This window comes from Coptis chinensis, chromosome 8 (assembly GCF_015680905.1).
Source record: "Coptis chinensis isolate HL-2020 chromosome 8, ASM1568090v1, whole genome shotgun sequence".
In the NCBI taxonomy this organism is placed as follows: Eukaryota; Viridiplantae; Streptophyta; class Magnoliopsida; order Ranunculales; family Ranunculaceae; genus Coptis; species Coptis chinensis.
In genome coordinates, this window is record NC_141463.1 from 32,389,932 (window position 1) to 32,450,879 (window position 60,948).

Sequence of the window (60,948 nt, forward strand, 5' to 3'; positions counted from 1 at the left end):
GGGCATAACAAATTGGTATTAGAGTCAAAGGTTCTACCTTGGCATAGTTGGTGGTGGAAGTTTGGGAAATCAAACTTTTTTTGTTTCATTGGTTGTTTCTGCATTAGTAGTGTTTGAAGAAATTCCCAAGAGAGTGTTTCTTTGGTTGTTGGTGTTTTGGGTGTTATGAAAATTGAGAATATGACAAGTATGTCAAATTCTACGGTTGTGACTCCTATTGCGGTGGTTGATATCGAAAGTTTTGATGGTAATATCAACTTCGATATGTGGAAAAATACAATTGTTGATTTGTTGATCGTAAATGGTTTGGATGATGCTCTTGACAATAAGCCAGGAGATATGAAAGTAGACGTTTGGGAGATGATGAACACAAAAGCTTGTGATGTTGTTTGGTATTATCTCTCAAATGATTGGAAGTACTTTGTCTCTTTGGAAACCTCTACGAAGGATATGTTCAAGACATTGGAATACAAGTACATGGGAAGGAATGTAGAAGACCGCCTCTATTTGAACACTGGTAGTTTGGTTGGTTCTCGTCGTAAGTCGAGAAGTGGAAGAGCTCTTGCGAAGAATGAATGTGCCTATTATCATTGTTAGGGACATTGGAAAAATAGGTGCCCCAAGTTGAAGAAAAAGTTGAATCGTGCACGTTGTTGTAAATATGAGATTGTGGTTGAAAATTTGTCGTTGTCGGTTACATCTTCTATTGGTTGCTCTACGTCAGAGTGGATTTTGGATTTGGGTTACTCCTACCATATGTGTCCCAATAAGGATTGGTTTGTTAACTTTCAGGAGTTAGATGGTGATGTTTTGTTAGGCAATGGCCATGTCTGCAAAATTGGTGAAGTTGAAACAATTCGATTGAAGTTAGAAGGTGGAACAATTAGAAATTTAGTTGATGTCAGGCATGTTCCTGATTTGAAAAAGGATCTCATCTCATTGGGTGTTTTAGAGTCTAGTGGTTTGAAAATTGTTTTGTTTGACGAAACTCTAAAGGACATATTATGACGCATGTTTTTCATCTATTTTGACGGTTTTATTAAAAACCGTCAAGATAGATATTTTAGTAAAAATTTTATGACGGTTGTTGCAACATTATGTCATGTATAACATAAGCATCAAGAAAATATGATGGCTTTATGATGGCTACTGCAGCTTTATGTCATGTATGACACATGGGTCGAGAAAATATGATGCTTTTAAATAGTCAAGTTAGCAATATAAGAAACCGTCAACACATTTATGTAACTTTTGCGGTTTGTACGCCACTTTTAATGAACCATCAACTTGGGCAATGTAGCCATGGTCAAGCTAAAAGCGTCAAGAGTCAAGTCAGGCCACCGTCTTTCATATGTTCAATTGAACCGTCAACTAGTAACTTTAGTAAAATGGAAAATCTTGAAAACTCTTATATCACAAAAAAAAAAAAAAAAAAAGGAAAAACTTGACATCTCCAGTACGCTTCCATTATCTCCTACAAAACTTATAGTTTTGTCAACTCTTCCAGCGCTAAAATGTCTTGGTGGTTGATTTCCATTATCTCATTTGTTCATCGTCTTTATCATAATAACAAGAAGCCATTCTTAACATCAAGAAATACCGCTAGGATTTAGAAGATAATTAAGTTTTTTATTGTCTTCTTCGTCCTCTCCAAATGGAACACAAGGAATAGGCACTTGTGCTCCATTTTCTTCCCTGAAATCTAGGACATCTAGTTGAATCTTTTCTTGCCTCTCTTCTGGCCATGGGGAAAAAGGCGCCTCTTTTTCTCTCAAAATATAGGTTTAATTGGTTTCAATATTGAGTTTTTGTTTGGGTTTATGGAAGCCGTGGAAGTCTTTGGATCGGTCAAGGTATGCATCCACGTCTTAATTTCCCAGACCCTATTTTCTTTTCATTTCGTTTTTTACTAATTGGATTGAATTTTTTGTGTTTTGGATCTGATTTTCTCTATTTCGTGCATTGTACTATCACTGAGAAATTGTCGATACTCATCTGTGTATAGTTTGATAAGTGGTGGCATTTCTATTCATGTGAAGTTCAAAATGATCTTCTGCACAACTGAGGAATGATGGACAGCTTAATAGCAACCCCTTTAAAGTGAATTCATTCTTGTCCTTCTTCCATTTGGATTTTATGATCAAGAAGTTGCTTTAGTTCTTCCGCTGAGTCAATGCTACTATCATACTGGATGTTTTCTATTGATTCTTCACATAGAGAACTCAGGTTTTCCCCACCATGATCTACATACAAAATATGAACAAACAATAAAACCTCATTATTCAGATTAGTAAACTAGTGTTGATACTAGTACGTACTTTATCTACACTGATAAGCAGACTATTCTACCATTCATAATTTTCTTGTAGATAGCTATGTATCTTCCTGTTCAATCAAGTCCCTTCTTTATATGGTATGTCATATATATTATTCTGAATGCTTCAGATTATGTTATATCAGCTTAATCATTCAATCAAAAACTTTGAGCTTCTCTTAAGATAACAGCTCAATCTTCAGACTTGTGTAGTTCGTTCTACTTGAATGAGTGGTGAACAAGCTAAAGAGGTATTTGAAGGAAAACAGTTAGCTACATGAACTTTGAAAATGTATACCTATGATGCTTATACACGTGCATTTTGATGTTTCGGATTGTAAGAAGAGAATGCCATCATCAACAGGACGGGTTTACCTTCAATGAGAATTATGGAGAGCTCTGTATCTTCCCTAGCAGGTATGTAGTTGCTCCTCAATACCAGCATTAGTAGTCATGTTGGAAACAACTTCTATTGTGTTTGTTTGGTTGATTTCCCTATCGTCATGTTCTAGTAATTTATTCGGCTGCACATAAAATTTTTATCTAACTTTAGAACAAAAAGGTTAATTATTCCCAAAGTGCTTTGAAATAGTCTCCTAGTGAATTGTAGAACAATGTTTGAGGATCAAGGAATACTCACAATTGATTTACCGTTTCTTGTCACATTGTTATTTGCCTGATCAATGGAAGCTTGTGATGATTGAATTAATGGAGCTGGGCCAGAATTCTAAGTTGTACATTGTCGTTCTTTCTTAACTTTGTAGAGGTTGCATACTCTCAATGACCTTTTTAAGTGTTTTCTTATTGGGATCTTCTTTTGGTCTCAAAAAGTAGGCATGTTTGTGTATTTCACGAGATAGAGTTGATCGGAGAAATAAACGTCTTGTTACTGACTCCAACATTTAAGTCAAGGCATGATCAAGATGATTTTATAATTTTTCAGTATAAATTTAAATGTTGGCAGTAACAGTGGTGTTTTCTTACAGCCATTGCAACTCATTTGAAGACTTCCATATTACTAGAGGAACTACGATTATTTAATAATCAGGTGTATGCATGGTGTTGCTTATAGACTTCTAATGGGGAGTAGGGAAAATGTATGGATTCAAGTTCAAACTTTTTCTTTGATGAACGAAGCAAAACGCATGGATGCTTCAATAGCATTTGGCATTTTACAATGCGCTAATTGACGTGCTATGGTATTTTGGTCAGGTAAGCTACCTCTATTCCATGTTCAAGCGATTGACTTAAAATTGCACAGAATACCATATGACTTGGTCTCCAACTCATTACAAAGTGTCCGACATAAAGGTCCTTGTCTTATGACCAGTAGCTAGGTTTATACATTTGAGTGGATTTATTAGTTAGTTGCCTACTTGCTGCACCATAAGATGATCCAGGTAGTTGGAAAATACTCTTTAGCACCATAGTCTTGTTGTTGTAATTGTTTAGCAATTCCATTGAGTTAGTGTAATAACTTTCGTCTTGTTAGAAGTAACATTTTTTTTTTCCTTTCGTCGTTTTCTCCGAATGATAGACCCTTCTTATTTTCTTTTTGGACTTCGATTTTTTGCAGGTTAAAGTTTGGACAAAGTTCGATAAAAGAAACTCAAACCATGCAAACCGTTCTTTTTGAGACATTTTGTGGATATTTTTGGTTAAATGTATGTAATTTTTTGAAATGGTGGAATATAATGGATTCTGTTTTGTGAATAGATCACGAACTGGCTAGTTCGTTACATTCGTGATCATGTTAAGTTGTTTGTGGTGGAGTTTGATTGTATACGTGCTATATGATTTATCCAATTTCATGGGTATAAAATAATTTTTAGTAAATATATTTTTTTTTCCAGAAAATGTATATTTTATGACGGCTTTGCCAAAACCATCACAAATGGAACAGATTTCTTGACGGTTTTTGCTGAAAATTATGACAATTGTACTAAAATTAATGACGGTTACTATGTAACACTCAATATTTCATTGCATATTATTACGGTTTTAGTCATATTTTTTGACATAAAATCTTTGAAGTACATAACAGTTTTTGTAAAACCGTCATAAATTTAATGATGGTTTTGGTAAATTTTTATGACAGGCTCTATAATGACGGCTGTTTTTTTTAAAGAAAACACGTCATTAAACCTGTTTCATGACGGCTTTTAGCCGTCATTATAAGTCATTTTTTTAGTAGTGACAAAACGCGAGAGATTGTACTTCCTAAATGTAAGTGTGGTTGGGGCAGGTGGAGATTATTCTCCTTGTTGTTCGGTTGTTGGAAATGCTACTAGGAGAAAAAGTTGTGGTTTTGGTAAGAAACAGAAGATTGTTTCATTTGGGCATTTTGATTCAGATATGGAAAAGATATTGAAAGAGGTGGAGACTGATACTGCTCCTTGTTATGAGAAATTGGATGGGTACGCAGCTAGTGAAAGAAATGAAGCCACAGTTGGAGTTGTAGATGCTCTAGCCCATGAGCATAGTGAAGTTGTGAAGCCATTTGTTGTTGGAAGCCATATGAGATTTCAGGGTGTTGGAACATCTCCTACTCTAGGAGATGGTATTGGAACATCTTCCGTATACTCAGTGGATATGATATTTGGTACTTTTGACCCCTTTGTGTTGAAGTTTGTTGGTGATCCCTTGAGGGACTCACGCCTTTTCGGGCATTGATATGGGCATGGTTGTTGATTGACCCCTTTTTTGGGGGTACGGAAGAACTACAAAGGCTTGATCCCTTGATTGGGTACGTAGGCAACCACTTTGTGGTGCAGCCTTTGTTGGGTCCTTAGGGACATTGATGGTTGGATTAGTTGGTTCTCTCTTTGATGTTGGTTGGGTGTAGCGCTTTGGTCGTTTGGTTTGGTGTAGTGGATTGGTCGGCTCGAATTTGAGAAATTCTCGCCGAGGTGGAGAATTGTTGGGATGGGCCGAATGTGCCTTGATATTTTGGCAACCATTTGCCAAAATGAACCCACCAAAATTTGAGCTACATTTTAAAACAGAGTTAGGGTTTAAAAGAGAGTATGTGAGACAAAATTGGTTGCTAGGGTTTGGGATTTGGTGCCTCTCTTGAGAGAGCTATGGAAGAAGAAAGACTTGAGTCTTCTCTTCATTTGTTGGATATGCCCAAACTCTTTGGTAGTTGTCTACACTATTGAAAGTTATAGAGTTGAGAGAACATTGTTGTGAGGAGAGAAAAAGAGAGATTTGTGAGTTTTTTCTTGGAAAACTTTGGGGATGCTTTAGAATCAATGTGAGAGCTTATTATACTATTTTGAATATACTTTCTATTGAAAATTTCTCTAATTGGTTGTGGATTAGGCGCAAGTCAAACCACGTAAATCTTCGTCTCTCTTATTTGGTTGATTGGTTTGCTAATTTGGTGAGTAGTTTACATTGTTTACTACTTATTTAGGAGTTATTTAGTTGATTTAATACATTGTAGTTGTAGGTTGTTGCTTCTCCCACATTTGATATTGGTTGTTCGCTTCTGTTGCATTGGATTGAAAGATAAACCTCCAGAGAAGATGAACTTCTTCTCCATGTCATTTTGGATTCAAATTTTCAAAATTCCTCTTGAACGATTCACAGCTGATACTGGAAAGTAACTAGGGCCATCACTAGGAGATGTTAAAGAAGTAGACAGTAAAAGGCATTTTGACAATGATGGTCATTATATGCGTGTACGAACTATACTCTAGGCCAATTGACCTCTACCAATGTATGCAGAGGCACAAGATGAGGAGTTCTATCTCCTCTCATTTCTGATCAAAATTGAACGCTTGGAGGCATTCTGTTATGAATGTGGACAGCTTGGTCATGAAAAGAATGCATGTAGTGCCAAAGAATCAATCAGTTGGGCAAAAAATTTGACAAGCAAAAGATATTACACTAGCTGGTTGAAAGGAAGTTTAGACAAAGAATTCATACACGTCAAACCAGTGCCAAAACCTAGGACTCAAGCTACTAACGTATAGCGTGTAGTACAACAACACCATTCTGAAGCACCATGGACAAGTGGCACACCTTCCGTACTGCGCAAGGACTCAATTGAAAAAGTAAAATCACTCTTGCAAGTAATTCCCGCAAGTGGGATTTCAACTTTACTGACTTCTCAGACTCCAGATGCACACTTGGCAAAGAATATTTCCCATGCTTCACAAGCTCAGGACAACACATCATTTAATGGTGTTGCACATCCTGTGTCACTGCCAAGTGGTAGTTCTAAGATTGTTCAACATCTTGAGGTGAATCAGGAGCAAGAACAAGTGGAGGATATGCAAGTTGAAGAAGCAAGCCAGACCATAATCATGCCTACTGAAGAGCAATAGATTTTGGCATTACATGAATCAAGAATCTCTCGAGGTAAACAACCTCTGATTTACACACAAAAAGTATCCGAAATCACTGAGCTTACTTCAAATAGTGTCAACTTAAATCAACAGTATCAATTTCTAAATCTTACCTTTTCCCAAAACAACTACACTCTCAACTTACCCACAGACAAAGGCTTTATCTCCACGCAGGCCTCCTCCACTTCCCAAGTCCAAACTATCCCAACCAAAAAACCTCTCAAATTCTTTAAAAGGCATGCAAAGCAAATGACACTCTCCAATCCAACCAACTCTATCTATAGCAACACTAGCTCACCTCCAGCGTCCTGTAAGCACCCAAGAGATGGCAAGGATTACAAAATAGTTCTTAAATCCTCTCCTCCCCTAAAAAAACAGAGGTTATTTTTCGATCTTGAAGATAAAACTTGTATAAATATGGCTGTGGTCACCAAGGTTCAAGAGGATAATGATGGAACGATAAACCAAAATGTTGATGAATTCATTGATGGCTCTAATGCACTATCAAATGAAGTTTTGGTTACCTCGAGCAACTTTGACCAGCCACTCCCCACCCATCACTAGGTATACAACTACACCCTGTTTCTCTCTCGCTTTTTCTATCTGACTCTCAAATATCTATTCCTCACATTTATACAAATAAGTCCAACACCCTCATGGCCTCCTCCCACCCATCCATAAAGATTGTTGCTTGGAACTGTCGAGGAAGTAAAAAACCATCTACAATTAATTATATTAGACAACAATATAATATACATAAGTTCAATATCTGTTTTATTATGGAATCTAAAGCTAACTACCAAGATAGTCACCCTAGTCACCCTCGTATCTCATCTCTGCCTTTTGAAAAAAAATCATCCTTCCTGCTAATGGTCTTAGTGGGAGGACTCTGGCTTCTCTGTAACTCCTCTATTCAAATTAAAATTATTTTTTCTTCTCAAAATATTATTCATACAAAGCTCTCCTTTCAAAATAGTCAATACAAGATATTAGTATCTTTCATTTATGCACCCCCTATCAAAAAAGATCGTTTCTTTTTCTGGAATCATTTAAAACATCAACAATGGGGATTGGATATTGATTGGTGACTTTAATGAGATACAACATCCGTGGGAACATTTTGGGAAGGATTTTAAAACTACAAAAACTTCCGAGGAATTTGGAAATTTTCTTTCGTCTGCTGATTTACACGACTTAGGTTTTTCAAGGGTCTCTTTCACTTGGTTCAATAACCAAAGACTCCTTAGCCTAACTAAACAACGTTTAGACAAATCCTACCTCAATGACTCTGCTCTACGCAACTTTCCTAATGCCACCCTATTTACTCATCCCATTATTCACTCTGACCAAGTCTTATCCTTTTTTACTCCAATCCAAAACAAGAAAAACTCTAAAAAACCCTTTTACTTCCAATCAGCCTGGACCTTCAATCCATCTTATAAAGAAGTAGTAGCTTTAAACTGGAAACCTATACAAGATAATCATTCTGTGGCTTTCATAAACAACATGTCCTTGGTTAGAAAAAATTTGCTGCTGTGGAATAAAATCACTTCATAAAAGTGGACACTGAAGTGCAAACTCTGCTTCAAACCCTAAGTAATATCTAGCTTACTAACCCTACATATGATACTATAGCCTTAGAATATGATATTAAATGTATGATTAATGACATTAACATGCACCAAAAAGCGTATTAGAGAGATAAATCTAGATATTTAAAACTTACTTTAGGAGATAATAATACTAGATTTTTTTCATAATGCTACCAATGCTAGAAGAAGCCATAATTATATAATAAGATCATGATGTTAAAAGATAATGAAGATAATTAGTTGAACAATAGAAAGGACATTGGTAATCATATTGTGGATTTTTTTTCTTCCCTGTTTACTTCGATTAACCCTATACTAGTGTTCCTGATCGTATTCCCTTTGTTGATTGCTTGATTGATGTTATGGATAATGATAACTTAACTCAACCTATATCTTTAAATGAGATTTATGAAGCCCTGTTTGCTATGGAACCATGCAAGTCCCCTGGGCCTGATGGTTTTACCCCCTTGTTTTATCAAGATAACTGGAATGTGATCAAGGACGATATGTTTTCTGTCATTCAACATTTTTTTGATAATAATTATTTAGACCAAACCTTTAATCATACTAATCTTACCCTTATACCTAAAGTTCCAAACCCAAATCAGGTGAAGAGCTTTCATCCTATTAGTCTTTGTAATATCATATATAGAATTATCACTAAAATTTTGGCCAACGGTCTCAAGCCCCTCTTGCATAAGATCATTTCACCTATGCAATCTGCTTTTGTTCAGCAAAGTCAGATCACCAATAATACTATTATTCTTCAAGAGATTTTACAAAAGCTAAAAAAGAAACAAAAAAGGCATTCATGGGTGTATGGATGTTAAACTTAATATGCATAAAGCTTTTGATCAAGTTGAATGGGTTTTCCTTTTTCAAATTTTAAAACAGTTCGGATTTTGTTCTAAATGGATTAACTGGATAAAAATTTGTCTTACTTCTACTTCTTTCTCGGTTAACCTTAATGGTTCTCCCTTTGGGAAGTTCACTGCTTCAAGAGGGATAAGGCAAGGTGACCCCTTATCCCCCTTTTTGTTCATTATTTGTACTGAATTCTTTTCTAGGCATATTTCACATTTGTTAGCTACTAAACAGATTCATGGCATCAAGATTTCTCAATCTGCTATACCTATAACTCATTTAATGTTTGCTGATGATTGTTTTATATTCATGAGGGCTAACCTAGATGAAACTCATAATGTTCTTAAATGCCTTAATATGTATTGTGATCTTTCCGGTCAATCTGTGAATTTCAGTAAATCATCTCTTATCTTTAGTCATAACCTACATAATAGGCATAAAAAGATCATTTCCAGAATCCTTAAGATCCCTTTAACTAATTGTAATAACACCTATTTAGGCATTGACTTCAATCCTATTAAACCCAATTTTATTAGCTCTACTAGAATCATGAAAAAAGTTTTAGATAAGTTCAAATCTTGGAATAATAAATCTTTGTCTATGGCCGGACGTAGTACTTTAGTTAAAAGTGTAACTTCTGCTATTCCTATATATGCTATGCAAACTAATCTTTTTCAAAAATCTCTTTGTCACCATTTAGATATGTTAAACTATAATTTCTGGTGGGGTGTTAATGAGGCTGGGAATCACAAGATACACCTGTTAAATTGGAATGCTTGTTAATGAAAAATAAGTGGGGGTTGGTTTACACTTTCTCTCGAATAAGGCCTTGCTAGCTAAGCTGTGTTGACAGCTTATTACTGAGATTAACTCTTTATGGGTAAAAATTATAAAAGCAAAATATTTTCCAAATGTTACCTTTCTTAAAGCTAAAGCTTCTAAATCTGCTTCTTTGTGGTGGAAAAATATCATTCGGAATAGAAATAAGATCTCTTTTATACCTTGTTAGATCATTATTGATGGTCAAGGAATCGACATTTGGGAGGATAACTGGATACCATCCATTCCTTGCAAAAGGCCAGTTGGTCCTTGATAACTGTTGCTTCATAACACCAGGTATGTCTCTGATCTCATTGATACTGTGACACACTCTTGGAATATTAATCAGCTTCAATCCCTTTTTACTAAGGATATGCAAGCTGAGATTCTAAAAACAAAAATTTGCTCCTCTAATATGAATCAAAGGATGGTTTGGTCCTTGGAAAAAAATGGTAAGTTTACAGTCAAATCCGCGTATAATTGGTTTTATAACCAATTACCTTCTTCTGGTGTGCCCCTCTCTTTGATTCAAGTACAAAATGTCTAGAATATAATCTGGAAGTTGAATGTACCACACCGTATCAAATTGTTTGCTTGGAAAATCATGCGGGGTATTCTGCCAACAAAAAAAGTTTTGTTTGATAGGCATAGTTGTGACTCTGATGTTTGCCCGAGCTATTTATCTCACTCTGAAACTCTTGAGTATGCTCTCTTTAGTTGTCCATGCCTTGAAAGAATCTGGTTTGCTTCTTCTATGGCTTTTAACTTCAGTAATTGGCCTAGGCACTTCACTATATATGATGTGTTCAACCATTATAACTCATAGTTTATCTAAGGCTTGTACTATATAGAATCTTACGATTCTTATTACCATAGCTTATACTATATGGATAGATAGAAATAGCATGGTCTTTGTCTCGACTTATAAGAATCTTAATCCTAACCAAATTCTTAATCAGGCATGTAGGTCGATATTACCTGTTAAGCCTCCTATCAATCTCATATATCTTATTCCTAAGTTTCACATTCCCCTTCTCGTCATGCTTGCTACTGATGGTGGTTTTGACCCCATTTCACAAAAAGCAAGTGTTGGCTTCACTATTAATAGTTGGAATGGTGAAATTATCTTTGCAAGAAGCAGGCTCGTCGCAGCAGATTCAGCAGAGGATGTCAAGTTGCAGGCTCTAAGGCTTGGTTTGCTTCAGGCCTCTCAGCTTAATCTATGCAAGGTGGTTATCTGCTCTGACAACCAGGCTGTTGTCAATGCGGTTAATGGAGTGTCTTCTGATATCTTTTGGAGTTTATCGAGTCTTTTGCTAGAAACTGTGGAGCTAAAAGCAACTTTCAATTTTTGTAAATGTATCTTTTGTCCTAGAAGGCTGCTTCACCATGCCCATCTTTTGGCTGATGCAGCCAAGTCTAGTAGGCAATTAACTTGTATTGGGCAAGTGCCTATGTCTGTTAAGTCTAGCTTTAAGCAAGTACAGTTTGAATTGTATTAACTTTTTGCTATATGCTAATTAAAGTGATGTGATGAGAAAAAAAAAAAAAAAAAAGAAAAAAGAAAAAAGAAAAGTGACAATTGACCGTGTTCCAATTTAATGGGGTACAAACAATAACTTCACATTAACTGAATTAGCTATCTAACAACAAAAGTTGAAATATAAAAATTCCGTTATGACAAGACTAGTCCAACACTATTACACAATCGAATCCACATGAAATTTCTTATAACAACGCTGAAATATGTAAAATGACCAAATTACCCTTGGGTAAAATTACATGTCATTATATTACTGTTGTAGGACCAACACATAGCTTTGATTGAAGTGCATATTTGATGTGTTTGCAGTATAAATCATGCCAAGAGTGTGCTTTTGCTTTATATTACGTTTTTGGAAAAGGTATCATGAGAAAAATCGTTTACTGATGCGACTCCACTTGAAACCACAACATAGGTTAAAATTTCCACAGTAAAACAATGAAATTATAATTGTAACGTGTACAGGATTTGCAACATCAATACCTAACATTTGTAACAATGTGCCTAAACATCAAGCTCGCAAGTCCAAATTGAATAACATATAACCCCCACCCAGTAAATTCAAAACATTAAGAAGTTTAAGTAGTTGGTAATGAATGAAAAACAAACAAGATGGTTCCAATGCATAAATGTTTATTTTCAACCTTTGTTTCACCTAAAATGAGAAAAAAACTCTAAATTAAGGTAGGTCACAAAGATATATACTGATAATTTTGGTTTTGAGCAAACCCGAGTAGTGAATAAACATCATATCATAATGTTTTGTAGGTTCTCCCCAAAGGCACATACATGAGTGTACTCAATATTAGAAAAGTAAGCTGAGAAAGCCTACATTACAACATTACAAGTGAAAAAATATAGTAAAAATGATAGATAAACAAATTTAAATTATGTACATCAGTAATCGATGCTTGCTTGTTGCATGCAATCAACGAGCATTAAAGGAATATTTATTGCGACATCTTGATGGATGAACAATGGAAGTTTTAAATTGTAGTTTGAGTAGCAAGATATAAAGAATCAACCGAAACACATTAATTATGTTTAGAGTAATGTGCACCATCACCCCATTATTGATGCATTATTGCATTTACCTCAAAAGGAGCAACTAAAACATATAAAAGTGTGTACCTAGCTTATAAAGGTTATAAACAAGGGGGCCTCTTAGTTAATTTTTTGCACTTTTAATTTAGGCTTTCTCCGCTTACTTTTCCCTTATTAGTGAAATTTCATTTTTACTCAGTAAAAACATATAAATAAAAATACTCTCTTTTTGCAGATCTGCATCAGATCAATTGCTAATTGTTGCATCATCCCAAGTTACCACGTCATAGTGTGGTCAAAGTGCATTTACGGCCTACCTTATGTAGTCATCGTAGTTTCTAGGTAGTCATATTAGTCAACAACTCTCCTTGTGCATACAAGAGCCAAACGTCTGTTATATAATTTTATGCAACTAAACTGGTTATCAATTCCTTGAATAAACTCTGATTCGTAAAGTTTGTATCAAAAGGTTTTGATTATTATATTTATCTTATACCAGCCATAGTTACCTTCTAAATAAAATTGTTTTGCAATACGAATCACTAGGCCGGTAACCATTTATATTATTATATAGGAGCATTGTAAGATATTTATGCATGCATGATATATATGCTTTGTTAATTTAACTACTCTTACACTTATGATATGTTTGAATCCAGGAGACGAAACCTTTGGCTGTTGTTCAATATGGACTTTCAGGTACAACTCAACTGACTTAATGTATGGATACAACCTTATGGTTCTAGGTAATGATTTTGATGGTCGATTAAAATGATAATTGTGCTTTAAATATTCAATTGAGCTGTCATTTACATGTACTACGGTTTCAGGTGGGGTCACATCATCCAATCGATATATTTTTGCATGATTCTTTCCCCAACTTATAAATAAAAAAAAGGCAAATGCATGGTTCGATATGTATTGCAAATACATCAATTTTGGACTCCATGTATTACCATGTCATGGTTCTTAGCGACTATTCTCTGTAACACTTGGGGATTGCGCACAATCATACAACTCTCTCACCTTGTGATTCTCAGTGGAACAGTGATGGATGCCCTCATGCATTAGAATTGCATAAAATATTGGGATATATGTTGCTGCCACCTAGATGAACACTTTTCATATATGCGGGATTAGAGGTTTAAGGAAAAATACCTCATACATGTGTTTTATCAATTAGTCAAGATAGTCATGCACTAATTGTTGTAGGTGTTATGAACGCTCCTTCAGTTGGTATACTAATATATATGGCGTTAGTAGATCGATTAGCAGCAAATTTCAATAATGCAAAGATCCAAAATAATGGAAAGCTTCAGTTACATGTGTACATCACAAAATACAGTGATAACTTTCAAAATCGACCAGTGGCGGAGCCAAGAATTTATTCCAGGGTGAATCTATTACCACTACTAGTTTTCAACTCAACTCAATTCAAGTGTACACGTGTTTTTTCTTGATTGTCTCTTTAGTTTAATTAATATTTATTAGTTTATCATTTTTTATTATTATTTATATATATGCAAACAAACAATTGCTAGTTGCTAAGTTTATTTGTCAATTGTTTAAAATCAAAATCATATTATAGTGAACAAGAACATTAATTTTTAAAATCAAAACCATATTATAGTAAACAAGACCTTTAATTGCATAGGTTAGTTCATTATATTGTTTGCTTTGGTAATTGATTTAATTTTTATAGATAAAATGCATCTAATTGTCTATATTATAAGTGCCTAAAATTGTATATTATATATATATTTTTATAGACACTTTATAATATTATTTATGCTTAATTGTGTATTTTTAACGTAGAACCATATGTTCGCTTTATTTATTCCATGACATTATGCACTTTTTTGAAAAAGTCTCGTACAAAATATGTTATATTAATTTGGTTTAATATTTTTGTAGAAAATAAAGATGTTGATCAAAGCCCAATCAAAGCCTGAGCCCATGAGCCAAAGATGATTATTTAAATAATCAATAAGTGAGAGCTCATGAAATAAATTGTGTTATTAAGAATGGAATGAAATGTTAGAGAATTGAAAACTATAGAAGAAAATCAAGAAATGATAATTGCACCTACCACCATATATTCTTACTATTTTTTACCACATTAAATATCACCATTTCCATTAATTATTTATTACCTTGATTTCATTATATCAAATCATTCCTTAATACCTTATACTCAAACCACCATATATATATTCCCCCATATTCTCACCATATCATTCCATTTTCTCTTTTATTTGATTACCAATTAATATTTCATATTTATTTCATTCATTCCATAAGCCAACCAATTTATAATATATATTTCCTATATTATTTTCTTCCCATATCACAAAGATTATTTATATTTCATGTTAAGATATTATACATCAAGATTTTGTTTGTGGAAGCTATAAATATACAAGGAAATTGGCATTGAAAGCATCACATTTTAGTATTCATTTAGCTTTGTAATTTTAGTTCATTTAATTAGTGAGAAAGAGCGCTTGGAGTGTCTACAATTTGTTCTCGACAATTCAATAAAAGAATTAGTTCAAGCTTCAACGGTTGTTTTATTTTATTCATTTTTATAAAATACCCCAACATGAAGATTTAGATTAATTTTTGTATTTCTATGTGTTTCAATTATACTTTATTTCTTTTGTGCTTAATGTGTTCCAACGATGTTCTTCTTATTTAATATATAGTGAGATATAAGTTTTTAGGAGTTCTACCATTATTTATTTATTTTTATATATTAATTAGAGCATGATTTATTATTGTTTAATTCATTATATATCTTTGATGGTTAATGTATTTGTTTTTATGAATGATTCTCCTTGCTTAGATAGTGAAAATATCAAAGATAGAAGAATTGTCTTAGAAATTAATAAGAGACTAGCGTTCATAAATGTTGTTTGAATCAAACTTTTGGCTATCGTCGTAGTATGTTGTAGTTTTAATATTGGAGAATGAATGTTTGGAAATATAAAAGTAATCTTTTATTTAATTAGGGTTGAAGTCTTTCACTATTATGATTTATTCATTTATTAATTTCTTGAAAAACAATTATTTAGTTGAAGTACTTAGAAGTAAAATTTCATTTTTAGTTTAAATTAGTTCTAAAAAAAAAAATTGTTTTAAAATCAATTTAGTTAGTTATTAGTTCATTAAATTTATTCTTACTAATTTCTCCATTTCAAAATGTGGTTCGACTTTAACTTGCCACTGTTTTTTTAATTGTTGCAAGTTTAAAAATTATTTGGTAATTTACTATTGCAAGTTTAAAAATTATTTGTTAATTTACAGTTCCAATGACAAAAGAATAAAATATTGTTTTGAATCTGTCCAAATCACTATCCCATCTATTTTTATTTGATTTACAAGTTAAGGATTGTGAAGTCCATGAAACAAATATATAATATTAATATAATTGAAAATAAATATATAAAACTAGAACCATAATACCTGAATGCTAGTTAGTATATAATTTCTCTCTCATTTTCAACAGAACGTGTTACATAACGAGTGGACCGGTATTACTTATTACGATAAGTGAGTGACTAGTAGATATAAATTGTAACGAAGTATATCGGAAATCTATTATAAAGTTGCAGGAAGTGTTTGAAGGCAGAGTCTCGAAATGGGTTCGTTATTAGTTGGTCTTCCTTCCCCACCAACTGCACATCTTCTTCTTTCAAACTCTAGCTGCAACTTGGTATGTTGCTTTCTCTCTCTATACTCATTTCCTTGTTTTACTACTCGTCATCTTTATATACTTATTACTTTGTTTATTTGCAGAAAAACACGGAGGACACAAACCTCTACGGAACGCCTAGCTATAAGTGGCGCATGGTCATTGCTTACGACGGCACCCATTTCTCAGGTATTCTTTTCTAATGCTAAAATCTTATTATGTAGCTGTTGTTTTATAAGTGAAAATCAGGATACTAAAGACAGACAAGGGAGCTTATGGACTTAGTTCCTGTTTTAGTAGGACAGGTCTGAAATATCCTGTTAGTAGAGATTTCTTGGTGGCAGAAATTGAGAACGACACAAGATTTTTCCATAAAACGGCCAATGCAAGGAACAATATCAATAGTATCAATAGCTTATTGATTGATTGCATAGAGGTCAGTGACAATGGTTGTATTAGAGAGCATGTAGCTGAAGATTACGAATCCTTCTACTCAGAAGATCCATTGCCTGGAGCTATTACTGAACTAGGCGTGATGGAGCTCCCGGGCCCGACGGTTTTCAAGAACTGCTGCCATTTTCTGAAAGACAGTTTCATTTCTGTGGTTAAAGAATTTCAGGATCAAGCTACTTTGGATAGAAGGAATAACTCAACTTTTATCACACTAATACCTAAGAAGGTGGGCGCCCTATCACTCAAGGACTTCAGACCGATAAGCTTGGTGGGAGGTATTTGTAAGGTAATTTCCAAGGTTCTTCCAGCCAGGTTGCGTGTTGTACTGACATCAATTATTTCAGTGCAACAAAGTGCTTTCGCCGCTGGTAGAGAAATCTTGGATGGGCCATTGATTGCGAATGAATGCATTGACACTAGGCTGAAGAATAAAGAGAACGACATCCTATGTAAGGTTGATATTTCAAAAGCCTACAATCATGTAAACTGGTCGTTTTTGGATTACTTACTAAAAAGGATGGGGTTCGGTGAGAAATATCGGAATTGGATTAATAGGTGCATTACTTTAGCCTCCTTTTCTGTTTTCTGTCAAGATATTTCAGAAGTCAGAGGGGCTTGTGCCAAGGAGACCAGACCCCATCTTGCCGTTCTTGTTCAATGTGGTAATGGAAGCTCTTACCAAGATGGTTAAGAAAACAGTGGATTTGGGCTACATTAAAGGGTTCAAACCAGCAGCTAATGGTCCTGAAATACCCATGTTTCAGTTTGCCGATGATACCATCCTTGAAGCCATTTCAGTGCTGAAAATCAACATGTCCAAGACTTCAATATTCGAAGTGTGTAAGGTGGATAGCATGAATTCTTTGGCACTAGTAATGGGCTGCTCTATTGGCACTCTACCCTGCAGGTACTTGGGACTCCCCTACGTGCTAATTACAAGAACAGGAGGGTGTGGGAACCAGTTATTGAGAATGTACAAAGATGACTAGGAGGGTGGAGAAGGAGATTATTATCTAAAGGAGCAAAGCTAATTCTAGCTAGTACTATTCTTTCAAGTCTACCTATATACTTAATGTCCTTATTTGCAATTCAAAAGGTGTGGCCGAAGCGAACAGATAATCACAGGAAGTACCATCTTGTCCGTTCGCAAAAGGTTTGTGCATCTAAGGATGAGGGTGTTCTAGGGATCCGAAGTTTGGTGACAATGAATCAAGATCTTCAAGGCTGTTGGTTATGGAGGTACTTAACGGAAGAGGGTTCTCTGTGGCGCGGAGTGATCATTTCAAAGTATGGTTTTGCTCAACATTGCTGGTAGCCTAACTGTGTAACCGAATACTATGGAAAGGCATTCATTGTGTCTTACCCACCTTCAAAAGTGGAATTCAGTTCAAAGTGTGCAACGGCAACAAATGACTCTGTTGGTTGGATATTTGGGCCGGTGATAAGGCCTTGGCTGAGCTTTTTCCTCTAATTTATCATGCCTCAAATAACAGAAGGAGCCTTTTCCATGAGCACGCATACATTGTCAACAATCAATTGGCGTGGAACTTGTTTCTAAGGAGATGCAGCAATGATTGGGAGGTGCAGCAATTTGCCAACTTGACCATGATTTTGGATGTGGTGGAGATTACTGACCACTTGACCAGGACGATAGGTGCTTGAGGCGCATGATGAAGAATGGTCTCTTCTCAGTGAGCTCTTTCTACAGTATTCTAACTATTGAAGTTAGAAACCAAGAGTACCAATCCCCTTCGTTTCCCTTTAAACTGGTGTGGCAGGTTCCCATCTCTTTGAAGGGGAGAATGTTCTTTTGGGGGAACGTTTTGAGTTGCATTCTCACTGCTGATGTGCTCAGACCCAAGGGGACTATTGTATCTCCAGTATGTTTAATGTGTCACACGTTTGATGAGAATATTGTCATCTTTTCCTACACTGCTCTTGCACTTTAGAGGTGTAGGCACAATTGACACAACCAAGGCTAATAGCTTTCCCACTACTTGCACAAGCTGAGTTCGTACAAGATTTTCTACCACTATGGCCAAGGAGAAGATACAGATGCTTTGGTGACAAGATATGGCGTCTATTACCATATGCAACTATATGGGTGCTGTGGAAAGCAAGAAACAACCATATTTTCAAGGGCAAAGGGATATCAGTTTGAAATACTATGCCAAAGGTTAAAGGGCTATTGTGGCATTGGATGTCCACTGCATATCAAAGAAGGAATTATAGGTTCAGAGACCTTGTCTTAGATTGGTCGAACGTCTTAGTGGGAGAGTGAGGCTGGTGGTTTTTGTGGGGTAGTTTGTTGTCTCTTCTATCTTTTCTTCCATATTTCCAGGTGAGGTCCTCACCCATTGCTTACTTTTTAGCTTTTACCATAATTTTGTGCTATGCACTACCCTCATAATAAAGAAATAAAAATCAAAATAAAAATCAATTACGCACCAAGGACATGGGTCAACCTGGGTTGACTAAACAAGATGCTTTCGTGTGGAAAAGTTTTCTTTGTAATTTAAAAACTCTGCTGGAACCAATTTGTGGTTTTTATTTGGTCATTTACATTAGATTATTCAACTTTAAGTTTAGTATTGCACGTAGCGGCCTCCTTAGTTAGGCCAAAATGGACATGTATTAGCAACAGAAAGTAGACCATGGATTCAAAACTTGCTTCCGAAAATGAGTGTGAAGTTGGGTTTCTTTTTGGTCACTTAATATCAACATATGAAACTATATCTAATCGTGTCAAATTATGAAACTTCGGCAGTGTTTGGTCACTGAATCAAGATTCATGGAAAGTCATGGGTAGTTAGGTAAATAGTGAGTGGACAGAGAACGCGAAAAGAGAACACCAAAATGGAAATCGTGGGTAGATTATGAGCAGGACGCTGTTAATTTAGAGAGTTTTCTGAGCAGGACGCCATTAATTTAGAGTTTTTTTCCTTCTAAGGGTAGTAAAATTAGGTAAAACAACTTGCTTTCTGGAAAAATGGAGTTTACTTTCCTTAAACGGGTGGAGCAGATGGGGTAAGATCTTGTCCTTCCATCTCCTCTTCACTCTTCTTCTTCATTCCTGCTCTCCATTTTCCTGGAATTTAGATTCCTCGAACCAAACACAGCCTTCATTTTTGGTGATGCTACATGAGTCATGAAAACGTTTTTGACATATACTTCCATGGCAAAGTAAGTGTGCGGTCCGGTCCTAATTTGCAATGCAACAATGCAAATATCACCTGGTCAACTATGCAATGCAGACTTGCAGTCTGATTATTTGGTCACGTTACATCAAATTATTATACTTAGCATGTACCTCCACGGCAAAGTGGACTGTGCACTCAAAAACACAGTTTATAGTAGAGCATGCATTGACTTTGCCCAATGCACAATCTGTTTTGCATCAACTTTGTAGACCTATCAAGCATAACAACATGGACAAGTCGCATAATTTTCTGTGTTTTTGTGAAGTTGAATAAGATCAAGTAAAACAACCAAATTACCCCCTTTGTGTTGTTTTTAAGAAGGCATTTCCATGTGTCGGCACCTACTTATGATTTGGCATAAAACAAGGTAAAATGACCAAAATAGCCTCCTTCGTCCCCCAAATAGTCAACATCTTGACCTAAATGGCGAAATTCAACTTATATGAAGGTGAAGCTTCATATGAAAGTCAAACCCTTGTTCTTCCTTTATAATGTTTTTCTAGCCCCAGATTAAATCCCAAAGAAATTAGGAAGAAGCGCTCTTTGAGCTCATTTACGTTAGTTAAGAAGGACAAAACATTGATACTAATATGCACACAAGAGGGGTTTTAGGGTATAAAAGAACTATTGACATAGACCCCATTTGGCATGATTCAGCATACAGTAGTTTCTCTGAGCTTTGAATGATTTAGAGAGAGACAGAGAGTTTATGTGTTATCAGTATTTTGCATTGTTGTTCTTGAGAAAGCATGTGACATTCTATTTCTGCCATCAAGGATTTAAGATGTGTTTGTTCATAAAGCACTTGTAGTTCCATGTTTCATCAATACTACTATAGATATGTTATCATCTTACTCCTTTCAGGCTGGCAGTATCAACAGTCATCAGCAACCATACAGGGTATTGTCGAAAAAGCTTTAACAAGGGCGACAAGGTTAGAGCGTGGGGAGCTCACTCTGGTTGGCGCAAGTAGAACAGACAAAGGAGTTCATGCTTGGGGACAGGTCTGATTTTGCATATCCTTGTGAACACTTCTGTAAGCATTGTCAGTTTGCATACTGTAATAGATTGTATTCCAGGTGGCACATTTCATTACGCCTTTTAATTATGACAGCTTGGAGAGCCTTCATGCAGCACTTAATGGTATTCTTCCTTCAGATATCCGAGTGAGAGAAATCAGTCCAGCGCTGCCTGAATTCCATGCACGCTTTTCTGCTGAGAGAAAGATATATCACTACAAGATATATAATGACACTATCATGGATCCATTTCAATGTCGCTACATAAATCATAGTCTCTATAGACTCAATGCTTCTGCTATGAGGGAAGCTGCAAAATATTTTGTTGGAGAGCATGACTTTTCATCCTTTTCTAACGCCTCAAAAGAGGGCCGCCCTCGGAGTCCTGTTAAGCATATTTGTCGTTTTGATGTCAATGAACTGGTAAGTGTCGAGACACAAAACCACATGAGGTTTTTTTTTTTCCTCCGTATGCATTCTAGAATGTACATTACTGTTGGGGGGGGGGGTGGGTGGGGGGATGAATAAATGAAAAATAGAGATTACATAGATAGTGAAAAGGTGGAAAGAATTCCCGGAGGAACGTACAAAATTAGAGAGCCATTCAGATCATGAATAGCCTCTCTATAAATGTGGTCTGGTGCTGAAGACCACCAAGGGAAAACCTTTGTGTACAAAGTCCATTCTTGACCAGTGCATCTGCAACCTTTCTATGACTTTATAACCGCATAAATTGAGACAATGGTGTGGGTCCTTGTTTCAGCATGGTGGGAGCTTCGACAGATTTATTCATAAGATTTTAAGATCTGTTTATGACTGGAGGGATTCTTCATGTGTTTCAATTACTGCTTGGTGTGACTGTCGCCAATGTCCAAGAAGTGCCTTGGGTCAATTGGTGCATCAAATTTTGTGGATGGAAAGATCGAGAAATTTGTATCTGCATAATTGAACCCACAATGTCTTTCGTCTTTCTAGTTAGTCCTTTGGCTTTCCCAAGTTTAATTACAATTAGGCAGTTTGACCTGATCATGACTATGCTTTTGTGCAGGGGCCTATATTACAGCTTGAGGTTGAAGGTTCTGGTTTCTTATACAGACAAGTGCGCAATATGGTAAGTACTTGCTACTATTTCCAAATCCAGGTCTAAACTGAACCTATCGTTACCTAAAAACTGTTGTGTTCGTTGAGCTTTGTCCACATATTCTGTACTTTGTCAGATGGTCCTTGCTACATATGCAATCTTGTGATCATCTGTGCAGAACTGTGTGGTGAGCAAAGTCTATATGGCTCATTTATTGTTCCATATTGCAGGTCGCTTTGTTACTTCAAATTGGAAAGGAAGCTGTTCCACCTGATATTGTCCCCATGATTTTGGATTCTCAAGATCGTAAGGTACTGGCAAAATATACATTATCTGCTCCACCTCATGGACTCTGTCTAATGTCTGTCAAGTACGATGAAGAGCTCCTAGAACCTCCATCATGCTGTCCCGCAACTAGTTTTGGCCGGCATAGTAGTATAAGCAAATGTAAACTTCCGTTCTATTGAATCATAGAGATACAGAAGCATTTATGCCTAAAATCTCTAGGAAAATATGGACACAGGAAAGAAGATGTAGAAGTCTTTTGGGGCCACCCCAGAAATGCCCATTTCCTAAAATGAAGTTTGCAATTCTTTTACTGGATAGAGAATAAAAACTGAAGAGCTTGTCAGAAACTCATGATGTTTGCAATCATTTATTGAGTCTGCCTCGTCCGTTGTCATTCCTTTCCATTCACTCTAGTCTGTTATGAAAGTATTAAAATACTGCTTTCACATGTATAACCTCTTTCTCTCGAAATTGTTCGCAAAACGATTATCAAACCCTCTAAGGCTCTAATAATGACCAATTGTCGATAAATATCCCCCAAAACAATGTTCTTAATATAACTGATAAGAGTTGCCATTCACCATCTTGGCTCTACAGAGCTGTATGATAACAGGTTTCTGTTGCAATATAGGATGAGAGGGTGGGCAGCAACAAATGCGTGAAAAGCCATGGAGGTGGGTATTGCTGTGTTTGGCTCACAAATCACATCAAATTACGTTATTAGTCTAAACATGTGCAAATGCATTTGGTTATTTTAAATTTCCAATTTGATGCAGTATTTTGGTGATCAGCCTAGGATATGTGTGCAATGGCAACTGAATTTGTAAAAGCGTGATATGATTTGTTAATCTGCAGCAACTTGCCTCTACTTTTCCAATGATACGGGCAGGACCATGGCCAATTTCTGATATCATATCAGTCTCAAAAAGGAGTCGAGATCTCTACAATCGGGTACAGAGATCATCTCTGTAACCGTGTTATCTCGCCGTTGATCCGAATCCGAGATGTGTGTGTGTGCCTCGATACCTGTGTGTGCTCTGAAATGTGTGTGTGTGCACCGAGATACGAGATGTGTGTGTGGTACAGAGATTGCGGTTTTAGAGGAACCGGTCTCATCTCAAAATATACTGCTAACATGTGGCCTGCACCAGAATCAACCAACATATTTCATCAATCAATTCAAATCCAAAAGGATTGATGACACTCAATCATTATCGAAAATAAAATAAAATTATTGTGTAGCTGTCAGCTGGCCTGGTAACACAAAACGTCACAGAAGGGAATTGAACGAAGAGATGATATGATCCAGTAGATATATTTTACATTACATTTTCTGTTTTTATTCCCAAGTAAGATGACCTTACCTCCAATTTTATGGTCTTCCAAGTTTCATGTTGTTACTGTAGTCATTCTACATCTATTGATGTGTAACCATGCCAAAATACCAAAACATATCTTCACTTTTAGTGGCCTGGACTAGATTTTAGAATTGCTAGGCATTCTATTCTATTCAGGATTTGAGTCAAGTCGAACAGACAGGATTCCGAGGGACAAACGGTTGTGCTGCCCCACAGGTGGGTAGTGGAAGGCAAGTAACTCATAAAGGTGATGTTTATAGTTTTAAGATGATGTTTTTTTAAGAAAAAAAGTGATGTTCATATTTTTGGGATGATGTAAAACAAGCAATGAGTGTAGGGAAAGAGAGATACCAAGCTGCTGCTGAAAGAAGAAGTACGTGCAGTTGGAGGGCGAGGAAGACCAAGCAATACATAACTTCCCTTTACAGATTTCCAAAGATCAAGACGTGAGAAGTAGGACCAAAGGATTAGAAATGACGTGGTGAAAAGTAGGACCAAGCGCGCGTTTTCTTACAACTTTGGTTTCTCGTTTCTTAAATAGATGTATATCCCACATTGCTCAATGACAGCTCCAACTTTAGTTTTGAAGGGGGATGCAAATGAGATTTGAATAATTCAGAAAGGGATGTGGGGCGGGAGCAAGTGTACATTTCTTCAACCCTAAACCTCCCTGTGTTCTCAGGTGTAAACTATATAATTGGCTGTTGGGTGGGGAGACTGCCGGCTATCTCTCCACCTGTGGAAACATTTGCCGATGACTCTGTGCACTTGAACTCCCACGTTGATGTCCCTCGAGAAGGATTATAGGTGGGCTGCCGACACAGGGGAAGTGTTTCGCGGTACCGATATTCCTTGCCTTCTTGGGCACCCCTTTTTGCCTTAGTTTTTAAACCTCTCTTTTCGATGGTAAGCGTAGACCCGTTTGAGTTGAGTATACATGCAACCGTTGCAAGTTATCTCTTGCAAAGTCTCAAGCATTTGTTATGTCTTCTTCTGTGATGGCTGGGTTTGAAGCGGATTTTGCTTTGTTGTTACACAAGAGAGTGCTTCTCCATTGCATTTATAAACTTGCACAGGTGCTTAATACATTCAGGATAATTTTAAGGGCTTATTAGGCCTCCCACCCTCGATCCATAAGATATCCATGGGACCAACCGATGGTATCAACATTGCTATCGTTTGTTCACCATAATAATATGTTGTAGCTAGGTAATTTAATCTTCGCCATTGATGTCTATTAGCGACGTTTATTACGTTATTAGCTATGCCTACACACCGAATTTGAGTTAGAAATAGAGTCCTAATAAAAGACGATTTTAATGAACTATAAGCTAGAAGTAAAGGCAGTGAAGAAAAGAAAATTTTCAGAATGGGAAGTGAGAGAGGAAGATGGACCATTTTCTATTTACACGTATTTACATGTAGCAGACTGCTTATCTTTTTTAAATTGTGGGACAGCACATATGCAAATCAGAAATTGAGCTGCTTGCTACCATTCCTCATAATTAAGCAGCAAGTTACCAACCATCACTGACACATCAAATAGAATTGTTGTTGCAAAACCATAGCCAAACAGTTTAGAAGTGTCCTGGAGCAGTATGTTAAAAAACATATATATATATATATATATATATATATACAGTTAGCAGGACAATCAATTACAGTAACGAATAAAGGGTGATAATAACCATAGTTATCAGACCCAGCCTGGACACTGACCCGGCAAAGAAATTGGGTCATTGGGTCACCGGTTCGACCAGTGGGTCAATACTTAAGTTGAAAATATTATATAATTCACTTAGTACATACATTTTCATTAGTGGTCTAGGTAGTATTAGAGCCATTTCATTTTCCAATAAACCAAGGTTCGAGTCTATATATGTAATGTTTTTCAAAATTAAAATGTTTGTTTAATAGTCACCCAAGGTTCAAGTCTTAGTACCAACAAATTAAAATTTTATAATTTCTAAAGTTAGTTATGGACCGGTGGCTCGGACTAAACCGTCGGGCCAGGTCTAATAACACTGATAATAACGACTTTTGAGAGAAAATGGAAAGAGTCCTGATAAGGAGAGATCAATCTCTCCTGCTTTCATGCGCGTGAGGGTATAATCGTCCACTGGAAAACAGATCTCACACTAATCTCTAAACACGTGGCTGTTGAATAATAAATAAATAAAAAAAAACAACAACAACGTTTCTTTTTTTATCATCTTCCTCAATGGCATGTTCTGGTTCTTAGGAGCTATTCTCTTCTTCACCATAGTTCATCATTTTCTTCATGTTCCATTTCCAAAAATGAAAAACTCAATTCAAACTCTTCTTCTTACCCCCATTCAACCAAATCTCAGTATTGAAGCCATGAATTGGTGTTTCCAAGATTATAGTTTCTCTTGCTAAAACTCAAAAGTAGAAAATGTCCCATAAATCCAAAACTATAGTACAAATCAAAATTTTATAGACATGATAATTCAAAACCCTTACAATGACTAATTACCTTACTGAAAAGAAGAGGTAAAATCTCCACAACTCTAATAAATCGGATGAAAATAGATTTCTTTTCATTTTTGAGTTTTGCGTTTTTCTTTTTGGTCACTTGCCAGGTGGTCAAAACGAACCAACAGTTTAATCTAACGGATGTAGCCCATGTGCGCTCCAAATGAGAAGAGATCGATCTCTTTTTATCATTTGCCAAATGGAAAAGCAAAAATGATGTATAGTGAACAAAAATTCCAATATGTAATCGAATATAAAGAAGACTCGTGATGACAAATCCTGTCTTCACCAAATTTATAGACAAATTCTCCCTTGTCGTCCTGTCTAGCAAGGATAAAAATGGACATCAGTTTTTCCTCATTCAGTCATTCCCTAGCTTTTCTAAAGCAAGGTAAGGGAGTAGACACCCATACCAGCCATTTCCTAGTTTTATTAGTACTGAAAGATAAGTGGTGCAGTAAAAATGAAAAATAGTTCAAAAATTTCCCTAACGGACATCATGTTACCTTGTTACATTGGATGATAAGACAACCTTCAAGTTTTTAGTCAAGTATGCGTTAGAAAAATGGATTTGCACAAATCTATTGAGATATGAATAAGTAATTTGTCTCCCAAGTTACTCCACTTGAGATGAAATGGGTTTACTTGAAACAGTACGTAAAGAAGAAAAACCTTTTCGAAAAGGTGCACTGGTTCGAAATAGTGCATTATGCCGAAAATGTGCGACCTTTTAAAATAGGCACTGGTTCGAAATAGTGTTTTATGTTGGTGTGTCCTTTCAAAATATGTGACTTTTCAAAGAGGTGCCTAACTTTTTCGAAGAGTCACTGTGCTATTTTGAAAAGGAACTTCTCACCTATAAATAGTGGATGAATTTGGAGAGAAAGACACACCAGATCACACAATTCTGATCTTTCTATTCTCCCTCTGTTCTTAGTCAAATACTATGTTGTGTTCGCTGATTTTATAGAATTAAAGTGCTAGCTTTATATAGAAGGAAATCCGTTCTATCTTGGGAGACAGTTTCCCATCAACCTTCAAGCACGGGGGGAAATCCGTTCTACACTAGGCTCAGATTTAATAAAAAAAATACAAGATACTTACAAGACAAAAGGTTTGTAATGTTTGGTGATTGGTAAAGAGTAAGTACAATTAAGTTGTATATTCCTAACAACTTAAGACATTTTTTTACTTCTTCTTTTTTACCGAACATAATTTGTTTATATTTTATTTTCTTTTTTGGTTTAAAGGAATAACAAAGTGTGGTTGTATAAAAGAAATGACAACACCACCAGTTACTACTGCTGTATCCCCTCTGTTGTTTCTGTTGCAGTTCCTACTGCTGGTCTCCATTTTGTTCCTCATGGGGAGAAGCCTAAAAATTACAATGGAACTGATTTCAAGTCGCTGGCAACTGAAGATGCTCTTCTATCTAACCACCCTTAACTTGGCAATGATTATGTGGGATAAGGCTCCTGATGTAAGCCCTGATGAAACCGACAAGGAGAAGGTTTTGGCTAAGGATGCTTGGTTTCATGATGATTTCTTGTGTAAAAATTATGTCCTTAGCGGGCTGGCTGACTCATTATACAATGTGTATAGTGTGTTCAAGACTGCTAAGGAACTTTGGGATTTGTTGGACAAGAAATACAATAGTGAAGATGCTGGCATGAAGAAATTCATAGTTGGTAGATTTCTTGATTTCAAAATGACGGATAGTAAAACCGTCATAAGCCAAGTCCAAGAACTTCAAGTAATCCTCCATGATGTCATTGCTGAAGGAATGACCCTAGGAGAATCTTTCCAAGTGGCTGCTATGATTGAGAAATTACCACCATCTTGGAAGGATTTTAAAAACTATCTTAAGCATAAACGCAAATATATGAATCTTGAAGAACTGATTGTCCGTCTAAAGATATAGGAAGATAACCGTCTATCTGAGAAGAAGGGCAAGGATCCCATGGTGGCAAAGGCCAATGTTGTGGAACACTCAAGTTCTAAGGGAAAGAGGAAGCGCCAAGATGACTCTAATCAAGGTGAAAGGAGTGTGTGTCTAACAAGTTCAAGGGCAAGTGCTATAACTGTGGCAAGGCTGGACATAAGGGTAGTAAATGTCGCAAGCCAAAGAAGTCTAAAAAGCAAAAGACTGAAGCAAATATGACAATGGAGAAGCTTTCTGACAATGTTAATGACATTAACCTATCTGTTGTGGTTTCTGAATGTTTCTTGATTGGAAACAAAAGGGAATGGTGGGTGGATACTGGTGCTACTCGCCACATATGCTCCAACAAGTCAATGTTCACCACTTATCATGTTGTGGAAAAAGAAGAACAACTTTTTATGGGAAACACTTCTACGTCCAAGGTTGAAGTCAAAGGAAAGGTGGTGATGAGGTTGACTTCTGGGAAGGAACTAACTCTTAATGAAGTGCTCTATGTGCCTGACATTCATAAGAACTTGGTTTCTGAGTCGCTGCTGAGCAAGAATGGCTTGAAGTTATCTTTCTGATAAATTTGTTCTAACTAAGAATGATGTATTCATGGGTAAAGACTAACTTCAGGATGTGCTCTTTAGGATGTCTTGTTTTACTATTGTGCCAAAAAGTGCCAATAAAGTTGAATCTTTTGTTTACTTGATTGAGTCTTCACATGCATGGCATGGTAGATTAAGACATGTTAATTATGATATTTTGCGTAGATTAATTAATTTGGACTATATACCAAAGATAAAAATAGACCCGAAACTTGTGTAGAATCCAAGTTGACCAGATCATCCTTTCATTCCGTTGAAAGAAGTACTGAACCTTTAGACTTAATACACATAGATATATGTGATCTTAAGTTCGTGCAAACTAGAAGTGGTAAAAAGTATTTCATTACTTTTATTGACGATAACACAAGATATAGTTATGTTTACTTGTTGAGAAATAAAGATGAGGCAATTGAAGTGGTCAAACACTATAAAAATGAAGTTGAAAACCAACTAAGCAAAAAGATTAAGGCTATATGGAGTGATAGATGGGGTGAATATGAATCACCATTTGAAGGTTTTTGTTATGAACATGGAATCATTCATCAAATTACGGCTCCTTATTCACCTCAATCAAACGGTATTGTGGAGCGCAAAAACCAAACTCTAAAAGAGATTATGAATGCTATGTTGTTAAGTTATGGTTTACCCTAGAATTTGTGGGGGGAAGCCTTGCTTTCCGTCAATTACATACTCAACAAGATTCCTAACAAGAAGACACTTAAAACACCATACGAATTGTAGAAAGGTCATCAGACTACTTACGAATTCTTGAAAGTGTGGGTGTGTCTTGCAAAAGTGGAAGTCCCAAAACCTAAGAAGGTAAAGATAGGACCCTAAGACTATTGATTGTGTATTCATTGGATATGCAAACAATAGTAGTGCATATCGTTTTCTGGTTCATAAATCAGAGATTCAAGATATACATGTTAATATGATTATTAAGTCAAGGAATGCTTCATTCTTTGAAAATATGTTTCCATATAATATGTGTATAGAGCCAAGTTCAACAAAGAGAACTTTAGATGCTACAACTAGTAACCATCCTACACAAAGCGAAATTGAGGAGGAACCTAGACGTGGCAAAAGGTCAAGAACGTCAACATCTTTTGGACCTGATTTTCTAACATACTTGCTAAAAAATAATCCTCAAACGTTCAAGGAGGAAATATCTGTTGGAGTTATCCCTCACATGAGGAGAGAAACTGAAGTTCTGTTTGCGTGAAGAAGTCGGAGTGCGCGTGCACTCAAATTGGTCTTGCCCAAGGCACGCCTGTGCTCATGCCGTGAACAACTTCTAGTGTTTTTAGGGCGCGCACGCTTGACATTGGCCTTGCCCAAGGCGCACCCGCACCCATGCCTATATTTGCATTCTAATTCGCTACAGTAACTGCAAATTTGGAAGGGCAGTATATAAACAAAAATAAGGTTTTGGAAAACCTAAGCAATACAATGGAAACCTAATTTTGAGAGCAATCAAGATTGAGAGATAACCTTTACAGATAAACAAGCATGTAAAGAGATAGGACTGATTTAGTAATCTTCCTTCCCATTTTATAAAAGGATTAACTCTTATGGAAGTAGGCACCATTGGCCGAACCACGGTATATCTTTGTATTATGGTATGCATTTTACTTATTTATATTATTATATGTTGTTAATAGTTGTTTAGAGAGTTGGGCATGTTAGCTAAGTTGTAGTTGATATTTAGAATTTGTCTGGAGTTGAAGTGAGTTCAAATACAAGTTATCTGTGTAGTGGGGATCGATTGATATCGGTGTTAAACCCCAACAAGTGGTATCAGAGCCTTGGTTAGATTAACCTAGGGTGTTATTCAAACCTAGCCCAGAAGGTGTTTGAATAAATTCCTGAGAGGAGGTTTAAGTTGGAAATAACTTGTAGAGATGGACCATTCTGTGAACACTCGCATGACAAGTCTGAATAGGAAGAACTACACCATTTGGAAAGTCAAGATGGAAGACTTGCTTTACTGCAAGGACTTGGCATAACCCATTGAGAATGGAGGAGAAAAACCAGAATCGGTTGTTGCAGTTGAGTGGAGCAAGCTTGACAGAAAAGCAATTGGGTACATTCGACAGTAGATTGACGATAATAAACAAAGTGATGCTCGTTAAGAAGTTTGCCAACACGAAGTACCAAGAAGGTTCTTCAATGTCTGAGCATCTTAATGAAGTACATAATACCATCAATTAGTTGCATTTGATGAAGATTAATATGAGAGATGAAGTTAAGGCTTTGTTTCTATTAAGCTCTCTACATAGTGGGAAGTACACTCGCATGACAGAGATACTACCGCACTAGTCGACTATCTAATGGGAATTGTGTCAAATTGTGGTGTGTGTTGTCATAGTACCTCATGCTAGGATACATAGTGGGTGATAGATACAAGAGCATCCTATCACGTCACACCGCACAGGGGATTCTTCACTACCTACAACTGTGGTGAATATGGTGAAGTGAAAATGGGTAACAGTGGAGTCTCGAAGATTATAGGCATTGGTGATGTTCATGTAGAAACCAATGTCGGCTACACCTTGACACTCAAGGATGTAAGACATGTCCCTGACATTTGGCTAAGCCTAATTTCGGCTGGAAAGTTAGATGATGATGGCTTTGTAAACTCATTTGGTAACGGGGTTTGGAAACTGAGCAGAGGTTCCATTGTAGCAGCCAGAGGGAAGAAAACTTGATCTCTTTACAAAACACAGGCTAGTTTGTGTAAAGCATAAGTGAATGCGACAGAAGAAGAAGCTTCCTCTGAACTGTGGCACAAGAGATTGTGTCATATGGGCGAAAAAGGGATGAAAGTTCTTGCTAAGCAAAAGGCCTTGCCAGACATCAAAGGTACACATTTAAATAGATATATTCACTGTTTGGTAGGAAAGCAACACAGGGTGTCTTTCCAAAGATTCCCGTCTCACAAAAATGACAATGTCCTTGAACTAGTACACACAAATTTATGTGGTCCTATAAAAGTAAAGTCCCACGGGGGAGCTTTATACTTCATAACCTTCATTGATGATGCGTCAAGAAAGGTATGGGCATATAGTCTGAAGACCAAGGATGAAGTACTTGGCGTGTTTGAGAATTTCCATTGCATGGTGGAAAGAGAGACAGGGAACCTTTTGAAGTGTATTCGCTCAGATAAAAGGGGGGAGTACATTGGGCCATTTGAAGAGTATTGCAAGAGTCATGAGATTTGTCATGAGCATACTGTTTCCAAGACACCGCAACAGAATGGAATAGCAGAGAGAATGAATCGTACCATTGTAGAGAGAATGAGATGCATGTTGTCTCACTCTAAGCTACCTATAAGCTACTGGGTAGAAGCAATGCGTACAGCCGTGCATGTGATCAACCTATTGCCGTCAAAGCCTCTGAATAGTGATTATCCATAGAGAGTATGGTCAGCCTGAGATGTTAATTATGGATACTTGAGGGTATTTGGGTGTAGGGCATTTGTGCATATTTCGAAGGATGAGAGATCCAAACTTGATGACAAAGCCAAGAAGTGCATTTTTCTGGGTTATGGGGATGAGAAGTTTGGCTATAAACTCTATGATCCGATTAACAAGAAGGTAATCTGAAGTCGAGATGATGTTGTGTTTTGGAAGACCAAACCATAGCATATTTCGAGGAGGGTGAGAAGCTACAAGCTTTCACTAATGATCTTGTTGATTAAGAACCAGAAGTTCCTACTATGGAACGTGCAGAAGGCATTGAGAATGCAGAGAACCATGAGTTTGAAGCTCATGATGAGAATCTTATTACTCATGATGGGATAGAACCTATTGATATAGAAGATGCAGATGAAGTGCATGAACCACCACCTGAGTAAGCAGAAGTGCCACTACTAAAAAAGTGACTTCTAGCGTCGAACATTTTGCCGCGGCCACTGTAATTGGTGGCTAGTTCCCACTTTTTGCGACGACACATAGAATTGGTGGCAAGACGTTTCATGTTGCCTCGCCTGTGGCTTTCCGTGACAAAAGGCTTATTTCTTGCAACCAGTTCGACTTGGCCGTGGCGTTAAGTCATACCGTTTGCCACGCTTGGTTTCTGGCCGCGGCTACAAGTGGGTATTTTGCATCGATGGTGGCAAGAAGGTTCTTAAGTTGGCCCAAAAAAATAAAGGTGAAGAAAACCCATTCCCGCGGTCTATTTTATTCTTTCCCTCCGTTTATTTTGGTGAAACAATCGAACCCGAAACTTTTGAAAGAACAAATGGAAATATAACAAAATAGAAATCATAATTGAACCCCCAAACTTCCACCATTTCAGCCACCTTCTTCACTGCTTCCAGCTCCTCCTTCACCTTCTTCACTGCTTCCGGCTCCTCCTTCACCTTCTTCACTTCACTGGCTCCTCCTTCACCTTCTTCATTGCTTCCGACTCCTCCTTCACCTTCTTCACTGCTTCCGGAGGTCCTTCACCTTCTTCACTGCTTCCGGCTCCTCCTTCATTACTGCTTCTCAGGTATAATAATTCATTCTTCACTATTTCTTCCTTCTAACTAGCTTGTTAACAATTCATAACTGATGTATGAGTTTCTAATCCTTTATATATTATTTGTAGGTAAAAAATATGCTTTTTTAAGTTTAAAGCTTTAGCCTTTTATTTTCTTATTAAGAGGTAAAGTTCATAACTTGTGCATTTATATTATTAGATTAGCTTGTTGTAGTGGTCATGTTCTAGACACATCACATGCCGTCTTTATCAGTTGTTGTTACTGCTGCTTCTGGTCAAGATGCTCGTTTGATGTCTTCTTGATGCTAGGAGAGTCTGGTTCTAACTGAGCATCAGCTTTATAGGAAATAATATTCTGGGCAGATCCCGAATCTGTACTCTCCTGATTTTGAACTTCCCTGAACAAAAGAAAAGAAAACTTATTTTCTTGTACGCTCAAAGTTTTTTGTGGTTGAAGTTAGAAATTCAAGTGGGAATATAAGAATCAACTCACAGCACCTAAACCAATCCATTAATTTGAATGACAAAAATAAAATAAAAGCATAATATTTTCTTGCCGTCTACAACTCTACTCCAAGTCTGTAACCAAGGCGTGTAGAGTAGATAGTTGATGTTTAAACTTATTTAAAATACAAGAGGAGATAATCAAGTACTATGGGAGTCTCTTGAAATCTCACTGGCCATGAAGGAAATATTTCTAGTGTAGTAGCTGGTCTTGTAGTGAAGAAAGCAGAAAAAACACAAAAAATAAAATCTTAAAAGGATCAACAAATAGTGTGGACCATGCCTGAAGTGTAATGTTGTCGTGACACTGATGTGTGTGACGATGTTAATCTTATTAGTGTAATGATCATTTTCTTGTCTTTGTTATACTAAATATTTAATTTTTAAACTTGTTATAGGATATGATATTTTTACTAAACAAGATTGTCATATTTATTGTTTTCTTGTGTAGCTGTTGTAGTTCAATATCTTAATGGATAAAAGTTGGATGGATCCGACTGTGGGGAAATGTAGTCGCAAGTATATACTAGGTTGTCAGCAATTTATAGAGTTTGCTTGGAATAATCGAAATGTGGAACTCGGTGACGAGATGTACTGCCCATGTGTTAGATGCATTAATATAATGCGATGGCCTAAAAATGTAGTGGAACATCATATACGAAATCGTGGTATATTACGGAGTTACGTCCGTTGGACAAAGCATGGAGAGAGTGGGGAGGTGAATACTAGTCACGAGTCCAATGAGGGTGACGATATGCATACAATGTTGCAAGATGCTTTAGGATTTCAGAACATAGTTGGTATAGACAATGACATACCAGCTAATCAGAACTCAAATGAGTCTAGTTCTAGCGACCCACGTACGGATGAGCCAAACGAGGAAGCACAGAAGTTTTACAAGTTGTTGAAGGAAGCAGAAACACCCTTGTACCCAGGCTGTACTAAGACTTCAAAATTGTCTTTCCTAATACGCTTGCTTCATGTAAAGTGTCTTAACGGCTGGAGTAATCATTCGTTTGACATGTTGCTTGAGGTATTGGATGATTCACTTCCAGATGACATCAATATGCCCAAGAATCACTATGAATCAAAAAAACAACTGCGGGATCTTGGGATGGAGTGCATTAAGATAGATGCATGTCCAAATGATTGTATGCTGTATTGGAAGTATAATAAACCGGTCATGGACAAGGATAATTGTGATATATGTGGTGAGTCAAGATGGATTACAACTTCATTGGAGTGTACAGAGAACGGAGTTAGTTCATCTGCAAATCCTAAGAAAAAGGCTGCTAAGGTTTTGCGATACTTTCCCGTAAAGCCAAGACTCCAAAGATTATTTATGTGCTCAAAAACTTCTAAAGATATGAGATGGCATGCTGAAGATCGTACGAAGATGGTGCTTTGAGGCATCCAGCTGACTCCGAGGAATGGAAATTTTTTGACCAAAGATATCCTTCATTTGGTTTAGAATCTCGCAATGTCAGACTCGGTATGGCTAGTGATGGCTTCAATCCTTTTGGTAGTCTTAGTTCTATTCATAGCACTTGGCCTATTGTTCTAGTTCCGTATAATCTGCCGCCATGGATGTGTATGAAGCAACCTTTTCTCATCATGTCATTGTTAATTCCTGGCCCTAGCAGTCCTGGAAATAACATTGACGTGTACTTGCAGCCATTGATTGATGAGTTAAAGGAGTTATGGGAAAAGGGAGTTGAGACGTACGATGCATCTTCAAAACAGAATTTTAAAATGCATACAGCTGTTTTGTGGACTATTAATGACTTCCCAGCATTTGCTAATTTGTCTGGATGGAGCACTAAAGGTCAACTTGCATGTCCCTCTTGCCATGAGAAGACATGCTCAAAATGGTTGCAAAATGGGAAAAAGTTATGTTATATGGGAAGTCGTAAATTCGCCACTTAATCATAGATATCGAAAGAATAAGAGTTCTTTTGATAACAATACTGAAATGGGAGTTGCCCCAAGTCCCTTTAGCGGAAGTGATGTACTTGCTCAATTACATGGGTGCGACCAAATCACATTTGGTAAGGCGGAGTGTGATAAGGTTGATGAAGAGAAAAAGAGATGATAATTATCGCCACACAATTGGAAGAAGATCAGTGTATTTTTTGATCTCCCGTATTGGAAATACCTTCGTGTACTGATAAGAGCCCAAAACTGTAGTTTTAACCCTTTAACAGTCATACTTTTAGACCAATTATGTGAGTAATAATTAAGAGTTAACACCGATTCGTGTTTTATGCATTTCGGGCTTCAAAGTCCATTATGTGCAGAAATGTGCCACTTTTTAGCGAGATAAAGGAGCAAAGGTCGGTTACTAAGGAGTTCGTGATTAAATGCCAAGTTTCGAGAAGAAAAGCCTTTCTAAAAGCCCGGTCAAAAGCTAAAAAGTCGCCTTTTGGGCGAAACAAAGACACAAAGTCGTGAGAACTTCCGAAGGACATATATTTGGACTCAGACCTCGGAATGGGGCCTACCTTATGTCAAAACGACCGGCTCGGAAAGATCTTTCCAATGGTCTAAGCCTTGACCCAATCAGAGGAGTAGAAGTGGACGGAAAGTCTGTTGAAGCCAACTGCAGCTGAAGAGGCCTTTCTGGACTGAAAGAATTAGGTTTTGGGCCTGATTCTCTGGCCCAAAACATGGCTCCAAGCCCATGCACGATTTTTGGATCTGAATGTATAAAAACAAAAGCTTAGTAGTTAGTTAATGGTAGATAGTTAGACCTAGATTAGATTTAGATTAGTTAGCCTCCATTAATGAATTCTAGATCTAGTTTTTCATGTAGATTAATTAAGTTTAGTTCCATTTCAACTATTGTATTAGATTAAACCTTTGAATCTTGTTCTTCATTTTGATTAGATCAATAAAGTAGTATTTTTATCAATTTCGATTTTGTCATTTCCATTCCTAGATCTAATTTCAATTCCTGTCTTTATTTCAATTGAGTCATTAAATTAGATTTCATTATTGTTTAATTAAGTAAATTTCAATTCTTTATATCATGTTTAGTTTAAATGTAATCGGAAATGATTGCGTAATGATTCTCGGCTAAACCTCCATTAGAGGGGGTTGAGAAGCCTTGATGAAAGCTTGATTCCGAATATCGTAGAATCGTCGTAATTTCCTTTCCACTCTAGAAACGATTAGTTCACCATGAGAATGGGTTTAATCGTTCACATGCTAGTTATTAATTGGTAGAAATGCCATGTGTAATTAGGGATTAGGAAGAACCAATTGTTCTGCGAAGCAGTTCAATTCGGATTACGATGATTCGTCGTTAATAGGATTGAGTCGAGTTAAGGTGGAATCAATCCCCCTCTAACTCCTTATCATAGAATCAACGTAGCATTCCCTTAGTTATTCCCATCGTCGACTAGTTGCATTTCGTGGGTAGTTGCATCGTAGTCTAGTTGCCTTTTTCGCAAATCTCTCATTAGACTTTAAGTAGATAGTACGAACACGTGAGAACATAGCATGCGGAAGGACTAAGAGTGGAACGAATCACTCTACTCCACTATATCTCATAGACTTGAGAGTAGAAACTTTGATAAAAATATTAAGCATCATAAGATTAGTTTTAGTTTACTTACGTTTTGAGTTCATCGTTCATTTCGTAGGTAAGACTATTAAATTTTATCTTTTATCAAATGGCGCCGCTGCCATCTTAGTTTCACTTTCGTATTGTTTTCGTAGTGTTAGTACTGTTCTTAAAGTCCCATTTCACCCACCCACCCTTGTTTGATTCATACTGTAGTTGTCCATTTCAGAGTTGAAAAATTCCGGGTAAAAATTATCGACCTTGGCCTACTGCTTCATTGAGCTGACCAGCTATCTATAACTTTGGAGCAATGTGGAGGAGCGACCACGCCTGCCCTAATAACACTGTAATTTGAAAATTACCCGAAATGATGCAGCTTCTATCCGAGCGCATAACCAGCGCCCTTAACAAAAATTTTCGGATTTCGACAGTTTTGATTTGAACTTTGATCTTTCATATTTTTCAGTGTTCTAACCTGCTATATACACGAACAAGCGTAAACAAGACGCTTATTCATAAGCGAAGCAAGGACCTAATCAGGTATTCCTTTCTTCCACACCTCGCTCTCTGTTAGAGGTTTATACTAGTATATCGTAATTGTTTGGAGTGTTGATGTGTTTAGCTAACTTTGGTTTTAGCCTTGTATGAGATTAAGGTGCGGCGAACAAAAACACCGAGCGTCATTACACAACAACGCGTCAACAAACAAGTCTATCTAGTATACCACCCACTACACCTCTAGCTACTATTTCACACACATCATCCGACACAATGCCCGACGAAGAAGAGAGGCCTCTCTCTGACTTCTACAAAGCCTTGAGCGATAGCCCCAAATCTTGCATCGTTCTAGCGGACCGGTGGGGATTTCCGAATCTCTCCAAATATTTTTAATTTGTTACCCATTTTTCATGGATTAGACCATGAAAAACCTTATCAGCACATGCGTAGGATTGAACAAGTCCTAACAACATTCCACCATCCTACGGTTGGTGCGGAACAAATTAAATTAAAGGGTATTCCCTTTCACCTTAGCCCGATAAAGGCGTCTTGGTTAAGCGCCCAAACGCCTAATTAGTGCGTGGACTCGTGGGCTAAACTTGTTCATTTGTTTATGGAACATTTTTACCCACCCCTAAAGACGGATGAGATGCTTTCCAAGATTCATTTCTTTCGACAAAATCCTCATGAAACATTTTTAGGAGGCTTGGAATCGTTTCACCGATCTCCTTATAGAGTGTCCACATCATAACTTAGCTTAAAGACACGTTAGTTCGTGCATTTTTCAAAGGACTTCTACACCACCATAAAGAAGTCCTTGACATAATGAATGGGGGTAGTTTTCTAAGCAAAGGAGCTTCGAGGAGGCTTATAAATTTTAGAGGACCAAACTAAGCTTAAATAAACAACTGGGGGGTAGTGACGATATCCACCGCTCCGCTAGTTCTTCTAATACAGTTAAGGCCGCCGGTATGTTTGAAATTAAACACGATCCTGAGCTAAAAACTCTAATCGAATCACTCACTAAAAAGGTAGAGGCCATTTCGGTTCAACAAAATCCTATCCCTGTCATGAATGTAAATTCAAATCCATGTAGTTTCTGTTGGAGCCCTGAGCATCCCGACTCCCACTGTCCTATAGCCTATGAACAAGCTTGTTCCATTAATAGTGAACCTAACGCCCCTTGGAGACAAAATCCCAACTTCGGTTGGAGAAATAACCAAAACGTCACACCTCAAGGGTACAATAACTAATATGTTAGGCCTACGCACAGCTTTAACCAAGCCCCATTACGACAAGGACAGGGTCAGGGGAATTTTAATAATTATAACAACCAAGTGCAACCTCGACAAGGTCAAGCACAAGGTCAAAGTAGTTATAATAATTATAATGCTAGTAGAGGTATCGTTCCGGTAAATAATAACTACCAAAATCCACCCATAAATAATTCACGTGAAATAGTTCCAGTCACACCACCCATGACTACTACACCCACACAACCGGATCGTCTTGACACCTTCATACAAGTGAGCCAAAAACTTTTCCAAACAATGGCTCAATCTAACCAACAGCTTCTACAATCCGTTAATAATTTAACCAAACAGTTGGCTCAAGATAAAGCCCAACCCAAAGGTGTGTTTCCAGGTAACGAAATACCTAATCCTAAAACAACAAATACAGCCTTTGAGGTAACCGATAATACTAGTAATGAGTATGAAAATGTAGGTGAGCTAAAGGCCATCACCACCCTCCGTTCTGGCAGAATGGTTGATAACAAAGTAACTATGCCTATAGTTACCCCACCAGTAGCCCCTACACCTGCTATATTACTAGATACCGAAATAGAAACTGAAGAGCCTACCATTTGTAGAGGTACCGGCCCAACACAACCTAGAAACAGGAAGCCACGGTTAAACACCCGGGTAATACCATTGCTAAATATTTAAAACCACCGTTTCTACAAAAATTAGCCATGTTAACTAGGGATACAAATTACGAGGAGATTAGGGATGTTTTTAAGAACCTAACTATAAACCTTCCCTTCCTCGAAGCTATAAAAAAGCTACCACACCATGCGAAGTTTCTTAAGGAATTGTGTACTACTAGGCGTAAGACCAATATACCAAAAGACGCCTTTTAACGAACAATTCCCAACTCTATCGAACATAATGGAATTGTTAAGTACAAGGACCCCGGTCGCCCCACTGCATACAATGCACCTTAGGAGATTCTTATCGACGACCGCGTTATTAGACTTGGGGGCTAGTGTAAACTTACTCCCGTTTTATTTGTATAGACAAATAGGTCTAGGCGAGATGCAACCCACTAGAATGACGTTGCAATTAGTCGATCGGTCTATTAAGTATCCTAAAGGGTGTCGTCGAAAATGTTCCGGTAAAAATTCAGGATTTTTACTATCCGGCTGATTTTGTCATCCTCGACACGAAGTCGTTAATGACTCGTCTCCGATCATCTTAGGGCGACCTTTTTCGCAACCGCCGCCGCTCATTAATTGCGCGATGGTTCAATGTCCATGTCTTTTGGCCATCTTGCTATTGAAGTCAATGTTTTTTAAAACAAGGACACGATTACCCGATTCGTCTATGGATGGAGAAGTTAGCATGATCGAGGCGTTGCTTTCGAGATTATTTCAACAACACGTCCCCGATAATCATATGCCCAAATTTCTTTCCTTTGGAAGATCGGACTCAATATTTCCATCCCTACACTAGTCGATACACATATTACGGATGAGGATGAGATAGATGACTTTTCTCAAAGATGTAGAGGACTATCATAGTAACGAGGATATAACCAATCTAGATGAGCAATTCGATGAGTTTCTTCGAGAAGGTGATGAATCACCCTATCAAGAACTACTTTGCACAACATCCACCTCGATTCCCTCCTTCCACCCTTTCAAAGGAATCTCGAGTTTGCACTTTCGATCCTTTTGTTTCTCCCATGCTCCATAATTTTTTAAATCCACCTAGTAAACAAATACTACTGAAGGACAAACCACTTGACACCTTCATTTTCAGAATTGAGACAATCCTACACACACAATGAATGAGTTTTGTGCTAAAACCACATCCTCATTGTTTACAGGCTGTCTTTCTACAACTTATCCATATCCACCATATTCTTCACAACCATTCACTTTTCCACACTTATTTACTAGAACACCCACTCATTCAAAAATGAAAAATAAGGTGCATGATAGGTTACATAATAGGGTTATCCGACTTCGCTTTCATTTTACTAGGTTGAGTCATAGGAAATCTTGGTGCTTGATTGTGTTTGGATATGTTTTCTGTAATATTTATTTATGGAATGATCCACAATTATTTCGGTTGTTGATATATGATAAACTGCATGTTCATACATACGTCTAGATAAAGTTTCGAGTATCTGATTATAAACGACTCAACTTTTGTGGTTGGTGCATTTTCTTTCATTTCCATATATTGGTGAGTGCACCATTAAGGTAACCGGGCCCTCTCTATGGAGTGTGTGGCTGTAAGTACCGGATCCGAAGTCCACGTTTGACATAATTCACGTTTTCCACTCTTGCATGTTTTCTCGGATTTTTGAGTCATGTTTCTCTATGGGGTGAATTATGTCTTTATTGTTTATTGTTTTTCTTTTTAAAATTATATATATATATATATATATATAAAAGAATAAGCATAGTAACCTAGAAAGTCTCGGGAATCTGACTTTAAAAGACCCACTGCTAAAAACAAATTTTCTAAGCTTCGTTGTAAAAATTTGTTTGGGGGTGGGGTGTTCGTGTTTCCGTACTAAATATTTATGTCCCATTAGAGTTGCTTAGGCCGTTTTATAGTATTACGATTCGGGTTGACATAATCCATGAATTTAGAGTTCAATTGTTCGCATAACGTACGTCATGCACGCACTTCGAGGCATTTTCCACTATCTTATATGTCATCCACGGTCGGAATGGAGTGTTTTATGGATCATTGGATTGGAAATTCTCTCCTGATCATTTCCATATCTCATTCGCAAAAATCGGACTGGTAACGAAGCAGCAATATTGATTTGAAGTTTCGCGAAAAATCGAAAAAAATCACAAATTTTGATTTTGGGCTTGGGCCCAACCAACCCGACGGTAGCGACCGGCCCTTACCTTTAGCAGCACTCGCGATCTTCTTCTCCATCTGCCATTAACTCCAAGCTCCAAAACCTAAAAAAAAAACAAAACCAAAATAAAAAGAAAACTAAAATTAACCCACGCCCCAAATCAAATCCCAACCCAAATCGATTCCAAACACCACCGACCACTACCACTACCGAATTCCATCACTAAAAACCACCGAAAATTCAAAATTTTGGTGCTGCCGCGCCACCACACCACCACCACCATCGTTTTTTATCAGTGAGTCGTTCCTCATTACTCCTACACCTTCTACAAACACCAAATCATATCCAAACTTCCAATGGCTCAACAACGCCGAATTTTGCCGGAGCAAGCTTTTACCGCCGACCACTTCGCGCCGTTTTACGGTGACAAGATGATCAGTCGAGACTGGAATAGCTTGTGGTACTCGACTGAAGCCTATTACCACGAGGACTTAGTCCGACGGTTCTATGATACGAGGGAGTTGGAAGGGACTAGAATTTTTGTTGTTGTAGCGAAGAGGCGGAAGGAAGTGACGACGGGTTGTTATCGAGATTCTAGGCATTCGCCTAGAATCCATCTAGATGTCACCCCGCAGGAGTCCCAACATAATGGGGTAGAGCCATTGATGCACGAGGCAGTTATTGAGGGGACTACAATGCAAGATCGCATTGTGTCCGACAAGCTTCCCTTAGGACCAACCCGGTATTTCTGACCCGGTGGATTGGTCGGAACATCCGGGGAAGGGAAGGTCGCCGATATCGGCCTGAAACGCCTCCATATCTTATGGATACTCCAGAGTGGAAGTATGACTTCTGCATCTTAGAGTTTTTCGAAAGCATGATTAGGGGAGTAGGGAGGATCTGTTGCCCTCTCCCCGTGTTGATAACAAAGATCATGCTCAAGTTGAGAGCGATTTCGACCGATCGGAAATACATCACTCTCCACCGTAACCCTCGTGATCTATAAGGAGTGTGTCCAACGGGTTTGGAGATTGGCTGAGGATAGAGAAGAAGAAGAAGAGGATGGAGGAGCTGAGAATGCCGAGGAGGCCGGGGAACATCGGGATGCCCTCCGGGATGAGGAGGACTTGACCTGTTTTGACGGCGGATGCCTTGGAGTCTTTGGACGGATGCGTAACGCATGGTTGTGATCCATCGAGGCATGCGTTCGCTTAACACTATCTGTGAAGACCTCCGGACTCGACAGGCAACGATGCATCACAACTACGAGCTCCGTACCCAGAGAGAGGACGAGAGGTGGGAACAGATGAGCGCCGAGCTAGAAGCTCAGCGCCAGTTTCGGGACGAGTTGCTGACTCGATTTCCACCTCACGGGGACTCTCCTTCTGAGGACACACCATCCAGGCACGAGCGTCGTCGCCGAAGGAGGAATGGTGCTGGCTCTTCAGGAGCTCAGGAGCAATCTCCAGAGCATGTTCCCTCCGCCACCAGTTCCGGAGTAGCTAGGGATAGTATAGTTTGATGTTTTATGTTTTATTTGTAATTTCATTATTGTTATTTATTTTAATGCAAGTTTATTTCCGTAATTTGAATTTTTTAGTGTAATGTACTCCGAATGAAATTTTAATATAAGAGGTTATTTTCAGTATGCGTGGTTGTTTAATATTGACCCCACCTTCCCAACTTGTTTGGTGGTGGTTTTATCAATTCAAGCATTATTTTTATAACCCTCGTGTTAGAATTTATTGCGGAGTCAAGGTGAAAATATGGCCGTTTAGGCATATCTATGATTGAGTATCATTGTAGGATGAAATCTAGATTAAATAAGTACATTCTATCATAAAATCAACCTAAAAGATCTTTGGGTTTGAATTAGAATGAAGGATATGAGTTGTTTCCGTTTTGGGTTTGGAAATTTTAGGATTTCGAACCTGCCGTAATTAGTTTTGGCAACTTCGATCCATTTTAGCAACTTTAAACCTATATAAACTTGATAAAATCTATCCTCACAACTCACACTACACCTAAACTCCATCACTCACCTTTCACTCCCGCGATTCCCTCGTTTCGGCTCATTTTCCGAAGTTTACGCGAACTCGAACTCGCCTACAGAGCGCTTTTCGGCCTCAGATATTTTTCTGAGTTTTTGTCGAAGGCTCGCTTCGAAGGCTGGCGACCAGCTCAAAAACTGGAAATTTCACTTTCTTCGAGCGGCGACCCGCTTCTATCAAAAGCGCTCATACCGACTTCCGTGGACCAGGAAATTTCCAGTTTTTCGTGCGTAGTATCCGGATCATTCGCAGCTATTCCAGAGCGTAATTTTGAGATGACATCTCCAACATTGATACCGGAACAGTCTTTCGAAGATTTGTTCCAAAGCACTACTTATGGTGCTTGGTTTCGCGAGGCGATCACATTCGTTGGCTGGGAGCCGCTTATGGTAAGACCGGATGCACTTTATTCTCCAACACTAGCATCTTATTTTTATGATAACTGCATTTTCTTTGAAAGACCAGATGGAGAACAAGTGTTCTCCATCAATATTGATAATGAACCAATGGAAATTACCGTGTTCTTGCTAGCATTTGTTCTTGGATGGCTATGCCCCGCTGAAATACAAGACCCATGGTGCTATTGGGTCGATAATATGTATGTCTACACTTATGAGTTTTTGCATGAGTCGTATGGCGCGGGCATTTTCCGTATTGAGGACCAAGGGGAATATAACGTCGCCTTTGGTAGTCTGTCCATGAACATAGGAACTGTTTTGTTTTGGATCATGCTAAACATTTTAGGGGAATGGCGTTTTTCTTCTGTGAATGATGCCACTTGCAGCGTCTTCCTTGCTTTAGCCACGGGGCGTATGTGTCACGACCTTCCCCGAACCTTGATGTCTAGTTTAGCTCGATCCCATAGCATGAGGCATAAGTACCTTCTTATGCCCGTTCTAGTTTCCCGTATTATGCTATGTTTCTTTCCTGTTTTTTGTACACGCTTCACGGATTGGATTACGGTCGACATTGTACGACCCACCAATAGTATTATTCAATCTTTCCATGCAATGACTTGGCAAGGGTGGAGGATACAACCTCATCTGGTTGCACCCTACACCCCGTCAGACCAAGTAGCTCTTACTAGGTTCGCAATCATAGATGATAAATGGCGGGAAGCCTGGCAAATTATCATGGCATGGCAGGACACAAAGGAACTTCACTTCTTTATGGAAGAAGAGGATGAGTAAGATGATGAGTAATGCGGGGGGGATAAGGTAAGTTTTCATTCTAGTTAGTGTCTGCTTATGTCCCAAGCAATTTCATTCTTGTTAACCCCATAATGGGTAGAACTCGTATAGAGTTGTGTCGGTTTTTATTTCCTATATTAGTACGTTCTAACCTTGTTTTACAGATGTTCCTGAATTTCACGCGCTTCAATGGTATTTTTTCTACCCTCTTTATTTAAATACTTTGAGGACAAAGCATGCTTTTTGTTTGGGGGAGAGGGGGCATAGAAACACGTGTAATTAAGGCATCTGTTAGGATATAGATAGAGTTAATATGCATTTGTTTTCTAGTTAAAATTTTAAAAAATTCAAAAATATAAATAAATAAGTTATGTTATACACTTAGGAATATTGGTATTGTTTTCTTTCTCCATGCTCTTAACAATCTAGAAGTCTCACCTAGCTTTTGCATCAGAATAATTGTTAGAAATTTAGGTTAATATATAGGTAATAATCTTTGCATCTATCTATAAATATATTACATGAGTATCTATGATTGTTAGCAAGAAGTTTTGAAATCTAGGCTAGAGTACTTATTCTACAAATCTGTGAGAATATAGCCTAAAGCCTTATATGAGCTAAACATTTGAAAAATGACACAAGGGAGAAGTAAAATCGGATAGAGATATCACATGTCCACTTGCTTGATCACTAAACCATATCCTAAGCGAGAATTTAGGCCCTCTTTGGATCGATATAGCCAGAAATTCAAACCTATGAATTATTTTCCGCTAGTAAGCCCCTCTCGAGCCTTTCTTTAGCCTTCCATAAACCACAAATCCTTTACCCTGTTACATAAAAACAAAACAAAATAAAATATATATATATATATATATAAATATAAATATAATATATATATATATATATATATATATAAATCAACCTACCCAATTTAGAATAAGTCCGAGAATAGAATGAGGAAGAAAAAGAAGAAGAAAAAACCCGTGTAAACAAAAAGTTAGTTAATTGCTTCAGAAAATAAAGAAAAGAAGTTTCCATCCAAGGAAAAGAAAAATAAAAATAGAAATAAAATAAAAACTCCAAAAATAAAATAAAAGGGAGTCAAAAGCCAAAGAAAAAAAAAAAAAAAAAAAAAAAAAAAAAAAGAAAAATATGGCTAAGGATGGAAACAAAGTGTAGAAGCAAAAGTAAATAACAAGGTTTTCTCTAGTTACATAATATGAAGACTCTATTATCTCAGACTTGTCCTTTTTGAATATCCATTTCCTTCCTTCTTAAACCATCTCCTAATCCCCGCAACACCTAATAAAGACCTCTAGCTTAATTAGGAATAGGCTAGTGTGATAGTAAGTGGCAGATGTGTTTGATCGACTCCGGCTTCCTTGTTGTCATTGAGATTGTAAGGTAAAGTGTGCCCACTGCGCACTAGAGTAGCTAAACTTGAGTGGAAAAATCAGAGTGTTGTATCTTGACTACTATTGTGAGAACCTACTTAAGGACGCTATTCCGAGTTTCATAAACGGACCTGCTAGACATTTCATAGTATTACTCATTGTATATATGTTTATTATAGATAATTGATTATTATGCATATATTAGCTTAGGTTTTTGACTTGGTTATTCTTGTTCATAGCTAGTGAGATGTATAGATAGTTTGGAGCATGAATAAGGAAACAATAATTTTATTTCTTAGTCGTTGTAGTATAGATGAAGTTTGTGAGTACCTTCACTGGAAAACTCTCACGAGGCTATAGCTCGTCCACTAGGGAATTCCTAGTGGTTTAAGGCCTTGTTGCATATGGTCAATGCAATCGCACTCGGTGAAACGAGAAGTAGATAGAACTCCATTTTTGGTCACTTATGTTAATTTCTCATCTTTGCTTGAGGACAAGCAAAATGCTGTTTGGGGTGGTTTGATAAGAGGCCAAAACTGTAGTTTTAACCCTTTTAACAATCATACTTTTAGACCAATTATGTGAGTAATAATTAAGAGTTAACGATGACACGTGTTTTTATGCATTTCGGGCTTCAAAGTCCATTATGTGCGAAATGTGCCACTTTAGCGAGATAAAGGAGAAAAGGTCGGTTACTAAGGAGTTGCGTGATTAAATGCCAAGTTTTGAGAAGACAAAGCCTTTCTAAAAGCCCGGTCAAAAGCTAAAAAGTCGACGCGGGGAAAACAAAGACACAAAGTCGTGAGAACTCCGAAGGACATATATTTGGACTCAGACCTCGAATGGGGCCTACCTTATGTCAAAACGACCGCTCGGAAAGATCTTTCCAATGGTCTAAGCCTTGACCCAATCAGAGGAGCAGAAGTGGACGGAAAGTCTGTTGAAGCCAAATGCAATTTGAAGAGGCCTTTTGGATTGAAAAGAATTGGGTTTTGGGCCCGATTCTCTGGCCCAAAACATGGCTCCAAGCCCATGCACGATTTTGGATCTGAATGTATAAAACAAAAGCTTAGTAGTTAGTTAATGGTAGATAGTTAGACCTAGATTAGATTTAGATTAGTTAGCCTCCATTAATGAATTCTAGATCTAGTTTTTTCATGTAGATTAATTAAGTTTAGTTCCATTTCAACTATTGTATTAGATTAAACCTTTGAATCTTGTTCTTCATTTTGATTAGATCAATAAAGTAGTATTTTTTATCAATTTCGATTTTGTCATTTCCATTCCTAGATCTAATTTCAATTCCTGTCTTTATTTCAATTGAGTCATTAAATTAGATTTCATTATTGTTTAATTAAGTAAATTTCAATTCTTTATATCATGTTTAGTTTAAATGTAATCGGAAATGATTGCGTAATGATTCTCGGCTAAACCTCCATTAGAGGGGGTTGAAAAGCCTTGATGAAAGCTTGATTCCGAATATCGTAGAATCGTCGTAATTTTCTTTCCACTCTAGAAACGATTAGTTTACCATGAGAATGGGTTTAATCGTTCACATGCTAGTTATTAATTGGTAGAAATGTCATGTGTAATTAGGGATTAGGAAGAACCAATTGTTTCTGCTGGGCGATTCAATTCGGATTACGATGATGATTCGGCGTTAATAGGATTGAGTCGAATTAAGGGTGGAATCAATCCCCTCTAACTCCTTATCATAGAATCAACGTAGCATTCCCTTAGTTATTCCCATCGTCGACTAGTTGCATTTCGTGGGTAGTTGCATCGTAGTCTAGTTGCCTTTTTTCGTAAATCTCTCATTAGACTTTAAGTAGATAGTACTTAACACGCGGAGAACATAGCATCTTGGAAGGACTAAGAGTGGAACAAATCACTCTACTCCACTATATCTCATAGACTTGAGAGTAGAAACTTTGATAAAAATATTAAGCATCATAAGATTAGTTTTAGTTTATTTACGTTTTGAGTTCATCGTTCATTTCGTAGGTAAGACTATTAAATTTTATCTTTTATCATGTACTCCATAATCTAGATGTCATGCACATTGAAAAGAACAACGGTGAGAGTTGGACTTGGGACATTGTTGAATTTAGAGAAGAAATCAAAGGATAACTTAAAGGCAAGGCAAGATTTGGTGTTAATGGGTATGCGAAAGTCACTTCATCCGATAGGTAAAGAGGGTAACAAGTACTATCTCCCCCCTGCACCCTATACCTTGTCCTTGACTGAGAAGAGGAAGCTTTGTCAATTCTTGAAAGGTATTAAAGCTTTGTCAATTCGTGTTCAGGTGAAAGAATGCAAAATACCTGGCCTGAAAAGCCATGATTGGCATGTTCTAGTTCAGCAGCTACTTCCAGTTGCAATACGTGGAATCTTACCTAAGGAAGTTACGTTAGTTCTCGTTGAGCTCTCTAATTTCTACAAGCAGTTATGTTCGAAAGTATTATGGGTTGCAGAGTTGGAGCGTCTTGAGTACCAGATTGCTGTCACACTATGTAAAATGGAAATGATCTTTCCTCCATCCTTTTTTGATGTTATGGTGCACTTGCCTATTCATTTAGCTGGTCAAGCTAAGCTTGCTGGACCCGTGTACTATCGATGGATGTACCCAATCGAAAGGTCAGTATGTAAAGATAATAGTAATGGTTACTTGTATGTTTTGTTGTTAAAATTTGAACTTAAATTTTGTCTTATTTTATATTTATTCAGGTACTTGTACACCTTGAAGAAGTATGTTCGTAATAAGAGTAGACCAGAGGGATCTATTGCCGAAGGGTATCTTGCAGATGAATGTTTGAATTTCTGCTCAAGATACTTAAATGATGGGATTGAGACTAAGTTCAACCGGCCGGGGAGGAATGAAGAGTTCCAAGTCATTGGATCAGATGGAAAGTTTTTTAATTTTTGTGGAAACAGTCGTGCTTTAGGGAAGGGGACGTTTCGGACTCTAACAGACGATGAGTGGGAACAAGCTCGTTTGTATGTGCTAATCAATTGTAAGGAAGTGGTACCGTTTGTTGAGTAAGTACACCTTATTGAAATTGTGCCTTTGTTAACAGAGATATTATTTATAAACACGTGTCATATATACTCATTATAATTTAAACAATTTTTCATACAGGAAGCACAAACAAGTGATTAGGGATGAGCTCGGGCGGCGGGCAAGTGCTAGGACTGTGGACCGTATTCATAATGAACGTTTTGGTAAATGGTTTGAAAACCATGTAAGTGTTACATGGATGCAGTTAGATAATGTTTTTATCAATTTGTGAATATATCTGTAAATTACAATTTGTGCATATCTATAGGATTTAGAGGACTGGTAATTAGTCTGTCCAACACAAAGAACAAGGAAAAACTACCTTTACTCTCCCCTGACACATTATTTGTGTAGGATGCATGAAGCTAAGATGTATATTATTTGTTTCTTCCTTTTGTTAATGTAGGCCTATGTAGACTTTCTTACCTATTCCTAGACTATAATTTTAGTTTAGATTAAAAGAAAACTCCCTAACTAGTAGAAAAAGAAAGATTATTGTTATGTCATCCCTAGTTGAATGCCTAGGTTTGTTGTTACCATTTGGCACCTCTTTTATATATTGATCTCTAGAATCTAGATCAAATCCAAGGGTGATCAACTAGATGTGAAGCAATCATATGCCTCGCTTCAGGCAAGTTAAGGTTGATAATCTGTATGTATTTTAGTTGGTTGACTGAAGAAGGGATATCCATCTTAATTCTAGCAGCATCATCATCCATAAAAACTCAGGTCGCAAAGATTAGTGCTTCTGAAATGTGATTAAACTAAGATTCTTCAGTGCTAGACATCTCCCTTGCCTTTGCAGGCATCTAAGTCGTGTTCTTGTCTGCATGGATATTAAACTAAGATGTATCCATGTATATATATATATTTTTTTTCTTCTTATCTTAATAGGTCCAGCAAATGAAAAAGGATGGGGAGTTGGTCAACGAGCAACTTCAGAGTTTAGCATATGGTCCAAGTCGATTTGCTTCTTGTTTCATGGGCTGTGTTGCAAATGGATTTAGATTTCACACAAAAGTTCGTGAGTCACGAAGGAAAACCCAGAACAGTGGAGTTTTTGTATCGGCAGAAACATCGAGCTTTGCAAGCGCAAAAGACATGAACCCAGTGACTGGTAGTGTTGGTTATTATGGTGTGCTAAATGACATAGTTGAGTTGCGTTATTGTAAGGAGAATAGAGTGTTTCTGTTCAAATGTGATTGGTGGGATGTTATGACTCGTGCAGGAATGAAAATAGATGAATATGGGTTCACTACTGTGAACATTACACGATCCTTAGCTACAAATGAACCATTCATTCTAGCATCTCAAGCTGAACAGGTTTTTTATGTCCAGGATAATTTGGACGATAATTGGCGAGTTGTGTTGAAGACGCTTCCAAGGGACTTGTACGATATGGGTTCAGTAGTTGAGTCGATTGAAGATAACACGTCTTGCATGCACCAAGATGTGGATAACGACATAGCTGACAACACACACGACATTGATGGTTGGACTAGGAGTGAGATTGATGGAGTAGAAGTTGATGCAGATATTGTTGATGAAGATATGGTTGACGTTGTCGAATGTGATGAAGACTTCATCAGTGATAGTGATTGTGAGGAAGACATCATTGATTTCAGTGATGAAGATGAAGACGACATTGATTTCAGTGATGAATATTAGATGTAGTTTGACTTTTTTTGTGCTGTTTTTTGTTTTGGGAGTGGTTATTATCTGATTTTAGTTTGTTTTATTTCATGCATCCTTCAATGTTATATATAAACATATATTTTTCACTAATGACTTTTTTTTATAACAGTTTACTAATGATTTAAGGTAGTATCACTTAACAAGATTGTAATATATTTGTTTCTAGTGTATTCAATTATTTTACTTCAATGAATTATTTTTTCTGACGATTTAGACAGGTGCAATGGTAAAACGCGGACGAGAGGATCCTAATGGTGATGAGAGCGGTACGTTTAACTAAGCATTAAATTTCATTATTGTCTGATGTTTAATTAATGTAGCTTTGGGTATGTGTACAGCTGGAAAGTGGGTTAGAGGCACTTCTACCCTTCCTAAGGTATTTGACCAGCCAAAAGGCTCAAAGTTGGAATTGATATGGAAAGATAAACAACCGGTGGGACCTCGGAAACATCCAAGTTTGTTCTCTGAATCTATTGGAGTATTAATAGCAACAGCACGTCGATTTGACTGGACAAAAAATTGGGAGCTCCAAGATGGAGGCCACAAACAATGGTTATGGGATACCATTAAGGTATGGACATTTGGAGCTGCACACACTTGCTAATAGAAAAACATTGTTTGTTTCGTTTCTTAGTAGAACTATGATTCATCATTAACATATATGCATAGCAATGTTTAAGCTTTTAATCTCTCGTTTTAGGAGTCATGGGAACTTGAGGAGACCTGGAAGGATCCAACTTTGGGTCCAATTTCCGGGGACGAATTCAGAAACAAAAAGAGTAAATGGAAAAGGAACTTTTATACCCGCTATACCACATATGAAGAGCGTCTAAGCCATAGGCCACCACAACTATCACCAGAAGAGTGGGTTCAGCTTGTGGAGTTTTGGGATACTCCAGAGCATCAAGTAAGAAAAAGTAGTGTAACATTTAACTTAAATATTTTTACATGGTACTATATTGACCAAGATCAATTTGTATGTATTATGTATGTGTAGGCAATTTCTAATCGTAACAAGGCTAACCGTGCTAAGCAAATAGCAAAGCACACTGCTGGAAGAATAAGCTTTCCCCAGTTTGAAGAGATAATGGTACATATGCTTATTATTTTTATTTTCCTACCGCGGTATTGAATTTGACTAGTAACAATTAGCAAATTTCTTTATGTTTGGTTAGAGTGAAGAGGCTGGAGCACCCCCTTCCCTAGGAGATCTTTTTGTGAGGACTCACACAAGTCTAAAAACGCATGACGCTCTTGATGATCAATCAAGAGATTACATTGTATGTATGAGTTTGATCTTGGTAATAGCTTCAGTTTGAATATCTTACTCGGTTGTATGTAATATCATGTGCATTTTTTTTTGGAATATGAAGGACAAAATGAAAGAACTAGCAGGTAGAGATGAAGAAGGGACACAACAACCTCTCACAAATGAGATTTATAGGCAAGTGATGCCTCCAGAGCGGCATGGACGTGTGAGGTTGAAGGGACGAGGTGTAACACCAACCAGCTATTTTGGCTCCCGGTTATCTTCAGACAATCGCGTGAATGACTTGGAAAACCAGGTGGCTGAAATGCAAAGAGTAGCGCAAGAGAAGGAAGAGGAAAGACAGCGTGAGATTGAAGAGATTAGGAGGCAAGCACAAGAAAAAGATGAGCAAAGGCAACATGAAATGGATGAGATGAAGAGACAGTTAAATGCACGAGATGCGGACATGGAAGCGCGACTTATGCAAAAGCTCTTGGAGATGACTGCAACTTGTTCACGTCCTTTTTCTGATTAAGTAAGTCAGTCCTTACCTTGTCATCTATCCTATCTTCTGTCCCTTGCTTGTTTTGTTGTTTATATGTTTGCACCCCTCCTTTTCTCCATCCTTGTCTAAATGGAACCTAGGATTAGACGACGTTCGTTCTGCCTTAGTTCCTAATTTAGATATTTCATCGCTCATGGTTGTTTTGAGTGACATATTCTATAACAGGAATTAAATGGAACCTGGGATAAAAATGGGAACGAGGGAATTGTTGTGGGTAGAGTAAGGATTGAGGGGATTGTTGTTGGGATAGTGGGCAATAGTACCACAGACAATGGTGGCAATGCGACCTTTGGAATAGTGGGCATCGTAGGGATTGTAGGGATTGAAGGCAGTGTAGGCAAGTTAGTACTAGGTAATGGTGGCATTGTAAGCTTTGGTAGAGACGAAATGCTTGGGAGAGAAGGCAATGGTGACATTTCCACGCAGTTTCCACCCAAAATTTCTCTCTTTTTATCCCCATTTCAACACCATCAATTATTCACCGTCACTTCTCCTAATCCAATTCAGCAGCACTACCACCTCTCCTCCTCTCGCACTTCTTCTTCGAGCTGCAAGTGCATCGTGCATGCCGATTACACTAGTATATTTAGTAACATTTTCTTCACAAAATTGTCTTACTTGAGTTGCACCCATACAACTCTAGTATTACTTGTTGCTTGTTGACCTCCTCTGACCTTCCTTAATTAGTAAGCAAGGAAATAAAAAAAAAAAAAAAAAAAAAAAACAGTGAAACAAACAGACAACAGTCATACAGTCATACTAAAAAAATCTAGGAACTCATATCCTCTGACTTTTTTTTTTAACTCTTGTTTAGGTTCTTGTTCTATTTAGGACCGTTCTATTTACTGCATAATGAAAAAGGCAGAAACTTTTCTTGAAATAACAACTAAAACTCAAATATGGGAATGTGACTAAAACATCTTTAGTAGACATGATGATTGAAAGTACAACAATTCATCTTCTTCTTGGGTATGTAGCAGTAGCTTTTGTTTTGGTTATTTACGCACTTTAAGTATTTGTACTGAACTGCTACTGCTGCTTCTATGTATTTGATTGCAGGCCTATTATAACTCTTGTATATCCTTTGTGAGTTACTTCCTTCCACTTCTAGCATATTTATATTTTTCTTTTGTCAGAACCTTTGAATAATGAGAAATTTATATAAATGGATAAATTTATATATAAAAAAGTTAGTACTAGGCAATGGTGGCATTGTAAGCTTCGGTAGAGACGGAATGCTTGGGAGAGAATGCATTTGGCTTGTTGGCAATGGTGGCAATGTCATTGTAGGAAGAGTTGGAATTTCCGGCATAGGAGTAAATGTAGGCATTGTAGGCATAGGCATAGTAGAAAATTCAAAGAGGAATATGAAAAAGGACTGCTTAATTACCTAGGGCTTCTACCATTTTATTTATGATATGAGATCTGGATAGTCTCTCCTTTCGGTTTAGAGCAAGCTAGGATGTATTCTATCAAATAATCTCTCTCAAGTGATAGCTCTAGAAGGTAAAGACAGGTTAGAATGTATTAGATGGGCTGCTGCTAGGCCAAGGGAGTTCCGAAGATTTCTTGGGGCGAATGCATTAGGACTGCATCCTTTTTGCATAACAAAACTCTATCTTCAGAAATTTCCAACAAGATATGATATGCTACACAAGAAGGTACCAGATGTTAGGCACTCACTTGCATCTATTTGGTTGTGCCTGAACCGTCCAAAGGAAATGCAAGAAAGCCAAAAGAAAGATACCCCCCCCCCCCTCTCTTGTGCAGGAGACTCTCTTTCGGGGGAGGTCTAAAGCCAAAAGTCCCTGTGGGAGTTCCATAGCCTATAGATCAAAAGCCATCACCCCGCCTAGATCCGGGGGTTCATACCCTCAAGTAGCAGAGGCAATAGAAGCCGGGTGGTAGATCCATCATATCCAAATGAAGAACCAACACAGGTAGCGGTGTATCTTATCGAAGTTTCCCTTTTTCGCTATATCAAAAATATCTGCGGGGAACGGGAGCATATCCAGTCCCGTATGAAGTTAATTCAGATCTAGCGGTAGCTCACTACTACCGGGAGAAGGAAGGGCTGAAAGTCATTCACTTATTGGCTGAATTTCTCGTGCTATGGGGCCGCCCTCATATGGTTGGTGAGTGCAATAGCTTCCCGCGATGATTGACTAGATATCGAGCTTACCGGGGAAAGAACCCATATCTAGGAACTTTAGTTGCTCGACCTACATGGGAAGAACAGCCGGGGGGTAACCCTTAGAATTTGAAGATTAGAAGGAGGCAGATGGAATTCATTATGTAGTTCCGGGGGCAACGACAACAACCCCCGCGAAGGCTAGGGATACGCGAACAACTAAGCCATTGACTAATTGAAGACCAATGCAACAAACACCTATCTGATTTCATACACATGCGTCCAGAGCAAACAGACCGACGGATAGGAGGTCTACGACTGGATACTGCTAATTTTAGGTGGAAATCTTGTGACGTGGAAGAGTAAAAGTAAAAACGGTTGTCGCGACGGTCGAAAGTGCGAAGCAGAGTATAGAGCAATGGCTCACACTGCTTGTGAGCTTATTTGGCTGAAAACCTTACTAAGTGAGCTTGGAGTTGACACGTCGAAATCGAATTCTTTACACAAAGTCTTCTTTATATAGACAGAGTGCGAGCAAGTCTAGTGAAAGAGCATAAAGAAGGTGTTCAAATCCTACCTACATGAGGTTTTTCACTAGGAAGGTTGGGAGTTAGGTAGGTGTTTATAGTGCAATTTTGCGAGCACATCGAGGAGAGTCGTCTTCAAGGGATGAAGGTGTCTTTGGTCCGCTCCGTTATCTAAATATTCGATGAATGGTAAGGCTGGCTATCAAGTCGAGAGACCTTCTTTTCGAAAGTGCTTTCTTCCTTCGTGGCTGGACCTCCGATAGTTATGGCTCGCTTGCTCAACTCTTCCTTGAAGCTTTCATCACCTCCATCGGGCAATCTATGTTATGAACGGCTTGTCACCGATCACGGTTTTACTTCCTCTTGGATTGCGCGTCAATCGCCAAGTGAAGCCAAAACGGAGGAATTCCTAAAGTTGGATCGCCCGATCTCACTCACTGTTAAAATCCGTTTAAGCTAAAAGCACCGATTTTTTCTCCAACCTCTAATCCCGCTTAACTCCAACGACAGGCAAAGGCGGTCAACGGCCGATCCACAAGATAAGCCCGAAACAGGAGCAAACCCCGCTTCTACCTTTCTTGCTATCCTTTCTCGCCTGCTGTTAAATGAAAGTGGATTAGAGTTCCCAATGGCTGGTGAAAGTGAAATAGGAGACCTCAAGCTGCAAAGAGAGCCCGAGGTGCTGACCCGCAGCGAGGCAGGCCCATCTCAATCGGGATGATAAAGACTTGTCCTTACTTGAATTAAGACTTGAATGAAGCGGAAACCCGAGGGAAATCTTTGAATGGTTAGCCCGAAAAGCCAGATCGGGATAGCCGTGCTTACCTCAATGGCGGGAGAGACAGGGTTCGATAACCCTTATTTACTTAGATGGGTAGGGAATCCACAGGAAGAACGAACTAGGAGACAATGACTTTCGGGGTTAGCGGGCTTACCTCGTGGAATGGCCTCCGGGGGTACCTCAATGAGAGTAGACCCTCTTGCACGTGGAATTCCTCAAAGACAGGAGAGGGAAGACCAGAGACTTTTCCATTAATTAAGAAGAAAGCCGAGGGAAATCTTTGCAAAGTGACCCCCTTTTTCCCGATCTGCCGGGGCGGTGTCCTCTCATGACTTTGGAATGCCGGGCAGGGGAAGCAAACTCACTTATTGAGATAGGAGCATAGTTAGGGGATCCTGCTTATTCCCACCCACAAGCGAGCTCCGGAGGGAAGACTTACTCCCAAAAAGGCCAACCCTACCCTCACTGGGGACTTCTACTAACTGGAGGAATTCCCAATAATAGATAGAGGAAAGGTTGACTGTTGCCCCCTTCCTCTGACCCCGAGTCATTCTTTCAACCTTCGCCAGGCCTAACTAACTAACCTAACAAAGAGGAAGCTCCCCGAAGCTAGCACTTCAGCTAGCATCCGACCGAAATCGGATTTACTTTTCGTGCGTGATTTGTTGAATGGCCTAGGAGTGAAGTTCAAGGGATTGGCTTGAAGGCTCGATTCGTGATCGGCAGTTTGTTCATCAAGCCTATTCTCGAGCCTATATCTACTCTCTTTTTTTTAGAGGCATTACCTCTCCACGAGATCGAACACTTTACCAAGGATTGAATCCAAAGGCAAGAACTTCGGTTGACATCTTGGGTGAAGGTTCCCCAAAAGCTTCTAAGACTCGGCGTTGGTGCAATTCGTTTTCCACGCGTTCTATCTCTTCTCCGACTTGAAAAGTCTTTCTCGAATAGCCATATCACCCGCGACTACACACTAAAAATTGCTTTTATTTTCTTTTTGTCTTGTAGAGCACAAAGGCTCTTATGAGCCTTTTATAGAGATAGTGTCAAGTAATCTCTCAAGAATGCGGCTTGAATTTGATGACAAGCATAATTCTTACTAGTTTTCTCAGTAGAGTACTAACATGCCGTGTGGTGAACTAACTACCTTGGGAAGCAACAAATATGCCCCCAATCACTTGCCTATGTGAACAAATTAATAAACTTTGCATAACCAAATTTTAATTAGCTTTCTTAATCTGTAAGATTATATGTGACAATAGCATAATACCAATGAAGCAAGCAAGCACAAATAAAAGCTTTCTATCTAGAAAGAATATTCGGATAATGAGAATGAAGAAAGCAGAGGCTGAAGAAAAAGGAAGGTATGAATGAGGGCCCGACGATTGGAATGGTGGTTTGGTCTCCCGCCTACCCTATCCGAAATGAGAGTTGCCGACATCGACTCTTATAAGGGGGGCTGTGCCTCTTTTCATCGGTCGACCCGGTGGGGCACCAATTCGCAGGGGAGATCTCATTTCAGGGGAGAGTGGGAACAGCCTTATGAAAGTAAACCACGAGAAGCGAAACATGCCATTCCTATTCATGGGTTGGCCAAGTCAGGTTGTTGGGCTTAGTCTTATTCCGTACCGTCAGGTTCTGGATCGCTTAGTGTTCTTCTTGAGTGCAGGTAGTGCAAGGCGGAGGTCAAGCTATGATATGGGCACAAGGAGGTAAGGTATATATCTATAGTTCCTTCCTCGGCTTGCATCTTTATTTGATATTGAATTCTATTTTTGAACGTAAGTTGGCTGTTAAGGATCGCCTGGAAAGGGTGAGGGCGGTAATAACCAGGAGTTGTAGGCAATCGCTCAAGTGAATCGGAAAGGGTGACGGAATGCTTGGGAGAGAATGCATTTGGTTTGTTGGCAATGGTGGCAATGTCATTGTAGGCAGAGTTGGAATTTCCGACATAGGAGTAAATGTAGGCATTGTAGGCATAGGCATAGTAGAAAATTAAAAGAGGAATATGAAAAAGGACTGCTTAATTACCTAGGGCTTCTACCATTTTATTTATGATATGAGATCTGTCTGTTCCTTTCGCTGTTGGAGGAGAACATTCTACCGTATCAAACGGGATTAAACCATGGCAGTAGCGATATCCTATATATGGTTGGTATGGATTAGATTGATTGTTATTTCCTTGTTCTTACTTGAAGGTTAGATCAAGCTAAGATAGATTATAATAGATGAGTTTGTATCTTTCTTCCCTTTATGTTTATAGAGGGTTATAGGAATACATAATGCATTATAAGCCATTAGCTCAATCCCTCTCTGGATAGTCTCTCCTTTCGGTTTAGAGCAAGCTAGGATGTATTCTATCAAATAATCTCTCTCAAGTGATAGCTCTAGAAGATAAAGACAGGTTAGAATGTATTAGATGGGCTGCTGCTAGGCCAAGGGAGTTCCGAAGATTTCTTGGGGCGAATGAATTAGGACTGCAGCCTTTTTGCATAACAAAACTCTATCTTCAGAAATTTCCAACAAGATATGATATGCTACACAAGAAGGTACCAGATGTTGGGCACTCACTTGCATCTATTTGGTTGTGCCGGAACCGTCCAAAGGAAATGCAAGAAAGCCAAAAGAAAGATACCCCCCCCCCCCCAAGAGAGTAGATAAGTTGTATTAAAAAAACAGATACGCATGTAACCCTTATTTTAATGGATCCTTTAACTATCTTCTTGTAGTTTAAAGCTATTTTTATGTCTGTGGTAATGCACTAGTAAAATCAGCATTCTATTAAAACACTAAACATATATGGATGCAGTCTAATCATTGATTGATATGTGTAGGCTTGGAAGATATATGATAACAGATGGCTAATTTTGCAAAGGTGGTACAGGCAGGTATGTAAACAGGCAGTATATGATATATATTCATATGATGATTCACTTTCCATATGTTGGGCAGCACTTTATCTTGGTACGTAGTATTTAATGGGGTATGTTGATTTTATTTTTCTGGAACTTCAAGATGTCTTAAGGACTTTGCAATAGGTGGCGCTTGTGAAATATATAGAATGTGAACTTTTCTCTCAAGACAACTTGGTTAGGCATTATTTGGTGGTAGCTAGGTGTGTTGCAGTAATATGAAATTTATCTTTTAGGTGCTGCTTATGACAATCACCTCGTAAAAGCTTAATTAAGACAATGTGTTGCACTCTTCATCTTGTTGTTAAAAAACTACGTACTCAAACTTACATATAGTAGTGAATGTGAAGTCATGAACACTTGTCCCTCTTATTCCCCACCCTTAATTGTATGTTTTACGATGAGCGGAATTTGTTGTTTGAAGCTTAACTAGTGTTATGTGGGAGTGCCTTCTTTTCAACTTCTTCCTTTAGAATTATTCACTGAAGCGACCTATAAAGAAAGAATACTATTTGATCTTCTATTTCCACCACTTACCGTATAAGGATGGCATAGTTTATTTCTCATGGTCATCTTGGCTCGATACAAGTTGAAAGGTTGTCCTAACAGCATTTCTTCTCATTGTCTGATATTCTTATCAGCTAAGTAAATTTCTAGTTTTGTACTGCTTTGTTTTTGTTCTATGTTGCTCTCTTTCACAAGCCATACTGAACCTAACCATTTGCTTGGCTTTAAATAGCAATCATATGCATGTGTTTTAACTTTTAATTAAATGTGTTATGAACTTTTAAAAGTCACTTTATTATACTCAAATGACATGAGTTCTTGCATATTCTAAATTTGTGTCAAATAATGTTGTTTGTTTTTGCAGAAAATGAGTACGCATTGATGACTTCTTGTACATGGTCGATTCCGAATTTCATGGTTTTTGAGATTTTGGTGTAGATTGGATAAAAAAAAATAGTAGTGTGCTATGCATGCGTGCTGGTTGATTTTGAATTTCCATCATAAGGATTTTTAGTGTGGATATTTTGAGACTTTGTTTTGTGAGATTGAAATACTCCAAAAAAATGGAATGTTTCTCTTGGTACTGATTGTAATTGGGTTATCTGCCATTTGAAATGAAATTTCAATTTAGATTCTTCTTTATAGCTTCATGTTTAGATTCTTTTTCATAGTTTCATGATAGTTTTAGAAAAAAAAAAAAAAAAAAAAAACAAAACGCACACACTTTTTGCCGCGGCCATTTGTGGCAAGAAGAATAACCAAAAGCCAGGCCCAACAATCATTTCTTGCCACAACGGTGGAAATAAAATAAATCTTGCAGCGGCCCAACACGCGACAAAAAGAAATTACTTTATTTTAAAAACAAAATCAATTCAAATATAAAACAACTTCTTGCCACGGCATGGCCGCGGCTAAATGTATCATCTTTTGCCGCGGTGGCAAAACTGGTGGCCAAAAACTTCTTTCCACTAAAATACTGCCACCACCGTTGCAAAAAGTTTTCCTGCGGCAAAAGACATTTTGCCACGAATTTTAGACATTTTGCCACAAGATCTGGCCGCGGCGAAAAATCATATTTTT

At 37.8% G+C, this 60,948-nt stretch overlaps 3 protein-coding genes, 1 long non-coding RNA gene and 2 pseudogenes across 12 annotated transcripts; all 6 read left to right on the top strand.

Moving 5' to 3' along the window:
• Positions 1–1,862: 1,862 nt before the first annotated feature.
• Positions 1,863–4,112, top strand: LOC147481129 (uncharacterized). Its single transcript, XR_015206242.1, has 3 exons — positions 1,863–2,731; positions 3,301–3,526; positions 3,891–4,112. It is a non-coding gene; the product is annotated as an uncharacterized LOC147481129 (long non-coding RNA).
• An 11,981-nt stretch (positions 4,113–16,093) lies between these two features.
• On the top strand, positions 16,094–24,232 carry LOC147481130 (Pseudouridine synthase family protein). 7 transcript variants are annotated; one of them, XM_086576665.1, is made up of 8 exons: positions 16,096–16,246; positions 16,330–16,414; positions 20,743–20,882; positions 20,958–21,320; positions 21,946–22,008; positions 22,209–22,289; positions 22,864–22,940; positions 23,043–23,732. In XM_086576665.1, exons 1-7 carry the CDS (start codon positions 16,172–16,174, stop codon positions 22,900–22,902), a joined length of 846 nt encoding a protein of 281 aa, XP_086432791.1. In that variant the 5' UTR covers positions 16,096–16,171; the 3' UTR covers positions 22,903–22,940; positions 23,043–23,732. The 7 variants fall into 7 exon arrangements, with proteins under 7 accessions (XP_086432787.1, XP_086432791.1, XP_086432790.1 ...); XM_086576664.1 differs by having other exon boundaries at positions 22,898–22,940; XM_086576662.1 differs by having other exon boundaries at positions 22,898–22,940; positions 23,122–23,732.
• Positions 24,233–27,828: 3,596 nt separating this feature from the next.
• On the top strand, positions 27,829–33,440 carry LOC147481131 (uncharacterized; annotated as a pseudogene).
• Positions 32,525–35,567, top strand: LOC147481132 (uncharacterized; annotated as a pseudogene). Its single transcript, XR_015205457.1, has 2 exons — positions 32,525–33,146; positions 34,093–35,567. The product of XR_015205457.1 is annotated as an uncharacterized LOC147481132 (transcript).
• Positions 35,568–48,755: 13,188 nt separating this feature from the next.
• LOC147481133 (uncharacterized) lies at positions 48,756–51,279 on the top strand. Its single transcript, XM_086580909.1, has 4 exons — positions 48,756–49,080; positions 49,171–49,482; positions 49,583–49,685; positions 50,396–51,279. Exons 1-4 carry the CDS (start codon positions 48,962–48,964, stop codon positions 51,167–51,169), a joined length of 1,308 nt encoding a protein of 435 aa, XP_086437035.1. The 5' UTR covers positions 48,756–48,961; the 3' UTR covers positions 51,170–51,279.
• Positions 51,273–60,497, top strand: LOC147481134 (uncharacterized). 2 transcript variants are annotated; one of them, XM_086580910.1, is made up of 9 exons: positions 51,273–51,462; positions 51,535–51,767; positions 51,897–52,103; positions 52,194–52,286; positions 52,372–52,476; positions 52,570–52,980; positions 54,070–54,096; positions 59,284–59,337; positions 60,233–60,497. In XM_086580910.1, exons 1-6 carry the CDS (start codon positions 51,420–51,422, stop codon positions 52,978–52,980), a joined length of 1,092 nt encoding a protein of 363 aa, XP_086437036.1. In that variant the 5' UTR covers positions 51,273–51,419; the 3' UTR covers positions 54,070–54,096; positions 59,284–59,337; positions 60,233–60,497. The 2 variants fall into 2 exon arrangements, with proteins under 2 accessions (XP_086437036.1, XP_086437037.1); XM_086580911.1 differs by lacking the exon at positions 54,070–54,096.
• Positions 60,498–60,948: the final 451 nt, after the last annotated feature.

Excerpts from the sequence above, each read along its gene's own strand:
- LOC147481130 (XM_086576659.1), top strand. The coding sequence starts at position 16,172 with ATGGGTTCGTTATTAGTTGGTCTTCCTTCCCCACCAACTGCACATCTT. Across the intron at positions 21,321-21,945 it reads GTTTTGATGTCAATGAACTG|GGGCCTATATTACAGCTTGA; the intron begins GTAAGTGTCGAG and ends GCTTTTGTGCAG. Across the intron at positions 22,009-22,208 it reads ACAGACAAGTGCGCAATATG|GTCGCTTTGTTACTTCAAAT; the intron begins GTAAGTACTTGC and ends TCCATATTGCAG.
- LOC147481133 (XM_086580909.1), top strand. The coding sequence starts at position 48,962 with ATGGAAATGATCTTTCCTCCATCCTTTTTTGATGTTATGGTGCACTTG. Across the intron at positions 49,081-49,170 it reads TGGATGTACCCAATCGAAAG|GTACTTGTACACCTTGAAGA; the intron begins GTCAGTATGTAA and ends ATATTTATTCAG. Across the intron at positions 49,483-49,582 it reads GAAGTGGTACCGTTTGTTGA|GAAGCACAAACAAGTGATTA; the intron begins GTAAGTACACCT and ends TTTTTCATACAG.
- LOC147481134 (XM_086580910.1), top strand. The coding sequence starts at position 51,420 with ATGGTAAAACGCGGACGAGAGGATCCTAATGGTGATGAGAGCG. Across the intron at positions 51,463-51,534 it reads TCCTAATGGTGATGAGAGCG|CTGGAAAGTGGGTTAGAGGC; the intron begins GTACGTTTAACT and ends GTATGTGTACAG. Across the intron at positions 52,104-52,193 it reads GGGATACTCCAGAGCATCAA|GCAATTTCTAATCGTAACAA; the intron begins GTAAGAAAAAGT and ends ATGTATGTGTAG.